Source organism: Geotrypetes seraphini, chromosome 10 (assembly GCF_902459505.1).
Source record: "Geotrypetes seraphini chromosome 10, aGeoSer1.1, whole genome shotgun sequence".
In the NCBI taxonomy this organism is placed as follows: domain Eukaryota; kingdom Metazoa; phylum Chordata; class Amphibia; order Gymnophiona; family Dermophiidae; genus Geotrypetes; species Geotrypetes seraphini.
Window position 1 is genome coordinate 131,687,621 of NC_047093.1, and position 72,089 is coordinate 131,759,709.

Sequence of the window (72,089 nt, forward strand, 5' to 3'; positions counted from 1 at the left end):
CGGATTCCTGAGGGATAATGGGATCGTGGGATACTGAGAGAGGTGCTGGGATGTAACACAAGTATAGAAAGCTAACCAGGTCGTGCATGTGCAAGACCGGAGGGTTAGGACTTCGATGGGAAGATAGGACTTCAATGAGAAACCAAGGTGGCAAGGGGGCCCCTTCTGGTGATTCAGACAGGTCGTGACCTGTTTGGGCCGCCGCGGGAGCGGACTGCTGGGCAGGATGGACCTATGGTCTGACCCGGCGGAGGCACTGCTTATGTTCTTATGTTCTAATGTAGACACAGTAAATTAACAAAAAAAGGTTAATGAGCTGCGTTGCCTGCAAACTCATACAAATCAAACCATTAATATTAAAATGCATATATATATATATATATATACTACTCCACCATGCATTATATATATACTACTCCACCATCAATACAAACATCCAAACTGTATCTTGTTCATCAGTCGTGTTCCCTCCAAAACAGAGAAGCCTTCCCATCCCCATCATTTCTTTTAACAATACAGATTTCTCAGCCCAAGACACTACATTTTGCAGGTCTGATCTCACCTGTCAGTTGCCTCCTCCATCTCCAGCGCAGCCTTCTCCATGCAAAGCAGAGGGGAAAAAAACAAATGGGAAGAAGTGAGGATGATGACCTTTTATGCATCTAGTATTAAACTTTTTAATGGTCTAGGGATGCATTCAGGCTGGAGATTTCCTGGAAAGATGAACAAGAGAGGCTGGGCTGATTCCTTAGTCCCAGATATAATCCCTCTTCTCCCCCTCTGCAGGAAGGGACCTGGGTCTCCCAGGGATTTCCAGTTGCAGGACCCAGAACGTTTCTGATTCTCTTCTGAATCTTGAGACAGCAGAGTAGATTCCACCCAAGAACGATCTGCTACCTGTAGCTGCTATTTCTACAGCTCCACCTTAAGGAGGCGGGATATTCCAGGATGACCTCACTGGAGGGGTGGGGTGAAGAGCTCTGCACAGACTCAGTTGCTTTCTCTACTTCGCAGAGCTGCAAAGAACAGACAAGATTCAGAAGAGAAGCAGAAACTTTCTGTGTCCTGCAACTGGAAATCCCTGAACATAAGAACATAAGAACATAAGAAATGCCATCACCGGATCAGACCTTCGGTCCATCAAGTCCGGCGATCCGCACACGCGGAGGCCCTGCCAGGTGTACACCTGTTGTAATTTATAGTCCACCATATCCTTACATGCCTCTCTTAAGGAGATATGCATCTAGTTTGCTCTTGAAGCCTAGGACGGTCGATTCCGCAATAATCTCATCTGGGAGGGCATTCCAGGTGTCAACCACTCTCTGAGTGAAGCAGAACTTCCTGACATTAGTCCTGAACCTGTCCCCCCTTAGCTTCATTACATGTCCTCTAGTCCGTGTCAAATTGGACAATGTAAATAATCTTCTCTGCTCTATTTTGTCGATTCCTTTCAGTATTTTGAAGGTCTCGATCATATCCCCACGCAATCTCCTTTTCTCAAGGGAGAATAATCCTAGTGTTATAAGTCTGTCCTCGTATTCCAGTTTTTCCATACCCTTCACCAGTTTTGTTGCTCGTCTCTGCACCCTCTCCAGCAGTTTTATATCCTTCTTTAGGTAGGGAGACCAATGTTGGACGCAGTATTCCAAGTGGGGTCTGACCATTGCCCTATAAAGCGGCATTATAACTTTCTCCGATCTACTCGAGATTCCTTTCTTTATCATGCCCAACATTCTATTTGCCTTCTTTGCCGCTGCCGCGCATTGTGCCGACGGCTTCAGGGTCCTATCTATCAGTACACCCAGGTCCTTTTCTTGTTCACTCTTCCCCAGAGTTGCACCTGACATTGTGTACTCGTATTCCTTATTCTTATTGCCTAAATGCATTACCTTGCATTTCTCCACATTGAACTTCATCTGCCATTTCTCCGCCCATGTTTCTAACCGACACAAATCGCTCTGGAGTTTCTCTCTATCCTCATGCGATCTGATCGCCCGGCATAGTTTTGTATCGTCTGCAAACTTGATGATCTCACTGGATGTTCCTTCCTCCAGACCCAGTTCCCTTCCTGCAGAGGGGGAGACTCAGGGATCAGCCCAATCTGCTCATCTTTCCAGGAAGAGGGAAATCTCCAGCCTGAATCCATCCCAGCAGCTGCAAAATCCAGAGGGAAACAGGAGGGAAATGTCTGCCCTGGGTTGTGATCAGGTAATTCAAAGAAAGTATTTAGTCTAATAAAAAGGTGTTGTCTTATTTTCTTTGCTTTGATTTCTATGTCTATTGCCTTGTATCACAGGTAAGAAATTCTTCTTTCTATTCTTGAAAAAGGAAAACCTTTCCCTGTGCATCTCTTCCAGCCTTCCCTTCTCTTTCCTTGTTCATCTGTTTTGGGGGAAGACTAACCTGTTAGAGATAGATTGCTGCAGAGGAGTGTCAGGCCAGCAGCACTCACAGGATGCTTCGCGGCCTTCTTGCTGGGGTCTTCTGTGTACTTTTTGGGGTCATTTGTTTGCTCCCAAACTCTAAGTTTATGTTCAAGTATATACAGTATTCATTTCCAGAACTGTCTTCATACTATAATGCACCAGAGATCTGATCTTCCTGACAGAAGTCATATAACAAAGTCTTAGAGAGCTGCACGGGAACGGGGATGACGGGAATCCCGCGGGACCCGGGGGGATCCCGCGGGTTCCCCCTTTGGATCCCAGGGATCCCGTGGGGACGCTCCCTAGGGTCGTCTGTAAGAAGGTAATTTAGATTTGCGGCTACAGGGCAGGGAGATTTGTCCGACCGGGCCTGTTCTGTTGTCGGTCGGGTGGGGAAGCGCCACAAAGGTAAGGAGCAGGGAGAGAGAAAGGGAGGAAAGGTGGAGTGGAGAAAAAAAGACGCTTAAGGGAAATGGGTAAAACTGAGGGGGGAGAAGGCCGCTGAAAGCACATGGGGAAGACAGAGGGGGAGAAGGACGCTGAAAGCACATGGGGAAGACGGAGGGGGGGAAGAAGGACGCTGAAAGGACATGGGGAAGACAGGGGGGAGGACACTGAAAGGACATGGGGAAGACAGAGGGGGGAGAAGGATGCTGAAAAGACATGGGGAAGACAGAGGGGGACAGAAGGACGCTGAAAGCACAAGGGGAAGACAAAGGGGTGGAGAAGGACGCTGAAAGGACATGGGAAGACGGGGGGGGGGGGAGAAGGACATTGAAAGGACATGGGGAAGACAGAGGGGGGAGAAGTACGCTGAAAGGACATGGGGAAGGCAGAGGGGGGAGAAGGATGCTGCCTGACAGGACATGGGGAAGATGGGGGGGAGAAGGATGCTGAAAGGAAATGGGGAAGAGAGAGTGGGGAGAAGACGCTGGCAGGGAAGAAGACAGAGATGCCAGACTATGGGGGGAGCTGAGGGAAGAAGATGGGTGCCAGACCAATTTGGGAGGGGGGAGAAAGTGAGAAGCACAGTAACAGAGCAAATGGAAGACACAGAGAGAAGAGAGACAGAGGATGGAAGGAATTGAATGAGAACATGAAGAAAGCAGAAACCAGGCAACAAAGGTAGGAAAAAAATTCTTTTTTTTTTTTTTTTTTGCTTCAGGATAAAGTAGTATATTAGTTGTGTTGATAAAAATTTATAAACATTAGAGGCTCTGGTAGAAACCCGTTTACAAAGTATGTATTCTTCCCAATTAATATTTCCAAATTAATAAAGTCTTTTTGCTTATTTTTAAATGGGTTTCTACCAGAGCCTTTAATTCAGTAGCATAATTAAATGAAATAACTATTTCTGTAGTTTATAAGGATGGGCGGGGATGTAGGGGATTCCTCACGGGGACGGAGGGGATTCCTCGCGGGGACGGGTGGGGACGGAGGGATTCCTTGCGGGGACGGGTGGGGACGGATGGGAGTCCTCACGGGGATGGGTGGGGACGGGTGGGACTTTGGCGGGGATGGGTGGGATTTCTGTCCCCGCGCAACTGTCTACAAAGTCTCCTACAGAAACATGATAAGGAAACTAGCTGACTGTGTCCGTGTCGTGCTTTCCAGACATCCGTCACATTCAAAGATGTCGCTGCTTATTTCTTGGAAACAGAGTGGGATGTTCTGGAAGAATGGCAGAAAGAGTTGTACAAGAAGGTCATCAAGGAGATTCATGAAATCCTCCTCTCACGAGGTAAATATACCTTCTCTATCTTCTATCACCGGTACGTTATGGAATGGGTGCTGTTATTTTCTGAACCCTGGAGAAATCCCAGGTATTGGGTCCCATATTCATCTGAAATTTAGAACCTGGCTTTTGATGCCATCCCATATCCAATAGGAGCCAATGTAAGAAGCCTCTAGTTTAAAGTCTTTCAACTTTAGCCAGTTTGCCTTCCTTTTCTAAGATACAAAAATTTGGTACGGAAGGCAAGAGGAAGGATTCAGTTGTCAGATTTCTTGCTGAGAACTACAACATCTGTGTAAAGCCATGACACGTCAGCTGCAGAGTAGTCAACTGAACTGTGCAGTGTATAACCCCCTTTAGATGGTAACAGATGCCACCAAGAAGATAGCGACTGCAATTTCCCCACCTAGGAGGGCCATGAAGAGAAATATCTGTACTAGCAAATGTCTAAGATTTTTTCTTAATCAATTGGCAGTCTGTACTGTAGGCGTCAATTAAGAAGCCTCTAGTCAGGGATTCACTGAACAGTTATCCTGTTCTTTGAGCAATGGACGTCAGCAAGCGCTGACTAAGATAAGTCTCTGTTTCACTCTGACTTGTTGTCTTGTAATTATCATCATTAATTTAATAATTTATAAAATTTGAAAATTGAAAAATAGAAAAAATACTTTGATCAAACCACAAATAGATGAAAATTAAGTAATATTGTGGTTTAACAGAGAAGGTTTTGGTCAATGAAAGAAACCGGAACCCCAGTTTACACAGACTTATTTACCTTTACTCCCCTCCCACTTGTAGTAGAGGTTTACTCTGCACAGGAACGGGAATTGTGGGAATCTCGTGGGTCCCGTAGAATTCCCGCAGGGTTCCCCCCAGGTTTACGGGACTCCTGCGGAGATCCCCCCCAGGCTCATGGGACTCCCACGGGGATGAAACCGGGGTTCCCGAGGCTTGGAAAGAGAATTAGTAGAAGATAGACAAAAGCAGAAACTGGGACCAAGATGATAGAAAACCAAAATGTCCCACCAGCTAGAGCAAGGGAGATGTTCATTTTGAGGGGGGCTAAGCTGGAAGTGGGAGGCCCAACCCCCTCTCATGGTTATGTCACCAATTGTGTTTAGTACAAAATGAAGTACTTGCTGAGTTTGTTTTGGGGTTTCTAGTTCAGTTTTGGCACATTTTTCTTATGCAACCATTGTCCTGAAAAGTGCCTCTCTCAATTCTGCTTTAAATGATTTTGATGCTGTATTGTTTGATTCATTGCTGCTTTAAAAATCATTTCTGGGTCTTGGAAGGACCTCTCACAAGTTACCTATGCCAGATGGTGGAACCAGATTTGTTTGCTCTACAGATATGAGCTTTAAATTGCCAAAAAATCCAATTCCTTTATTTCTTTTAACAAGAAATGGTCGACCCTACAGTCACATGACCTAAAGTCTATTCTAATTCTTTCCGGTGATGTATGCATCTCTTATTTCTGTTCACTGTTATTTATTTATATTGTATTTTATTGGTGGTTTAAATAGACTCACCCCCCTCTTCTACGAAACAGTGCTAGCAGTTTTGGGCGCAGAGAGCCACGCTGAATGCCCTGTGCTGCTCCCGATGCTCATAGGAACTCTATGAGAGTTGGGAGTAGCTCGGGCCATTCAGCTTAGTTCCCTGCGCTAGAAACTGCTAGCGCAGCTTTGTAGAAGTGGGAGTAAGACTTAAAACAAAATCAAACTGTCAGAAGTATTTATTGCTTTTTATGAGGACAGGTAACTTTTAGGGGGAGATGGGCGGAGAGAGGCGATTCTTCACGGGGTCAGCTGGGGACAGAAGGGATTCCTTGCGGGGATGGACAGGAATGGAGGGGATTCAGGCAGGAACGGAGGGGATACTGTTGGGGACGTGTGGGATTTCTGTCCCCGCTGTGACCCGGCAGACGCTGTGCCTGCCGAGGTCCCAGTGAGAGTAGGCAAGAGGGGGGGGGGTAGAAAGCCCAGGGAAGGTACACTGAAAGCCCGCCCTGGACACTATATTGATGACCCGGAGCCTACTAGTTTGCCAGAATTAGAGACTGAGAAGTCCTGTGATCCACTAGAGGGAGCCGGTAGGCCCAAGAACTTGCCAAGTGGCAGATATTCAGGTCGCCACCGGGGGAGGCCAAGAGCTGTGTATGTGCCTGCTGACTCAGCTAGATCAGGGCGTGTCCCTGGTATAGAAAAGGCAGCAGTTTGGGAGAAGCAAGTAGGCAAGCTAGGGAGAAGGTTCAGGTTCTTCTCCCAGGATGATCCCCCTGGTCCAGGCAGAGGTGAGAGCAGTACACCCATGGAGGTAACTGAGGCTGGTGACTCACCGAATCTGCAAGCATTGGATGAAGAAACCCCCATGGAATTGCAAGGGAGTTTGCCTGAACAGTTTGCTGAAAATCCTGAACCAATGGAGGTTGGGTTAACTACCAGGTGCCAGGAATGACATATTTGCACTGTGAGTTTTGTTTGGACTTTCTTTTGAACTCTGCATTTTTTTTTGTATGGTGAAACTTTGAAGCTGAGAGTGTTTATTAATTGGGTGAGGTTTGCAAACACCCAGGGAGGGAATTTTGATAGCTGTGTGAAAAGCTGTTTGGTAAAGCAAGCTAAGACACTCTTGATTTTCCCAGCAGTGCTACTAAGGCTGCACCTACCTTGAGCAGAGAACTTGCTTCTGTGTATCATATCCTACTTGAGAGCAGGCAAAGAGCTCATAGAAACATAGAAACTGACGGCAGATAAAGGCCACAGCCTATCCAGTCTGCCCACACCGATGACCCTCCCCTTTCTCTGTGAAGATATCCCATTTTGTCTTAAAATCAGGCACGCTGCTGGCCTCAATTATCTGTAGTGGAAGACTATTCCAGCGATCAACCACCCTTTCGGTGAAGAAGTATTTCCTGGTGTCACCATGCAATTTCCCACCCCTGATTTTCCACGGATGCCCTCTTGTTGCTGTGGGACCTTTGAAAAAGAAGATATCCTCTTCCACCTCGATACGGCCCGTGAGATATTTGAACGTCTCGATCATGTCTCCCCTTTCTTTGCGTTCCTCGAGTGAGTATAGCTGCAATTTACCCAGCCGTTCCTCATATGGGAGATCCTTGAGTCCTGAGACTATCCGGGTGGCCATTTGCTGGACCGACTGAAGTCTCAGCACATCTTTGCGGTAATGTGGCCTCCAGAATTGTACACAGTATTCCAGATGGTGGTCTCACCATGGATCTATACAATGGCATTATGACTTCGGGCTTACGGCTGACGAAACTCCTACGTATACAACCTATGATTTGTCTAGCCTTAGATGAAGCTTTCTCCACTTGATTGGCAGTCTTCATGTCTTCACTGTTGATCATTGAGTAAATAAGCTCTGAGGAGAGCAGGAGCTCAGGAACATTATTTTTTCTTTGTTGGAAAGAAATAAACTTGAACTGTGATTTTGCTCTTGATATTTTGTTTTCGCTTGATGATTCTTCTGGCAAGGATCATTATCCATTGACTTTATTTTTCAGAGTAAAAGTTATTTTATTATACAACTGAGGTTGAGGGGTTTTTTTTTTTCAAGTTCCTCTTGTCAGTCCAATCCTGCAGGGTGACTCCAGGCCGGGTCACACGTCAGTGTACTTCCTATGTGTAGCCACTAGTAGTGCTATTGAGTCCTGGTCCCGGGCTGCAGGGTGGTCACACCGCACAACACTCTAACTTGTATGTGTTTCCATTGGGCCTATTTTACAATCTCTGGCAGTCTATGGGGAGTAGTGAGGGCAAGAACGATCCTCAGTTGCTCCTCCCCCTTCTGGCTCTGCTCTCGAAATTGCCACAGACACACGCGGAAATAGATGGGATTCTACTAATATAATGTAAATATCATTTTCCTATTTCTTATTTACAGGTTATTTAATCGTTAATCCTGATGTTATATTCAAGATTAAAAAAGAAGATGAGAAATATTTTCCACAACACTGTGAATTGGAGGAAAAAGGAAACCCAAATGAGCCCACCAAGAGTAAGCAGGCTTTGCATTTTCAGAGCATGATTGACATTAAACATTTAGGGGCCCTTTACTTAAGCTTAGAGGGTGCTAATAGAAGTGGTGGGAGCTAAATCCTTAGAAGCTAATTCCACTAGCCTTCACTAAGCTTTAGTAAAAGGGCCCAATAGAGACTTAAACTCTATTTTCTAATTTATTATTATCAGATTCTTGGTGAATCCGAGATGTGTTTTCTTTTAATAGTGTTTCCGATTGTAACATCCGTTTTCTCGCTGAGCGTTAAACAAGAGGAGGATCTCCCCTTCATAGATCCTCATGAATCAGAGGCATCTGAACAGACTCACTTTTCTGTACCGAGTAAGTATCAAATTCCTTCTGCACAGCTTTACTAAGGTCAGCCGAGACCATTGAGGAACTTGGTGGTGGTGAGAGGCCATCATCCTCTTCTCCTTCCAAATTTCCAAGTTGATTGAAAACTTACTATATCGCTGTTGGTTCCCCTATTTTGATGAAGTAAAGTGCCCACAAAGGCAGAGGAGGTGGGTGTCCTGGGGGTGGGATCAGGTCTATAAGACCCTTAAACTAGAATGTAAAGGGGATGAGAAAGGGTTGGTGGTGGAGAGGCTTCTCCATTGTTACGAGGGGGAACCTGACCGATGAACGTGGTGCATTTTGACTTAGGCATGGAGAGTTTTATTGAGGGTGGATCAGTGCAAATCACAGTACATAATGCAGTTTACAATAATGCTTTAGATTATTTAGGGATTTATTATCCACCTTTATGAAGAGATTCATCTGAGGCTGTGTACAGGAGGTACAGTTTAACATAACACAATTTGGTTAACAGCATAACAATAGTAAAATGACCGAATATATACAGTCAATGAGGTAAACTTGGAAATGGTGAATTGAAACCTAGTGATAAGAGTAACATTAAATAGGATCTGAAATACACACATTTAACTGCTGTAGAAGAATCACATAACAGAAATATAATACATGTCTGTACGAAACACAGTCCCATAAGAGACAGCAGGGAAGAACGTTCTAATTAATTGACTGATTTGGCACTGATTCTATAAACTCCGCCTACTTTTAATTGATCTATAGACTTAATCAGTGCTGATACTGGCATTCAACACCTCACAATCGACCTTAATTGGACTTAATTGAAAGTTAGGTGCCTAACTTGAAAAACGCAATTCTATAGAAAGTAGATGCCTAGTCCAAATGCCTACACTAAGGTGTGTTAGGGCCTTAACGCGAGGAATAGCGCGCGCTAAATTGCTCTGCGCACTAGACCTTAACGCCAACATTGAGCTGGCATTATTCTAGAAGCGTTCTGTGCGGTTTAGCGAGTGGTAATTTCATGCGTGCGCTAAAAATGCTAGCGCACCTTAGTAAAAGGAGCCCTAAAAGTTCCCAGGGGGAGATATTCAGGGGCCCTGACCCAGAAACTGCCCCTGAATATCTCCTCTGACGGCTGTAGCACTATCCTAGAGCCAGTCATGGGGGGTCCCAGAATTAAACCGGGTAGCGGTGTTGTTCAGTCCACTACCCAGTTGCTCATTATTATGATTGTAATTCAATATTTTAATTGTAAGCCCGTGAGATGTTTTGCAGATTCAGCTGTAGCAGGGACTGTCTTCTTCTTTGTGACTTTGTACAGCGCTGTGTTCAATAGTAGTAGTCGTATATCAAGAATAAATGAACTTACTGGGGGCTGACGACCTCTCCAGCCCCGTCTCATTAAATCCGAACTATTTAGCAGATCTCCAGTTGGTGATGTCAGGCAACAGAAGGTGGCAAATGTAAATGCTTCTAAATCAGTCAATCTGTTCTTCATCTTGTTGCTGTAGATCAGAAATCAATCTGTGTAAAACCAAACCAAACAAACCTGCTGATGACCAGAGCTGTTTGTAGCTCTAGAGCAGGGGTTTCAAATTCAGTCACATTAAGGGGCCGAAATCTAAAACACAGGCTAAGTCGCAGGCCACACCCCGCCCAATCTCCCCCCATCTGACTTCACCCCCATAATAGTACTAATTGTAACATCATGTTTTTCCATTCATTTTCATATACACACACAATATAATCTTACTAACAACAGATAATGGTTAACCACAAAATTAAACGACCCAATGCTTCTTAATTCTTTGACAGTGTATCTTTTAGGTTACTAGTACAATCTTCTGTTCAGGATTATTGCAACATAATATATTTGGGATCTCCTAAAAAACACAGCAGTTCGTTTGATTTTCAGCCTGAAGAAACATGATCACTTTACCCATTTTATCAACAGTTGCATTGGTTGCCTTTTGAGGCAAGAATACTGTTTAAGTTCAGTTGTATTTGTTTTCAGGCCATATTTGGTCTGGCTCCTATTTACCTGTGTTTGAAACATGTGCTCTAGAGCACAGTTTTTCAACCGCCGGTCCGCGGACCGCTGTCAGTCCGCAGAAAATTTCTGCCGGTCCACGCAGGGCCGGCGAGATCAAGTCGGCAGTTAAATTTCCTGCCGACTTCGATTCCTGCTCATTAATGTTCCTCCCAGCATCAGGTGATTAAGATAGGCTGCCGACATTGGGGCCTTCCCTCTCTGAGTCTCGCCTGTTCGGAAACAGGAAGTTGAAACAAAATAGGCAGGACTCAGAGAGTGAAGGTCCCGACGTCGGCAGCCTGTCTTGATCGCCACCCCTGCCGAGTTGCTGAAGAGGGCCGCGGGTTACAAGTAGAATGGAGAGAGCTGCAGATACAGGTGCAGGTGGCGGGAGATGGTCAGCGAGTGCGAGCAAGATCTGGGGAGCCTTCACAGTGACTTCCTCCCCTCCCACCAGCTCTCCTACTTGCCAGGGCAGTGATTTACCGGCAACTTCCTGCAGGCAAGTACTGAGAGCTGCTGGAAGGGGAGACAGCCACTGTAGGAGGCAGGGAAGCTGCTGGATAAAGGGAGAGCTGTTACTGGGCTTGGAGAGAGTTAGAAGGAGAGATGCTGCTGGGAGGGGAGGAGGGAAAGGGATGGGAAGAGAAGAGAGTTAATGTTGGCTAGAGGGAGGAGGGAAGGGAGAAGGAGGAGGGATGCTGCTGGAAGGGGAGGAGGGAAAGGGATGGGAAGACAGTTAATGTTGGATAAAGGGAGGAGGGAAGGGAGAAGAAGGAGAGATGCTGCTGGGAGGGGAGGAGGGAAAGGGATGGGAAGAGAGTTAATGTTGGATAGTGGTAGGAGGGAAGGGAGAAGGAAAAAAAGGAAGGAAACAGCTGGCAGGGAGATTACAGGAGGGGAAGGGGGTCAGGGTGGAATGGAGAGATCAAATGAGGGAAAGGGGAGGGAGAGGAATGAGAAAGTAGAGAGACATTGATGCTGGAAAGGGGGGTCAGCAGAGAAATGAAAGAGGGATAAAGATGCTAGATCTGGTGTAGGAGAGATAAAAATGAAGAAGGCAGTGAAGCTGGAATGAATGATGTAAAAAGGAGAGAGGAGGAACAGGCTGGATGGACAGGGAAGAGGGGCATAGATACATATGGAAGGGGGAGAGGGCAGACATTGAATGGAACAGGCAGATGCTGGAAGGAAAAGAAGATGAAAGCAGAAACCAGAGACAACAAAAGGTAGAAAAAAAATAATTTTATTTCTATTTTGTCATTAGAATATATCAGATTTGAAATATATATCCTGCTAGAGACATAACTGGGGACTGCAGTATTCTGTTAGCATGATATTTCTATGTAGCATTCTATAATAACTTGGCTTGTTCAGTTTTCTTGATAGTAGAGGGGATATATGTGAAGGGGAGGGGAGACAGGGGTTTTGCTGGTCCGTGCTCTGTATATTTGTATTTATAAAATCACAATTGTTCAGAATATTGTTTCTTTTTATACTTTAATAAAATACTTTCAATATAAAATCATAATTGCGGCTTGTGCAGATGGGATCAGATGGTTTGTGGGGACTGAGCTCGCGGAGATGGGGCATAAACGGGGTTTTTAAATTTTAGTCCTAGTAGTTTGCCGGTCCACAAAATAATTCTTTTATTTCTGCCGGTCCACGGGTGTAAAAAGGTTGAAGAACACTGCTCTAGAGGAAAGGACTTGCCCACCTCGGTAATAAGATAGTCGGGGTCTGGGGTAACTTTTTTTAAAAACATATTGTACTAACGAAGATCATCATCCCATAACAGGCTCCCATAATATCAAGCCTGACATTTTAATCCGGTTTGAGCAAGAGGGATTCAGGACCGAACCTCCAGGATATGAGGAAAGAGGAAATCTGACCACCAGAGGCTCTTGTGAGAAACTGCATGAAACAGGTGATGGAGCTTGAATTAAAACTAGTAATGACGTGATACAAACTCTTCCTATAAGAAAGATTCCTCCTCTGGATCTGGCACAATGAGAATGAGATGTTATCACAGTCCCGGGTTATACCTTCTCTTATTCTTATTCTCCCTCACCTTTTTCCCATGTTTCTCTCCTTTCTCTTCCTCTTCTTTCAACACCTACTGCCTCTCATTCTATTTGTTTTGAATGTCATGGTTTATTTTTAGAGCTACAGAGGGTTCTTAGCTCCTTCCACCAGGGCACTTGAATTTTCAGAACTCATAATATTCCCATCATCTCAGTATTAGCAAAATATTACTTTTCTTAGGTTCTAAGCTCTCCATTTTTCCATTCTTTTTACAGCCAGCCAAAGTTACACTGCTGAGAATATAAAAGAGATCCTGAAAATGAAAGAGGATCCCGACAGTGATCAGCTGAAGGGAGGAGAGGAAGATACTGATACCAAGAGCTGTGAGCCAAAATTCCTTTATAATCAAATCCTTGCTAGGTGTTGTGGAGTATGGATAAATTAAATTCTTACCTGCTAATTTTCTTTCTTTTAGTCTTTCCAGACCAGCACAGCTCACTGAGACAAACTTTTGGCTGTAGTACAAGTGGGCTGTGGAGTCCCTAATACACTCAGTCTGCCAAATAGCCAAGCAGAACTAAGAAACTAATGTGTGAATTATAACAGTAACAACACTCCCAACAGGAGTAACAGATAACATAGAGCAATACTGTTGGAAAATGAATAGAAGTACCTTCAGCAAACTTCCCCACAGCTCGCCAGCTGAGCCAAAGGTCGCTGTTCTTTTAATCTCCCCTACCCTACTAAAAACACAAGATCCTGCAGAAAAACCGCACTGGAGAGACCAAAAGAAAGAAAATTAGAAGGAAGAACCTAATTTCTCCTTCTTCAGCGTCTCTCCAGACCAGCACAGCTCACTGATGGGCTGTACCAAAGCAGTACCCATCATGGGTGGGACTCCCAATGGACCGCCACAAGAACACGCTCACCAAACACTGCATCCCGATGCAGCTGAATATCCACACGGTAGTGACGCACAAAGGAATGGAGAGAAGACCAAACTGCAGCTTCTTGTACAATAAACTCTGGAATCTTCACTAGCGAGTTTCGGAAAGAAATAAAGACCACCCTATTCAATAAATTCATTTCCTAGCCAGACTTCTTCCCCCCTTTTCAAAGCTACCGCTTATTTTTACTGAATCCACTTTTCCTCATTTATGACACCCTGTACTCACTGTCTGTTCAATGTTCTCCTCACAAATTATATCCAGCTATTCGCTGGCTTTTTTACAACCATTTCAATGTAAGTTGCCATAAAAAAAAAGTATATCTTTCCTCTTGCCAATTTGCACTATGTAATCACTGACTGCCCAGTGATCTCTTCCTTATTTGTACACTGTTAATTCGCTGTAATCTCTTCTTTATCTGTATACTGTAATTCGCTGACTGTACAGCTAATCTCTGTGAACCGCCTAGAAGTCGCAAGATTATGGCGGTATAGAAAAATAAAGTTATTATTATTATTATTCTCTAGCTTTGAGCTGCAGCTACTCCAACACAACCCTTTAGCCCCTTCCTAGGTGTATTCATTGCGAATCTGCAGCTTTGACTGCTGGACTTGTCTCTTCTGCTTGTGATTTATTTTACATTTATAATTAATTTCATTTGGACTTTTTGCACGGGTTTTGCCCTTGTGCTGTGGATTCTCGCTTCGAGGATATCCTTCGGCAAGAGATCGCAGACTTTTGTATTTTCATTGTCTGCTTCTGGGGTGGGGCACTGTTAGCAGACCTGCAGTAAACCCCTTAGACAGCCTGCAGGTTAGATCGTGTCTCCGGGATGAGGAGCCACTCGCCCTTGGTTCATCCACAAAAGGGTAGTGCACAGGCTGCGCGGTTCCGTGGAGGTACACCGAGATTGGAACTGAACCGCATGTCCTCCCTAATTTCCTGTGAGGTCCTGGGAGACCCTGTCTGGGTAGGTGAGGTGGTCAGAAGATCTGAAATCCAGTCTTATCAGCTCCTAAGGTATGATCTCTCTGCTTGCTCTGTGTTAGCTGGCTGCCATTGATTTCTATTGCAGCACATGTCTCTGTGTGTGTCTGTGTACCCACAAGTTTGGTGATTTTGGGGGGTCCTGGAAAGGGGTTTTTGGGTGATTTCACTGCATGCTCTGGTCACCCCACCTGTAAAATCTAAAAATTGCCATTTTTCCGGCTTCCCTGTGGTTTTCCCGGACCATTTTAAGGCAAAAAAAAGCGGCGGCCATCTTGGATTGTTATGAAAAGTTTTAAAAGTATATTTTTTGGCCTTAAAGCTTCAATTTCCCTCTAAACTTCACAAATAGCCACCTCAGGACAGGATGGCATGGATTCTTGCCGTGATTGTAGCGGATGGCTGTCGGATTTGCTGCCGTGCATCGTGTGCACCACAGTCCGCGAGGAGTGTGAACCGTGCATAAAATCCATGCTCCTCTCCTCTGAAGAGGCATTACTTTCCTCCAATTCAACTGTAGACGCGTTTGCTGCATCCGGTGCGCCTAAGAAGGGCACGAAGGGCGCTTTCGCGAAATAGAAGCGAAGTTCTAGGGACAAGTCTCACAAGTCTCCTAAGCATTCTAAATCTGAGTCTTGCCACCGGTGATTATTTCCCCCAGAATTTGTGGATATGATGTATCAGGCTTTTATGCATAATTAGTCTAAGTCTGCTTCTTCTACTCAGAAACCAGTGCAGCACTTGGGGTCTGTCCCTCCTCTGGATTGCAGCATGTCATTTTGTTCCCTTTCTGGGTCTCCCTATAGCAGACGGGCGCTTCCCACCATTGCTTCTGTGTCCATTTCTGTGCCTTTGCTATCACAGGTTGCTTCGGCGGCGTCCGCTGATGTAGCTAACCTAGCAGATATTGATGACACCCAAGTGGGTCCCGGGATGTGGGAGAGGATCCGACCGTCCGCAGGCTCTTTAAGTTTAGTTGCCTGCCTGACATGATTTCAGAGTCCCTTCGGATTTTGAATTTAAATGTGGACCGTACAGAACAGGCTGAATGTTCCATGATGAGTGATCAAGTTTTGCTAGCTGCTTCCTTTCCGGATAATCCAGATTTGGCTAGAATTCTTTTAGATGTTTGGGAGTCCCTGGAGGGTCCCCTTAAATGTGCCAGGGCCATGGTGCGCTTGTATCCAATGGACCCGGACTTCGCCAAGTGCCTGGCTCCACCAAAGGTGGATTCGGCTGTGGGGCAGGTTACTAAGCACACTTCTTTGCCCTCTGACAGAGAGGTGGTCCTGAAAGATATTCAGGACGGGCGGGTGGATTTTGTCCTCAATCACCTTTTTGATTCCGCAGTGGCAAGAGTGAGAGCTACGGCGGCCACTTCCTTTGTCGCCCGTGAATGTTACACGAAACTCCATGAGGATCCAGAATAGGTTCTCCTTAAGGATCTTGACTTCCTGGTCTCAGGGGTGACTTATTTGGCGGAAATATTGAATGTTAAGTTAATGCCAAAGTTGGAGAGGAAGTTCTGGGCCAGCCAATCGCTGCCTGACTGGCCTGGAACTTCCTTTCCGACGTTAGAATTGGGCAAATTTCAAATTATTCCCTTCTATAATTGGATACTTCTTAAATTTAATAAAAATATTCTGGCACAAGTGATAAACCTTAAAAAAGGAAGTCATATTGAGCATTGGAAAATAATAATAATTAACTAATAAAAATAGTACACATTTAGGGCTCCTTTTACTAAGCTGCGATAGCAGTTTTAGCGTGTGCTTAGCACGTACAGAATTGCCGCGCACGCTAGACGCTAACGCTAGCATTGAGCTGGCGTTAGTTTTCCCGCATAGCGTGGGGGTTTGCACGCGCTAAAAAATGCTAGTGCATCTTAGTAAAAGAGGGGGGTTCATTTTCCCCACCACCAAATTTCCCCAACCCGCCCCACCTGGCTACTTTTTCATGCCACCCGGCTGGAAAAAATTTCTGGGGAGAACACTGGGGGATATTTGCCAAATTCAGAAAGGGGTGTAAAAAAAATTGAACAAAAGACCCGGCGTGGATAACCAAAATAGTTAAGGAAGCGATAGGCAATAAGAAAAATTCATTCAAGAAATGGAAAAAAGACAAAACTGAGGGGAACTGGAAAGAGCACAGGAAGTATCAAAAAGAATGTCACCGTGTGGTTCGGAAAGCCAAAAGAGAGTATGAGGAGAGGCTAGCCAGGGATGCTAGAAATTTCAAACCATTCTTTAGATATGTTAAAGGGAAACAGCCGGCTAGAGAGGAGGTGGGACCGCTGGACGACGGAGACAGGAAGGGAGTGGTGAAGGAGGAGAAGGTAGTGGCAGAAAGGCTTAACATGTTCTTTTCGTTTGTATTTACAAACGAAAACACGTCCAACGTACCAGAACCTGAGCAATTCTTCAATGGAAGTCAAGCAGAAAAATTAACATCCATGGAAGTGAGCCTTGAGGACGTCCGCAGGCAGATAGAAAGACTAAAAACTGACAAATCCCCGGGTCCGGACGGGATACATCCAAGGATTCTGAAGGAATTAAAGGAGGAGATAGTGGAACTACTGCAGCAAATTTGCGACTTATCTCTGAAAACAGGCGTGATCCCGGAGGATTGGAAGATAGCCAACGTTACGCCCATCTTTAAAAAGGGATCAAGAGGTGACCCGGGAAACTACAGGCCGGTGAGCCTGACTTCGATTCCGGGAAAAATGGCGGAAACACTGATAAAAGAAAACATTGATGAACATTTTGAAAAAAATGAGCTTCTGTTAACCAGCCAACATGGTTTCTGCAAGGGAAGATCGTGCCTAACGAACTTATTGCACTTCTTCGAAGGGATTAACAGACGGATGGACAAAGGAGACCCCATAGACATCATATATCTAGATTTCCAAAAAGCCTTTGACAAGGTGCCCCATGAACGTCTACTCCGGAAACTGAAAAACCATGGGGTGGAAGGAGACGTACATAGATGGATCAGAAACTGGTTGGAGGGTAGAAAACAAAGGGTAGGAGTGAAGGGTCACTACTCCGACTGGAGGAGGGTCACGAGTGGTGTCCCGCAGGGCTCGGTGCTCGGGCCGATGCTATTTAATATCTTTATAAATGATCTAGAAACAGGGACGAAGTGTGAGATAATAAAATTTGCGGACGACACCAAACTATTTAATGGAGCTCGGACTAAAGAGGACTGCGAAGAATTGCAGAGAGACTTGAATAAACTAGAAGAATGGGTAACGAGATGGCAGATGAAGTTCAACGTTGAGAAATGTAAGGTATTACATGTGGGGAGCAGAAACTCGAGAAACGACTATACAATGGGAGGGATGTTATTGAATAAGAGTACCCAGGAAAGGGACTTGGGGGTAATGGTGGACATGACAATGAAGCCGATGACACAGTGTGCAGCGGCCGCTAAGAGAGCAAATAGAATGCTTGGTATAATCAAAAAAGGTATTACAGCCAGAACAAAAGAAGATATCCTGCCGTTGTATCGGGCAATGGTGCGCCCACATTTGGAGTACTGCGTCCAATATTGGTCGCCGTACCTAAAGAAGGATATAGCGTTAGTCGAGAGGGTTCAGAGGAGAGCGACACGTCTGATAAAAGGGATGGAAAACCTGTCATACGCTGAAAGATTGGAGAAGCTGGGTCTCTTTTCCCTGGAGAAGAGGAGACTTAGAGGGGATATGATAGAGACTTATAAGATCATGAAGGGCATAGAGAGAGTTGAGAGGGACAGATTCTTCAAACTTTCAAAAAATAAAAGAACAAGAGGCCACTCGGAAAAGTTGTTAGGGGACAGATTCAAAACAAATACTAGGAAGTTCTTTTTTACCCAACGTGTGGTGGACACCTGGAATGCGCTTCCAGAGGATGTTATAGGACAGAGTACGGTACTGGGGTTTAAGAAGGGATTGGACAATTTCCTACTGGAAAAGGGGATAGAGGGGTATAGATAGAGGATTACTGCACAGGTCCTGGACCTGTTGGGCCACCACGTGAGCGGACTGCTGGGCAAGATGGACCTCGGGTCTGACCCAGAAGAGGCATTTCTTATGTTCTTATGTTCTTATTTGTGTTATTAATAGCTGTATAATTTACATATATACTTTCATTTTTATTCAACAGATGATGGATTTGAGAATAAGAGAATGAAAGTATGTTATGGGCAGCAGAGGGAGGAATGGACACACAAAGACCCTTCATTCGACAGCCCAGGTTGTTCAGCTGATAATGTACAAGGTATTACTAGTGTAAGACCACTTAGCATGAAAGAAAAGACCTCAAAAGGAAAGAGTTCAAATGTATGTACTGAGCAAAAGAGAAATTCCACCAACTGCCCGAATCTCAGAAAAAATGCAAGAATAAGCAGACAGGAACTTTGTCAGAGCACTACAAGCAAGGAAATGTTCACTGGGAAGTCAAACTTCAGTCAGGTATTTGAACTGAGAAAACATGAATTAATCAGCATTAGCAAGAAACAAGTGCTTCAAATGAACCCCAAGGTAGCAAATGTGGTAAAATATGGTAAAAGTTTCAATCGTAAAGATCATTTTGAAGAGCATGAAATAATCCACACAGGAGAAAAACCATATACATGTTCTGAATGTGGAAAATCCTTCAATAATAGAAGTAGCCTTAACACTCATAAAAGAATCCACACGGGGGAAAAACCATATAAATGTTCAGAATGTGGAAAATCGTTCAATAATACAGGTAGCCTCATAACTCATAAAAGAATCCACACGGGAGAAAAACCATATAAATGTTCAGAATGTGGGAAATTGTTCAATAATACAGGTAGCCTCATAACTCATAAAAGAATTCACACGGGAGAAAAACCATATAAATGTTCTGAATGTGGAAAATCATTTATTAATACAAGTAGCCTCATAACTCATGAAAGAATCCACACGGGAGAAAAACCATACAAATGTTCTAAATGTGGAAAATCCTTTAATAAAACAAGTAACTTCATAACTCATAAAAGAATCCACACAGGAGAAAAACCATATAAATGTTCTGAATGTGGTAAAAGTTTTAATCGAAAAGCTAACCTTGAACTTCATGAAAGAATCCACACAGGAGAAAAACTATATAAATGTTCTGAATGTGGTAAAAGTTTCAATCGAAAAGCTCTTCTTGAAGATCATGAAAGAATCCACAGGAGAAAACCCATATAGATGTTCTGCATGTGGAAAATCCTTCAGTAATACAGTTAGACTTATAGGGGCTGATTCTATAAATGAGTGTCCCGATTGTAGGCGGCGGTACAGGTCCTACTGCTGTCCAGCAGCCAATCAGGATACATGTTTTTCTTAAAACAAAAAAACCCTGAGCCAGGACACCTACACTATAGGTGTTTGTCGCAATTGAGGGAGATGCGTCGGGACACTAATTTATTTATTTATTTTTTTTAATATTTCTTTATTCATTTTATAATTCACAAACAAGTGTACAGTAAATATCAAACAATTAGAATACAATATCACTTGAAAATCTACCATATCATACAACAAAAAGATATAGCCCCTTCCCCTCCCACTTCCATATACAACAACAAAAAAATACCACATGAATATAATATCTTATCATTCATATAAATTATTAATAGAAATCCAACCCTCCCCCCATTCCACATGTAAGAATTAAAATTTATTTATTTATTTTAAGAATTTAATTTAAGAATTTACAACTAAACGGTTATCAGAATATAGACACATAATCTTAAAACATAATAAAATAAATATACAAACAAGCCTTAAAATTCATAGCTAAAAAATATTAAAATGAGTTTGCATAGAAACAACTTAAGAACAACATAATTAATGGCATATCATAGACACGAATTAATAACGTAACAGTTCTTCAATAACAAAATCTCCAATCTCAGATCCACCCTACCTACTACCTCCAACAACCATCTGAACTATCTGGACAGTCAGTCCCACGATGATGAAACCAGGGCTGATTTATACTGGAACAACTTCACCACCCTCACCTGGCAACAATTCTGCAAATTCTACTCAAAATATGCCAATTCCCACTGCAAACTAGATAGCTGTCCACCAAATGTAATGAAAGTTGCCCCGATCTCCTTCAAAACCAAATTGTATACCTGGATCTCCTCCCAACTACAATCAGGCTCATTCCCTGTGGACCTAGGCCAAATTCTCATCACTCCAATCTTAAAAAACCCCAAAGATCCCATCTCCCATATATCCAACTACAGACCCATTGCGAATATACCCTTCTTTACAAAGTTGATAGAAGGTCTATTTAACAACCTACCTGGACAAATTCAACATTCTAAACGACAACCAGTCAGGTTTCCGCTCTGGACACAGCACTGAAACCGTCATCGCTTCTCTGGTAGACTACCTTCACAACCTGTTCAGCCAAGGCACAAGTGCACTAGTCCTGCAATTTGATCTTAGTAGCGCCTTTGACTTGGTCGATCATGCCATTCTCCTGGACTGTTTGGAGTCTATTGGTCTCTCAGGCAACGTGTTAAAATGGTTCCAGGGTTTCCTAGTCAACGCTCCTACCAAGTTTACAGTGACAACTCCCATTCCGCCAACTGGGCCAACACCTGCGGAGTCCCACAGGGCTCCCCCCTGTCCCCCACGCTGTTCAACATCTACCTGGTCGCCCTAGATAATCTACTGCTAAACCTGAAGATCAAATTCTACATCTATGCCGATGACATCATCTTAGTCTTCCCCCTATCCAACATAACCCCCGAGATAAATAATCACCTAGCTTCAATCCTAACGCAAATCGAACTATGGATGACCGACTTCAAACTGAAACTCAACTCAGATAAAACCAAATTCTTCCTGGCAAGTCCAAACGACAAAATCAAAGCCACCTCAATCTCCCTGAATGGCCAAGTCTTTCCCATTACAAACTCCTTAAAAATCCTTGGAGTGACTCTCAACCGCAACCTTACCTTCGAAGCTCACACCGACCTTCTGGTCAAAAAAGGCTTCGCCACCTTATGGAAGCTAAGATCCATCAGAAAATACTTCAACACTCCCTCATTCCGCCTACTAGTGCAATCCTCCATCTTAAGTCTACTCGACTACTGCAACATCATCTACCTAGGATCTTTCAAAAAACCCATACAAAGACTGCAAATCATCCAAAACACAGCAATCCGACTGATCTTCGGACTAAAAAAAATGGGAACACTTAACTCCCTACTACCACAAACTTCACTGGCTACCCCTGGAAGCAAGAGTGCAATTCAAGTTCGCCTGTTTCTGTTACAAATCCATCCTTGGCTCGGCCCCCCCTTTACTTGATATCGCATTTCATCCTAGACCACCCATCCAAACTCACACGTAGAACCCACCTGTTTAGCTATCCTACCCTAAAGGCCTGCTGTTACAAAAGATATCTAAATAGAACTCTTGCCTTCCAAGCAGGTCAGCTCAATGACTGGCTGGCCCACATCATCTCACGCACTTCATCCTACTTAAACTTCAGGAAACTACTAAAAACTAATCTTTTCACCCGATTCACACCCTAAACCCCTATGCCATACCCTGGCCCCTTCTTTCTCACCATGTCTTTCACGCAGATTGTCTTGACCTTCTTCCCTGTACCATTTATTACCCTGATTGTACCTATCCTCGCTGATTGTACCATTCTTCACCGATTGTACCACCGTTCGCTGATTGTTCTATTTTTCTCTGTTTGTACCATTTTTCTCTGCCACCTATTTTCTCTGTTTGTACCATTGTACCAATTTCGCTGATTGTCCAGCCCTTCTTCATTGTAAACCGCCTCAAATTACTATGGCTTTGGCGGTATATAAGAAATAAAATTATTATTATTATTATTATTCATCAGGTTTACTAAAAAAAGGTATGTATAAAAAAAAGCATCTGGATTATGAAATTATATTTCAAAAATAAATCTAAAGAGTTCCTGGGACATAAAATTACTACAATGCTTAGACGCAATCGGCATCGGAGGCGAGGTGCTGGACTGGTTTCGAGGATTCCTTACGACCCGCACCTATCAAGTGCGCTTCAATCGTAACCTCTCCAAAATATGGAGAAACCCATCAGGCGTTCCACAGGGGTCCCCACTATCCCCACTACTCTTCAACGTCTACATAGCTTCACTGGGTACGCAGCTGACACAGCGAGGCGTAAAAGTATTTAGTTATGCAGACGACTTCACAATCATTATCCCGTTTAATACATCGCCCTCCGAAATCACCCCCACAGCAACTGAAGCACTAAACATGATGGAACAATGGACCACAGATTTCAAACTAAAGCTCAATTCAGAGAAAACTAAATTCTTTATAGCCTCGCCACACGCACATAACACGACAAAATCACTACACATTAACAATCTTAACTACCCTATTCAACCAACGATGAAGGTTCTGGGAGTAATACTGGACCAGGGTCTAACCATGAAAGACCATATAGACTCCCTAATCAAAAGAGGGTTTTTCACCCTCTGGAAACTTAGGTCTATTAAGGCGTACTTCCACACTTCAGCCTTCAGAATTCTAGTACAATCCCTAATACTAAGCCACCTGGATTATTGCAACATCACCCATCTGACAATCCCCCAGAAGCAAATGCAAAGACTACAACTGATACAAAACGCAGCAGTCAGGATGATTTTCGGGTTGAAGAAGTCCGACCACATAACCCCTTCCTACAGACTCCTACACTGGCTGCCGATGAAGGCACGCACGAAGTTCAAGCTAGGATGTCTCTGCTTCAAGGTATTAAATGGTCTAGCCCCTAAATACATCACAGACCTCTTCTCATTCCCAACCAACAGACATGAAAGAAAAACTCACCTGAAATTTGTCTCCCCACCGGCTAGAGGGTGTAAATATAAGAGATACCATCAACAACTGCTATCGTACCAAGCAGCCACATGGGGCAAAGACTTAGAAAAACTAATTGCACATACAAACAACTATGGCGAATTTAGGAAACACCTAAAAACCTACCTGTTCTTGAAATACCTAGATAACGAACCAGAACATCAGCCCCCCTCATAATACCACCACATACCCAAATCTGTAAATTGTAAACCACATCCCAATCACTAACCATGAACACTCCATTCAATTTAAGGAATATTTCTAATCTTGTGTAAGCAGCATGGCACACAAACTGCTGTTAATATTATTAATGTTGGAATTACCAGATGTACAATGCTATACCCTTTAATTCGCTGTATGTACAGTTTCTCTTTATTGTATCTACAGTTTCTCTATATTGTAAACCACTTCTCTTTATTGTAAACCGCCTAGAAGTCGCAAGATTGTTGGCGGTATATAAGAATAAAGTTATTATTATTATTATTATAAAATGCAGGGTTTTCCTGATGTTTCTAAGGAAACACAAAGAAGGAGGCGTCAGTTCTTGATTCTTAAACCTGCGGCTGGAGGAATTTTCTTTCTTAGATATCCATGCAAATGCATCATAAGATATCAGTCTATAAAATATGTCTTCTTAGACCCATCTCAATTATCTAGCTTTGTTTCACTAAAACGCCTATGTCAAGAACAAATTCCATCAACCTCTAAAGAACAGAAATGGACTCACTTCCAGCACAGCCTACTGTTTTTTCATAATTACTAATTTTTATGTTTCTTAAAAATTCACTCTTACTTTAATCTTGGATCTCAATATAGAGGACTTGAGCTAGATTAAGGGCTCCTTTTACGAAGGTGGGCTAATGCCTTAACGCACGGAATAGCGTGCGCTAGCCCCTATTGCCTCCTTTTGAGCAGGCGGTAGATTTTCGGCTAGCGCACTAACCCGGTGCGTGCGCTAAAAACGCTAGCGCACCTTCGTAAAAGGAGCCCTAAGTGATGTTTAATTTTCTTGTAATTATTGATCATCAATTTTGATTGTTATCAATTTGGATTTAAAAACTATTATCGTCTTAATATAACTTTCTGTTCGAGATGTTTGATGCTTGGATGTTTTTTTTTTAAACATTATAAATAAATAAAAAAAGCATCAACAAATAACTGTGTTTTAAGTAATTTTCTAAACATACCTATCTCACAACAAATCTGTAGCTGTCCTACCAGAGAGTTCCAACTCCTAACTCCTGCACAGCAAAAGGTCTTTTTGCTAGTATCAACTAACCTTGGATTCACAGTCATCTTCAGCAAAGCCAAATTCTCAAAACGCAAAGATCTTTTTGGAATATAACTAGATATTTTATTTTTAATCAATTGCGGAAAATTTCTGTACAAAAATTGATGACAGATCATTAAAACTTTGTACTGTATTCAGAAGGCGACTGGTAGCCAATGCAATTTTTGGAGATGAGGTGAAATATGATCATATTTAGACAAGCTTATTATCAATCTTGCTGCTGCATTCTGTATAACCTTTGACGCTTTACATCTAACCTTTGTTATTCCAAGATAAAAGGCATTACAGTAGTCAAGTCTCGACAAGACCACAGCCTGAACCACATTTCGAAAATCGTATGATGCTAGCATTGGTTTTAATCGATACAATAAATGCATCTGTGCAAAACAAGCTTGAATAGTTTTGGTTACTTGCAATTTCATTGTTATCCCAGAAAGCACAGTTACTTACCGTAACAGGTGTTATCCAGGGACAGCAGGCAGCTATTCTCACATATGGGTGACGTTATCCACGGAGCCCGGATGAGGACAGCCTCACAAGCAGACTTGCTTGAAGAAACTCAGACGTTTCGAGTCTGCCACATTGCGCAGGCGTGATTGCCTTCCCGCCCAGCACAGGGTATGTCTCCTCAGTTCAGATAGCTATCAGAGAAGCCAACCAGGGGAGGTGGGTGGATTTTAAGAAACGGTAAGTAACTGTGCTTTTATCCCAGAAAAAGCAGGCAGCGTATTCTCACATATGGGTGACCTCCAAGCTAACCAGAATGGGATGGTGGGAGTGTTGGCAACTTAGGAGAATAAATTTTGTAATACTCTCTGGCCAAAATTGCCATCCCGTCTGGAGAAAACATCCAGACAATAATGAGAGGTGAAAGTATGAACTGAGGACCAGGTGGCAGCTTTGCAAATTTCCTCAATAGGAGTGGATCTGAGGAAAGCTACTGAAGCCACCATGGATCTGACTTTGGGGGCTGTGACTAGACTCTGTAGATGCAGTCTAGCCTGCGCATAGCAGAAAGAGATACAAGCAGCCATCCAGTTGGAAATGGTACGCTTAGAAATTGGATGTCCCAACTTGTTTGGATCGAAGGAGACAAAAAGTTGAGGAGAAGATCTGTGTGGTTTGGTGTGTTCTAAGTAGAAAGATAAAGAGCTGATTCTTCAGGATGAGAATGAGGCCTTGGAAAAAACACTGGAAGTACAATGGATTGATTGAGATGAAATTCTGAAACCACTTTAGGTAAGAATTTAGGATGAGTACGGAGGACCACCTTGTCATGATGGAAAACTGTGAAAGGTGAATCAGCAACTAAAGCTTACAGCTCACTGACTCTTTGAGCAGATGCGACGGCAATGAGAAACACCACTTTCCAAGTGAGATATTTCAGATGAGCCGTAGACATTGGTTCAAATGGAGGCTTCATCAATTGAGCAAAAACAACATTGAGATCCCAAACCACTGGAAGCAGTTTGAGAGGAGGTTTGACATTGAAAAGTCCTTTCATAAATCTGGAAACCACAGGATGAGCAGACAAGGGTTTCCCTTCGATAGGCTGATGAAAAACAACAATTGCACTGAGATGGACTCGAATAGATGTAGATTTGAGGCCAGAGGTAGATAAGTGCAAAAAATAATCCAAGACGGAAGACATTGTTGAGTGGCAGGCTTTCTGGAAGCCTCTAAAATGTCTCAAACAGGTTGAGAAAACTGAAGAGGAGTTATATTGAGAGGAACCAAGCTGTCAGGTGTAGAGACTGCAGGTTGGGATGAAGAAGAGATCCTTGACTCTGTGTAAGCAGAGACGGAAAAACTGGTAGAAGGTATGGCTCTCTGCTGCTGGGTTGAAGTAGAAGAGAGTACCAATGTTGCCTTGGCCACCAAGGAGCTATCAGAATCATGGTGGCATGATCGGTCTTGAGCTTGAAAAGTCTTGAGAATAAGAGGGAATGGAGGAAATGATACAGGAAGAGATTTGTCCATTCCAGCAGAAAAGCATCTGCCTCAAAGCGATGAGGAGAGTATATCCTGGAGCAGAACTGAGACAGTTTGTGGTTGTGGGGAGATGCAAAGAGGTTCCCCACTGAGAAAAAATGTGATGAAGAGGTGAGGAATTGAGTGTCCATTCGTGAGTTTGCAGAAGACGACTCAACTTGTCCACCAGACAGTTTTTCTCTCCTTGAATGTAGACAGCTTTGAGGAAGGTGTTGTGAAGAATTGCCCAATTCCAAACCTTCAAAGCTTCTTGGCAAAGAGGGAGAGATCACGTTACTCCCTGCTTGTTGACATAGTACATGGCGACTTGGTTGTCCGTCCAAATGGTCGTGAAGAAAATGTTGAAAAACTTTGAGAGCATTGAAGATCGCTCTGAGTTCCAACAGATTGAAATGACACTGACGATCCATTCTGGACCAATGGCCTTGAGTACGAAGACCATCACGGTGAGCCTCCCAAGTGTAGGTCGAGGAATCTGTCATGAGGACCTTCTGATGAGGGGGTGTCTGAAACAGTAAACCTCTGGAGAGATAGGAAGAGAGCATCCACCAGCGGAGAGACTGTCTCAACGAAGGAGTGACTGTAATGTGTTGAGAGAGTGGTTCGCAAGCCTGTATCCACTGAGATACCAGGGTACACTGAGGAATTCTGAGGTGAAGTCTGGCAAAAGGAGTCACGTGAACTGTCGAGGCCATGTGACCTAGTAGTACCATCATGTGTCTCGCTGAGAGTGAAGAGCGGGAAGACACTGTGTGGCAGAGTTGAAGAAGAGCATCCAGACGTTGTTGAGGAAGGAATGCTCTGAGTTGGATAGTGTCCAGAGCAGCTCTGATGAACTGTAGATTCTGAGAGGGCTGAAGGTGGGATTTGGGGAAAGTTGATTTCGAATCCCAAGCTTTCTAGGAACCACGTAGTCCGTTGAATCGCTACAATAACCTCCTGAGATATTGAATCTTTGATAAGCCAGTCATCCAGCTAGAGGAACACCTGAAGACCATGGTTCCGCAGAGCTGCTGCCACCACCACTGGGCACTTGGTGAACACTCGTGGAGACAATGCCAGGCCGATGGATAGCACTCTGTATTGAAAATGCAGATTCCCCACCTGAAATCTGAGGTACTAATGGGAGGTTGGATGAATGGGGATGTGAGTGTAAGCCTCCTTGAGATCTAAAGAACATAACCAATCGTTCTGATCTAAAAGGGGATAGAGAGATGCCAGGGACAACATGCAAAATTTTTCTTTGACTAAAAATTTGTTGAGAGCCTTGAGATCCAGTATGGGTCACAGATCGCCCATCTTCTTCAGAACTAGGAAGTAACAGGAGTAAAACCCCCTACTCTGCTGTTCCAAAAGAACTTCCTCGATGGCATGGAGACAAAGCAGAGCTTGAGCTTCCTGAAGAAGAAGGGTGATCTGGGATGGATTGGAAGGACACTCTCTTGGAGGAAGCTCTGGTGGAATCTGAGTGAAATGAAGAAAGTATCCTTCCCTGATTATTGTCAGCACCCAGAGGTTGGATGTAATGGTCTCCCATCAATGGTAAAAATGATGGAGATGACCTCCTATGGGGAGAGGGGAGGACAGAGGCAGAACGATGGAGGTTATGCTCTATATAGGACAATCAAAAAGGCCGAGAAGCCTTAGGTGTAGCAGAAGGCTGAGGCTTCTGTTGCTACTGCTGTTGTTGTTTTTTAGGGGTGCTCGAGTGTAAGGAGCTGTCCTCGGAGGATAATGCCTCTGATAGGATGGAAGAGGTCAAGTAGGTTTTGCAGGAGCTGGCTTAGGCTTTGGTCTAACGATAGAAGCTAAGGATTTTTCATGTTCAGACAACTTCTTGGTGGCAGCCTCTATAGATTCATCAAAGAGGTCATTGCCCTCACAAGGGATATTAGCCAGACGATCCTGAAGATTGGGATCCATATCAATGGTGCAAAGCCAGGCCAGATGGCACATCACTACCGAGAATGCAGTGACCCTCGAGGAAAGTTCAAAGGCACCATAAGATGACTGAAGAAGATGCAATCTGAGTTATGCCAAGGTAGCAGTGACTTGCTGAAACTCCAAGGGCCTGATTCTCTAAAAGTGCATCTCGATTTTAGGCAACTGTAAGCGTCCTACAGCTGTCTAATCAGCCAATCGGGATGCACGTTTTTTAAAAAAAATGCTCCCCAGGCAGGCCGCCTATATTGAAGGCGAGGCCCGCAAGACACATAGGCCCTGATTCTGTATAGGACGCCCAGGAGAGGCGTCCTATTCAGAATCGGCCTAAACTAAACCCCGATTCTGTAACCGGCGTCTATGTTACAGACGCGGGTTAGAGAATTGGGTTAGATTAGACACGGCCCGCTACACTTATCGCGCCAAGGGATCTCTCTGCCACTATAAGTATAGCGGGCCGTGGCCCCCTGACCAGGAGCGTGCCCAAACCCTCTGCCCGAAGACGCACCCCCCCCCGACACTACCGACCGCCCCCAACAATATCTTTCGCTGGCAGGAGGGTGTCCAATCCCTCCTGCCCGAAGACGCACCCCCCCCGGCGCTAACAACACCCAAACCTCCACTCCACCAAACCTGTTCTTAGATGGGTCTTGCACGTCTTGAGCCGGTAGGCACGCCTCGTCAAAATGAAGCCGTCCCGCCCCTTCCCGGCCCATCCCACCGAAGCCTAAGGCTTGATTGGCCCAGGCTCTAGAAGCCTGGACCAATCAGGCCTTAGGCATAGCGGGTCCGCCCATCCCCACTAAGTCTAAGGTCTGATTGGCCAATCAGGCCTTAGATTAAGTCTAAGGTCTGTTTGTATTATGCAGGATATAAGGGGGGGGGGCATAATTCTATATGTATGTGTATGTGACACCCCTTGCCTGGGGACCTGAAAAGACACTAATATGTATGTATAAAAAGACATATCTGAATGATAGAAATGCTTCAGAGATTTGTGACACAGCATAGTATAGACAGCACATAGAGAACATATTTTTTTGTTACCAAGTGAAGAAAGAGGAAAATATTTTGGATTAATGTCTGGAACAAGATGCTGAAGTCATAACATAATAATAGAAAACCGTTCCCTGAAAACAGACTAGAGGTCACATTGACTCGGTAACATATTTTTCACACTGGGATGTCTTTGTGATTCAGTAGCATGTGATAATTGAATTATTATTGTTGCTAGGGAAACCATGTGACTTAAAACTAACCAATGGAACATTGCTGGAGTACGCAATTGTAATTTAATTGCTGGAGGAAGCAATTGTAATTTAATTGCTGGAGGAAGCAATTGTAATTTAATTGGAAGATGTACCAACAATGTATGTTTAATAATGAATTGATTGATGATGTTATTATCCCAATAAAATGGCCACTTGTATTTGGGTGAGACACACTGGAGTAGTCGAACCTTCACCTGTCTCTTACCGCATGTGGTACACTGATCATACAAGTCTGTCCGGCATCGAACTCCATTCCCCCATGCTGGATTTGGTCACTCCTTTGTTTCTCACTATTTCCAGGACAGACCATTCAAGTCTGTCCAGCATCGGCCTTAGCTGTCACTATTATTGCCCACAGTATAACCTCAAGAGCCAAGTGCTGTCAATTTATCTTCTAGGTCAATGACTCATTTCAATGCCAGAGAGCCACTGGCAGCTCCAATGGACCCCTAATGTCCCCCAATGTCATAGTGAGTTTTGTTTTAGAAACCCTGGGGATCATTAGCAAGATGAAAGCCTGAAATCTCTCTGCAGGAGAGTCTGGCTTGGAGAGGTCCAAATGCTGCAAACAGAACTCTGGGAGTCATAGTTAATTCAACGCTTCATCTCGATTATTATCAGGAACAGCCAAACATGAAGATTCTCTCAGCACAAGTACCTCCGTTCCCAGACCCCTGTCCCATATGGAAGTCAGGAAGGGGCAGAGCTTAGGAGAGAAGAAGCAAACAGTGTGGCGCAGTGGTTAAAGCTACAGCCTCAGCACCTTGAGTTTGTGGGTTCAAACCCATGCTGCTCCTTGCGACCCTGGGCAAGTTACTTAATCCCCTCATTACCCCAGGTACACTAGATAGAGTGTGAGCCCACCGGGACAGGGAAACATGCTTCAGTACCTGAATAAATTCATGTAAACCATTCTGAGCTCCCCTGGGAAAACGGTATAGAAAATTAAATAAATTCATTTCCCTCCATTTATTTCACAGCTTAATTTAAAGTCCTCAAAGCTTGAGCCAAAATAAGAAGCTTACAATTTCTTTCCTAATCTTTTGCATTCGCGGCCATGTTTAGTCATTCCTCATTTATGGTACAACAGTTTTTATTGGTTTTCAAAATAAAGTACAAACAAGCACTCGGGGCATAGCCCCAGACCAAAGCAAGTCTCATACAGAACTGGAACAGCACGCAAGAGTAAACAGCTTGAACCCCCCACCCGAAGCAGAATGCAGTGCAATGAAACAAAGACAACATCAAGATAGTAGAGCACATCCAAAAGTCAAACAAATCAAGAGACACAATAGTGCACTGTATCAGCAATTCCAACATAAAAAAAGAACACCGACATTTCAATGAATCAATAGTCATTCCTCATTTATACATATTCCTCATTTAGGGGTCCTTTTAATAAGGTGCAGTAGCCGATTTAGCACGTGCTAAATGCGTCCATTATATTCTATGGATGCATTAGTATTTAGCACATGCTTAGTAAAAGACCCCCTTATACATTTTATCAAATGAAATCCAAATAGGATACAAGATATGGAAATCCAGAAGAAATAATATAAAAAACTATTAAGTAATAATACAGTCATTCCATCAAGCCCACATCAAGAAAAAGTGATATCGGAATAGGAAATATATTAGGAAATTTGGATAAATCTAACATTTTTATAAATTTTAAAATTAAGCAATTCAGAAAGTTCGGTTAAACAAAAATCCAACATATATTTGGTATAATTATTAAAGACTCCTTTTGAAATCAGTCATCGTTTTTGACTTTCATGTAAGTTAAGAAATTGTTCTTATTACAATGGGTCCAAACATACAAAATCCTTATCCTGAAATTTCAATAAACATTTTCAAGGAAATGTCAAAAAATATATTGCTCCCAAAGTTACAGCTCTAGGTTTTAACACTCGAAATGCCTTACGTCTCAAGTGTGTAGCTTTAGCCACATCTGGAAGAATCAATACTTTAGCTCCAAAAAATTTAGCATCCTTATTTTAAAAATAAGTTTTCATAATCAAAGCTTGATCACTTTCATTAGAACATATCACCAAAAGAGTGGACCTAGTTTGTATTAAATCTTCCCAAAATCCAGTTAAATCAAACTCTGTTACACCCCTTGTTCAGAAGAAAGCTTCCTTTTTTGAGGAATACGTTTAATAACAATTCAAAATGGATAAAGTGTCAACATTTTGTAACCCTAGAATTTCCTTAAAGCATTTCCTTAATAAGATTTCAGATGAAAGTAAATGAGTCATAGGAAAGTTAACAAAACACAGGTTTTTTTGACCCAACATCTCAAGTTTATAAGTTCAGAAAGGAAATAAAAACGATACTCTTCAAGAAATCCCTTAATAAAGCTTAATACCATGATAAAGCTTAACCCCCCTCTTACCATCCCCTCCCTAACCCCAGATCCTACTTTTCCCTCTCTTGGAAACCTTCTCTGATCTAACATTGTAACCCTTCTTCCATAACTCTTTTTGTAATCCGCTTTGAACCGAAAGGTAATGGCGGAATAGAAATCTGTAATGTAACGTAATGTAATAATGCAAATTATATGAATCTTTAACAGCTGAAGTAGAAACACCTTGCAAGGCAGAAACTTGTGGTTCAGTTGAAGACAAACGCTTATCCAGAATCTTTAAGTTAGAACCCACATAAACTGGGGTTAGCATGACACGTAAAGTAAAGAAGATTACAGATCGATAGAAGGAAAATGGAGTCACAATAAGCGTGGGAGCGAAAACAGAAGACAGGGAAGAGAAGAAAGCGTGTCAAGATGGTGGCAGAAGCACATGTGAGATCCAAACAGCAACGGTTGTAATAACGAACATCAGAAGCAGATCGTAGCATCAGAAAAGCTAAAAAACTAATGTTTAAAGCAGGAGCTTAAGATAAACAGCATAATAGTGAAATATGTTGTGAAATAGGTAGCAGGGTTTGACAACAAAGTCATCAATCAACGCCGTGCGATAACAGCAAGTCGGAAGGAGACCGTTCTTTTTTCCCCTTTTGGATTTTACAAAATATCAATAAATTTTCACGGTAAAAAGAACTCACATAATCCAATTTCGCAACAACTTCCTTTGAAAATACAGAAAATACAGAGTAAGGCGGAAGTCATTATGCCATTGTATAGATCCATGGTGAGGCCCCACCTGGAATACTGTGTGCTATTCTGGAGGCCGCATTATCGCAAGGATGTGCTGAGACTGGAGTCGGTGCAGAGAATGGCCCCCCGGATGGTCTCGGGACTCAAGGATCTACCATACGAAAAACGGCTTGACAAATTACAGCTATACTCGCTCGAGGAGCGCAGAGAGAGGGGGGACATGATCGAGACGTTCAAGTATCTTACGGGCCGCATCGAGGCGGAGGAAGATATCTTCTTTTTCAAGGGTCCCACGACAACAAGAGGGCATCTGTTGAAAATCAGGGGCGGGAAACTACGAGGTGACACCAGGAAATTCTTTTTCACTGAAAGAGTGGTTGATCGCTGGAATAGTCTTCCACTACAGGTGATTGAGGCCAGCAGCGTGCCTGATTTTAAGGCCAAATGGGATCGGCACATGGGATCTATTCACAGGGCAAAGGTAGGGGAGGGACATTAAGGTGGGCAGACTAGATGGGCCGTGGGCCCTTATCTGCCGTCTATTTCTATGTTTCTATGTTTCTATGAGTTTTGATTAATGACTAATTTCAAGAAACCTTCCATTCTACTATTATTAACCATAAATTTTCTAAGAAAATTTCCTGTGGAATCGCCACTGGATTTTGTTCCTCAGTCATATCTTCTTGCCAAGAGAAAACTTTAGGCATTTTCTTATAGGACATTTTTGAAGATGCCTGAGGTTCCAAGTTTTCAGGTGGAGAAACATTAGGACCTCTTTCAGAACTTAAATCACTGTGGAGGAGTTCGATCTAAAGGACTGAGAGATGCCCCTGACATGGAATCAACTCTTACAGTTTGTGGAGAAGTCAAATTAGGAGCAGTCAAGTGACGCTCAATCGGACCGGATAATACAGGAGTAGAACTTTGAGTTTTAACCTTCCTTAATAGAAGAGAAAAATTATTACCTTAGAATTCAAACTTCAAAAATAATATTCATACTCCTCATGGCTACAAGGGGCCTAGCATGCCCCTTAGGCCATGCCCTCCAGTCGTGTGCTGCTGCAGTGGCGGCTTTTCCAAGCAAAACCCTAGGTCCTCAAAGATGTTACCTATTTGTGTTCATGAGTGCCAGATGGAAATCGGCACTTCTAGAAGCAACAGTTCCAGATGAAACTAGTCATTTCTTAATCTTATACCTCTTTTGAAATAGATTCTGATTCCCTTAACTTCTCTCACCTTTTACGAATTACTGTTATTTATCATCATTAAAGTTCTTCATCAGAAAATTTTCCTGCCCAAATTTGCCTCATGGTTCCATTGAATTAATTGTTCAGTACCTCTTCTTGTACTGAGGTGCTGAGTATTTCTTATTATTGAGAAAAACATTGGGATATTCCCTTTAATAACTTTATTTTATAATCTTCCTTTACTGGTATTTTGATCTGCTCATACTCTTTGGTTCATACTGAAAGTCTGCATCAGTTCTCATTAACTTTAATGTAGACTTACAGTGAATTAACCAAAAAAGTTAATGAGCTGCATTGCCAGCAAACTCATACAGATCAATCCATTAATATTAAAATGCATTAATATAAACTACATTATGTACTATACTACTCCACCATCAATACAAACATCCAAACTGTATCCTGTTCATCAAGGTGACGGGAGAAAAGCGCGTGAGACTTCAGCGCACCGACAATTTGGCACAAGATCCCAGCGCACCGCCGAAAAAGTTACTTTTAAAGAGCTCCGGTGGGATGTGTGTGGGGGGGAACCACTTTACTTCATACTCTTCGTGCTGTCATTGGGGGGAGTATAGGGGGTGCAACCCCCCCCCCATTATAGAGAAAACTTAACTTTTTCCTGCGCACAAATGACTATGAACCGTCCATCAATCGTGTTCCCTCCATAACAGAGAAGCCTCCTCCTCACCACCATTTCTTTTAACAATACGGATTTCTCAGCCCCATGATATTAGGATTTGCAGATCTGATCTCAGCTCCATCAGCTGCCTCCTCCATCTCCAAGGCAGCCTACTCCATGCTAAGTAGGGGAGAAAAAACCCCCAAATGGGATGAAGTAAGGATGATGACCTTTTATGCATCTAGCATTAAATTACTGAATGGTCCAGGCTGACTTTAGTAAAAATGTGCAGGAGTTTTATACTTACATGTAACAGGTAGGTGAATCTGTTCAGATGTCTCTGATTCAGGAGGATCCATGAAGGGGAGATCTTCCTCTTGCTTAACAGTCAGTGATAACCCAGATGTTATAATAGGAATTCTGCAGCTACAGAGATGGATTCTGGCTGGAGATTTCCTGGAAAGATGAGCAAGGGAGGAACACACTTGGCAGATATAATCCCTCTTCTCCCCCTCTGCAGGAAGGGACCTGGGTCTCCCAGGGATTTCCAGTTGCAGGACCCAGAACGTTTCTGATTCTCGAGACAGCAGAGTAGATTCCACCCAAGAACGATCTGCTACCTGTAGCTGCTATTTCTACAGCTCCACCTTAAGGAGGCGGGATATTCCAGGATGACCTCACTGGAGGGGTGGGGTGAAGAGCTCTGCACAGACTCAGTTGCTTTCTCTACTTCCGCAGAGCTGCAAAGAACAGACAAGATTCAGAAGAGAAGCAGAAACTTTCTGTGTCCTGCAACTGGAAATCACTGGGAGACCCAGTTCCCTTCCTGCAGAGGGGGAGACTCAGGGATCAGCCCAATCTGCTCATCTTTCCAGGAAGAGGGAAATTTCCAACCTGAATCCATCCCAACAGCTGCAGAATCCAGAGGGAAACAGGAGGGAAATGTCTGCCCTGGGTTGTGATCAGGTAATTCAAAGAAAGCATTTAGTCTAATAAAAAGATGTCTTATTTTCTTTGCTTTGATTTCTATGTCTATTGCCTTGTATCAAGTAAGAAATTCTTCTCTCTACTCTTGTAAAAGGAAAACCTTTCCCTGTGCATCTCTTCCAGCCTTCCCTTCTCTTTTCTTGTTCATCTGTTTTGGAGGGAAGACTAACCTGTTGGAGGTAGATTACAGTAGTCAGTATAATGGGGTTTATGAGATCGGAAGAATAGATGGTAGGCTCAAGACCAGGGCAGGATTAATTCGTAGAGGGCCCCCCCCTCGCTCTACCCCACCATGCCCCACCCCCATTTAGTTACCCATTTTATTTACTTCTTTATTTCCACTTTATTTCTTTTATTTATTTATTTTTTTAAATCAAAACAAAGAACAAAGATTACCATACTGAAAGGTCACTTTGGTCAGCCACAAAACTTAGAGACTTGAAGAAAGCACAGTTCAGCATATGCGGACCCCTGAGCCCCAAGCTGGCTTAGAAATCTCGAAACCAGGAAGTTACAGAAATATTTATACCTTCTTCTGGCTATACAACTGAATTCTAGAAAAAACTTTTCACGTGTTACTTTTCTTAACAATCATTGGTGCTAAGCTCACACTAGCAGGTCATTAGCAGGTCACTTATCTAAGCCCTGCAGTCTTTCTGTTACATGTCGTTTATGCTCAGATAGCCATAAGAAGCAGGAATGTCCAAGCTAAAACACCCAGTGCAGGCAGGCTAGAACATGAGATCAGTTAGGTCTGCAATTAAACATAATTCAGCATTTTATTAAACAGAAAACTTAGTTCAACACTCAGGAAAACCAGTCCCAGACTCCTTCAATACCAGTGCCAGTGTACAGTTTTTCTTCTATGCAACCTCCAAACATCTCTGAACAAATCTCCCCTTCCTTCCTAGGAAGAGATCTTCAGCTGGCAGGGCTTTAGGAAGTCCACCGATTTATATTTTGCATATGGGTAGGAGGCATGGGCCAAGAAAACTTAGTGCCCGTCATTTTATGGGACTTATACATTTCTCACTTAGCTTTCAGAGGTTAAAACCTTTTTCTTCAGCACAGCTACAATAAAATACTTTATCCTAAAGCAAAAAGAAATAAAACAAATAGAAAATTTTTTCTATCTTTGTTTGGTTTCTGCTTTCCTCATCTTCTCATCATTCTCTTCCTTCTATCCACTGTCTGCCCTCTCTCTGCCTCAACCATATGGCATCTGCTCTCTTTCTATGCCTCTTCCAGAAATTGTCTGCTTCTCCCTTCCATCTCTTGCTCCCTCCCCCCTCATTGGTGTGGCATCCATCTTCTTCCCTTTCCTCCTCCAATGGTCTGGCATCATTCTTCTCTCCTTTCCTTCCCTCTCCTACACACCAATGGTCTGGCATTTCACTCTATCCTCCCTCTTCCTCCACTTCCCTCAGCATCTGCCCCCTTTCTTTCCCTCCAACCCAATTCCATCTGGTATCCTTCCCCATTATGTCTCTATCCTTTCCCTTCCCCCCCCACTTCCATCAGCATCTGTCTCCTTTCTCTCCCTCCACCACCCTTCCATACCACACTGCCCCTTTTCTCTCCCTCCACCACCCTTCCAAACCATCCTTCCCACCACCCTTCCATACTACCCTGCCCCCTTTCTCTCCCTCCACCACCCTTCCAAACCATCCTTCCCACCACCCTTCCATACCACCTGCCCCCTTTCTCTTCCTCAACCACCCTTCCATACCATCCTTCTCACAACCCTTCCATACTACCCTGCCCCCTTTCTCTCGCTCCACCACACTTCCATGCTCCTTTCTCTCTCCCTCCAAATATTGCAGCTGCTGGCTCTGCCCTCTGAGCTCCTTTGCAAAAGGCAGCCCAAAAACAGAAATAGAACAGCTGGCTACGCCAACACCCCCCCCCCACATCAACGGCAAAGGACCCCCCAGCATCAACTGTAACGTGGCTGGTTCTGTTACAGGAAAGTCCCGCGATGACTGTATCTGCCGGTCGATCCCCCTTCGATGTCACTTCTTCTGGAGCACGTACGTGACATCGGAGGGGGATGGACCGGCAGACGCAGTCATCGCGGGACCTTCCTGTAATAGAGCCGGCCGCATTGCCGTCAATGGAGGGGGGCCCGTTAACATTGATGCTGGGGGGTCCGTTGCCGTTGATGGGGGGGGGGCTGTTGCCGTCGATGGGGCGAGGCCATTGCTGTTTATAAAAAATGGCAAGGTGAGTCAAACTCCTTCAGCAGGCTCCCCTCACAGTTTCGGGCCCTAGGCACATGCCTACTGGGCCTATTCATTAATCTGGCCCTGTTCAGGACTGGGGTCTACTAGAGTGCATTTACTGTATGCAGCGGAGGATGTGGGATTTCCCTGCTGCATTACTGCTTGTAAAGATCTACCATATATGCTAATGTAGCCTGGAGGTAAATTCATATCCCAAAGGATATGAGATTGGGTGCATAAATCTCCCCAGCCTAAGCAAAGAACATTAGCAGTCTCTATTTTAGGGCTACCTATGTGTTAAAGGTGGATTAGAAAAATGGATAACAGCAGCTCTGGACTGGAGTTCCTGCCTATTAGATTACATTACATTACATTACATTAGTGATTTCTATTCCGCTTGTGCCTTGCGGTTCTAAGCGGATTACAAGTTAGAAGACTGGACATTTCCAGTATCATTGTAGTACATGTAATCAAGAATGCGTCAAGTTACAATTGTTATTCTGGACTTTTCCAGGAGAAATTGATAGCAGATAGTAGATAGTGATAGGTTGTTTAGACGAATAGAGATAATATTGTCCGGATTCTGTTGTTTAGACGAATAGAGATAATACTGTCCGGATTCAAGGTGTTGCTGGTGGTGGTGGTAGGGTGGTCATGAGAGCATTTTCTAATATTTTTGTGAGGTTATGATGATGGGAAGTGTTTTTTGAAGAGATGAGTTTTGATTTCTTTTCGGAATACTTTAGTGTCTATTGATTTGGTCAGTAGATTGGTGATGGTAGTATCGATCTTTGCTGCCTGTGTCGCTAAAAGGCTGTCTTATAGTTTTTTTCGTCGTGTTCCTTTGAGAGGGGGGTGAGTGAATAGGCTCTGAGTTCTCCTTAATCTGTGTGAGAGGTTACGGTACAGGTCAATGAAACCTGACATGCATTGTTACTGAACAGGAAACAGCTTGCAAAAAGGCAATGTCTAGAAATGTGCAGTGCATAAGACCTCAGGCAGGGCTTGGATCTCTGGTGGATTCACATCAATATATGACTGACATCAACAGCGATTTCTTACACTCCTGCCGTGGGCGGAAGAATGTCTTTTGGGCTATGTCCACCAATAGATCAGATTCCTATCAGCACAGGGGATTGCACAATTACGAGATATTAAAACAACATGCCATCTTTAATATACTTGAATATGTAAATAGTTTGTTGTTTTGTCCTGCAACTTGCTGTTCTAGAAGAGCCTCTCTTTGGTTCTAGAGAGATGGAATAAATTTAAAGTTTTGTTCACTAAAACAATCTGTATAGTCTGGCATTATTGAGAAGAATACTTTCTCTGGCCTACCAGCAAATGTCTGGTCCTGGCTCACGGCTCGCCTAAAGGAGTAAATTCTGAGGATCTCTACCCTACTGCTGGGTAAAACAAGGGGACCATCCTTACACTAAAATTTAAACTCATCCAAATGTAAACTGAGGTAAACTTTTAACTGAAAAGAAGGTTACAACTGCTGCCTCAGCACCCTGAGGTTGTGAGTTCAATCCCAGCCTGTCCTTGTGACTGGGCAAGTCACTTAATCTCTCCATTGCCCCAAGTACCAAAGTTAGATTGTGAGCCTGCAGGGACAGAGAGGCAAAATACCTATGACTTCCTCATTACTATTCAATGTATTGTAAACCATTTGGGGTGAATCTCTTCATGAAAAGGCAGTAAATAAACATAGTATCCACTGTGGGAACTCGCGTCGGCCATTTTGAATAGTGGAACTACATGGGGCAGGAGCATAGGTGGATCGCTCTGGACTTACCACTGGACCAGCAGGGCTTAACGTGGGCCCAGAGAGAGGCCTGCAATGAGTCTGAGAGGGAGAACACTCAAATATAAACCGAGACCCCCATTTTTCGGTCATTTCTTTGGCCCAAAAATCTAAGTTTATATTCAAGTATATGCAGTATTCATCCTTCCCTTTCTCTGCCATCTCTATCCTTTCTAAACAGATTATAGACTGTTAGTAGCAACAACACAGACAGACAGACTGACCCCAGAACTCTTCTGCACTTTCCTACCTTCAGATATCAACCTATTTGCTTCTCTCTTTCCCATCTCTTTAACTTTTGCTGAAGTTCCTTTGACCAAAACCAACTACCTTCTTCCAACTACTAAATCAACCAACATGAGAGATTTCCAGAATTTGTCTAAGGAGCAGGAAATCTGCTTCTTTTCCTTTAAAATTTCCAGAACTGTCTTCATACTATAATGCACCAGAGATCTGATCTTACTGATAGAAGTCATATAACAAAGTCTACTACAGAAACATGATAAGGAAACTGGCTGACTGTGTCCGTGTCTTGCTTTCCAGACATCTGTCACATTCAAGGATGTCGCTGCTTATTTCTTGGAAATAGAGTGGGATGTTCTGGAAGAATGGCAGAAAGAGTTGTACAAGAAGGTCATCAAGGAGATTCATGACATCCTCATCTCACGAGGTAAATACACCTTCTCTATCTTCTATCGTTATGGAATGGATGCTGTTATTTTCTGAATCCTGGAGAAATCCCAGGTATTGGGTCCCATATTCATCTGAAATTTAGAACCTGGCTTTTGATACCATCCCATATCCAATAGGAGCCAATGTAAGAAGCCTCTAGTTTAAAGTCTTTCAATTTTAGCCAATTTGTCTTCCTTTTCTAAGCTACAAAAATTTGGCACCGAAGGCAAGAGGAAGGATTCAGTTGTCAGATTCTTGCTGAGAACTACAATATCTGTGTAAGGCCATGACACGTCAGCTGCAGAGTAGTCAACTGGACTGTGCAGTTTATAACCCCCTTTAGAGGGTAACAGATGCCACCAAGAAGATAGCGACTGCAATTTCCCCAGCTAGGAGGGCCATGAAGAGAAATATCTGTACTAGCAAATGTCTAAGATTTTTTCTTAATCAACTGGCAGTTTGCAACTGCTTTTTTCTCTAAGCTTTGTTAGGCATGTACTCAAATCCCAATATATACAGATAGATACACATGCACATATACACATACTAGAAGCTGACTGAATTTTGGTTACAGTTCTGAAACTGGCCCAAAATTCTTTTTCTGCCTGGTTTTAGTTTTGGTTTTGGTAGAAACTGACCGTGTGTTATTTGGTGGAAGCTAAAAATTTGTGCTTCATCCTGTGTCTCCCTCCCCTCTAAACAGGAGTTGCCTTTCCTCCCTTCCCACTTGTGGGTGCCTCCATTGGACCTATTTTATAATCCCTGGCAGTCTATGGGGAAATAGTGAGGGCAAGAGCGATGGCTCTGCTCTCAAAATTGCCAGAGACACAGACACACATGGAAATAGATGGGATTCTACAAATATAATGTAAATATCATTTTCCTATTTCTTATTTACAGGTTATCTAATCATTAATCCTGATGTTATATTCAAGATTAAAAAAGAAGATGAGAAATGTTTTGCACAATACTGTGAATTGGAGAGAAAAGGAAACCCGAATGAGCCCACCAAGAGTAAGCAGGCTTTGCATTTTCAGAGCACGATTGACATTAAACATTTAGGGGCCTTTACTAGAGTTTAGAGTGTGCTAATGGAAGAGGTGGATGCTGAATCCTTAGAAGCCCACTTTATATGTATGGGCTTCTTAGTATTCCCTTAAAGACATAAAATCTATTTCCTAATTTATTATTATCAGATTCTTGGTGAATCCGAGACTTGTTTTCTTTTAACAGTGTTTCCGATTGTAACATCCGTTTTCTCGCTGAGCGTTAAACAAGAGGAGGATCTCCCCTTCATAGATCCTCCTGAATCAGAGGCATCTGAACAGACTCATCTTTCTGTACCGAGTAAGTATCAAATTCCTCCTGCACAGCTTTACTAAGGTCAGCCAAGACCATTGAGGAACTTGGTGGTGGTGAGAGGCCATCATCCTCTTCTCCTTCCAAATTTCCAAGTTTATTAAAAATTACTATACCACTAATGTCCGTTCCCCTATTTTGATGAAGTAAAGTGCCCACAAAGGCAGAGGAAGTGGGTGTCCTGGGGGTGGGATCAGGTCTATAAGACCCTTAAACTAGAATGTAAAGGGGATGAGAAAGGGTTGGTGGTGGAGAGGCTTCTCCATTGTTACAAGGGGGAACCTGACCGATGAACGTGGTGCATTTTGACTTAGGCATGGAGAGTTTTATTGAGGGTGGATCGGTGCAAATCATATTACATAATGCAGTTTACAATAATGCTTTAGATTATTTAGGGATTTATTGTGATTTATTACCCACCTTTATGAAGACATTCATCCAAGGCTGTGTACAGAAGGTACAATTTAACATAACACAATTTGGTTAACAGCATAACAATAGTAAAATGACCGAATATATACACAAATACAATCAATGAGGTAAACTTGGAAATGGTGATAAGAGTAACTTGAAATAGGATATGAAATACACACATTTGACAGTGATGTAGAACAATCACATAACAGAAATATGATAAATGTCTGTACGAAACAAACAGTCCCATAAGAGACAGCAGGGAAGCACGTTCTAATTAATTGTGTGCATTTTGGCCCTGATTCTATAAACTCTGCCTACTTTTAATTGATCTCTAGGCTTAATCAGTGCTGATACTGGCACTCAGCACCTCACAATCGATCTTAATTGGACTTAATTGAAAGTTAGGTGCCTAACTTGAAAAACACGATTCTATAGAAAGTAGATGCCTAGTCCAAATGCCTACACTAAGATGCGTTAGGGCCTTAACGCGAGGAATAGTGCAGGCTAAATTGCTCCGCGCGCTAGACCTTAATGCCAGCATTGAGCTGGCATTATTCTAGCAGCGTACCGCGCGGTTTAGCGAGCGCTAATTTTGTGTATGCGCTAAAAACGCTAGCGCACCTTAGTAAAAGGAGCCCTAAAAGTTCCCAGGGGGAGATATTCAGGGGCCCTGACCCAGAAACTGCCCCTGAATATCTCCTCTGACGGCTGTAGCACTATCCCAGAGCCAGTCGTGGGGGGTCCCAGAATTAAACCGGGTAGCGGTGTTGTTCAGTCCACTACCCAGTTGCTCATTATTATGATTGTAATTCAATATTTTAATTGTAAGCCAGTGAGATGTTTTGCAGATTCAGCTGTAGCAGGGACTGTCTTCTTCTTTGTGACTTTGTACAGCGCTGTGTTCAATAGTAGTAGTCGTATATCAAGAATAAATGAACTTACTGGGGGCTGACGACCTCTCCAGCCCCGTCTCATTAAATCCGAACACTTTAGCAGATCTCCAGTTGGTGATGTCAGGCAACAGAAGGTGGCAAATGTAAATGCTTCTAAATCAATCAATCTGTGTAAAAAGAAATAAAACAAACCTCCTGATGACCAGAGCTGTTTGTAGCTCTTGAGGAAAGGACTTGCCCACTTCAGTAATAAGATAATCAGGGTCTGGGGTAACATTTTTTTAAACATATTGTACTAATGAATACTATCATCCCGTAATAGGCTCCAACAGTATCAAGCCTGAGATTTTAATCCGGTTTGAGCAAGAGGGATTCAGGAATGACCCTCCAGGATCTGAGGAAAGAGGAAATCTGACCACCACAGACTCAGGTGAGGAACTTCATGAAACAGGTGATGGAGTTTGAATTAAAACTAGTAATGACGAGATACAAACTTTTCCTATAAGAAAGATTCCTCCTCTGGATCTGGCACAATGAGAACGAGGTGTTATCATCACAGTCCCTCCTTTAATTATGTGTGTGTTCTAGTTTCCTTATTTTTACTTTTCTCCTTTCATTGTCAGGTCTGATTTTCTATTTTTTTTTTTAATTTAAATGCTTTGTTCAAGGGGGGTATATCTTCTCTTTTCCTATGTTTCTCTCCTTTCTCTTCCTCTTCTTTCAACACCTTCTGTCTCTCATCCTATTTGTGTTGAATGTCACGGTTCATTTTCAGAGCTATAGAGGGTCCTTAACTGCTTCCACCAGGACACTTGCATTTTCAGAGTTCATAATATTCCCATCATCTCAGTATTAGCAAAATACTACTTTTCTTAGGTTCTAATCTCTCCTTTAAATCTGAAGCTATTTTTCAATTTTTTCCAGGCAGCCAAAGTTACACTGCTGAGAATACAATAGAGAACCTGAAAATGGAAGAGGATCCCGACAGTGACCACCTGGAGGGAGTAGTTGAGGATACTGATACCAAGAGCGGTGAGCCAACAATTGCTTTATAATCTAATCCTTGCTAGATGTTGTGGAATATTTCTATGTTTAAATGATTTTATTGATGAAAATAGCAAAACAATCATAAACAGAACAAAGTCGAGTAAGAGACAATGGAACATCTTCCACAGCAGAGAGAACAATCATCATCAGGTTTTATATACATAATGCAAAAATCACCGATCCAACTATTCCCCACTAACAGACCTGGGAAATTTTTGTAAAATCATGTTTTGTTATGTGACTGGCATTATTTAGACTTTAATTTCTATGAATGAATAGAATGAAAATGATATAAAATTGCTTGCTTGTTTTTATGTGCGTGCACTGAAGGGAAGTGGAGAGAGAGTGGGCTGAGGACGCTGAAGGGAAATGGGGAAGAGAGAGTGGGGAGAAGACGCAGATTTATAAATTGACAATTGTACAGAATTTTGTTTCTTTTTATACTTTAATATAATAAGTTCAGTATAAAACTATTCGAGGCTTGTGTAGATGGGATCAGGTGGTTTGCGGGGATAGGGACCGAGCTCATGGGGACGGGGACAGATATTTTCCCCGTGTCATTCTCTAGGCTCTGCCACGAATCGATTTCAACTATGTGAGGGCGAGCAGGGTGTCATTCGGGTTGACGTTGCCATCATAGAGCAAGTGGGCATGGGATATGGCTTTCAGGAAAAAATCTTAATCATTGTACTGCTGATTTTCGCTCTTTTGACTAATGTGTTTGCCTACCACTGCCCTAGGATATCATCAGTAAATAAAAAAAGGCGATGTTCCTTTCCCTTGAATGAAATGCTCCCAATGTCCGGTGAGATGCGAATCAACTGAGCTAACAGTAAGTGTGAGAGAGCCAACCCTGTCTGGTGCCTCAATATAATTCAAAGATGCCAGAGGATGTGTATAGAGCACTTGCACCCAGTGCAAAAAGGACCCTGATATTCCCACTTTGCGTAAAACAACCAACATAAAGGGCCAATAGACCCTATCGAAAGCCTTCTCCAAATCAAGCGAAAGCAAGATAGAAGAGGTACGGGATTTATGCTTTATATTAATGAGATGTAAAGCTTTTCGGATATTATCAAAAGTCTTCCAACCCATGATAAATCCCGCCTGGTCAGAATGCACAACCTGTGGCATCACTCGTTGCAATCGAGCCACCAAAATTTTAATATATATTTTATAATCCGTCCCCGGCAACAAAATAGGTCAGTAAGAACCACAAGCAAAAGAGTTACAGCCACCAATCGCCACGAAGGTGGTAATTCCATATGATCATCCATGCTATTGTTCATCCTGACCAGGAGGGGGGCTAACCATTTAACAAAACACTTATAGAAGCGATTGGTAAAACCATCCATTCCCGGAGCCTTCGCTAAAGATAAATCAGAATTTGCTCATAGAACCTCTTTTAATTGTATGGGTTGAGATAGTAAAGCATCTTCTGAAGGCGAGGTTGTTGGAAGCGTTACGTTGTCAAGGAAACGAGTTATCATCTCCTTTGTAGGGGAGAACTCTGATGTATATAGATGCTGATAGTACTGGATAAACTCTAATTGTATATCTGCCAAGGTTGATAAAGTAGAAACTGCAGAAGTTTGCAGCAAAATGAGATTTTAAGGTAACTGACGCTTTCGCAGTTTAAAGGCCTACTAGTTCTATTATCAAATTCGAAATGCTCCTGCCTGATTTTATTTACGTCTTCAGCATTGTCAGCCAACTCAAGCTCATATAACTGCAAAGTAGCTTTATGAAGCTGGGACTACTGCTCAGGGGTACAATGGGGACCCTTACAAGCAGCTGTTAATTAAGCTATTTGTGTCCGCAGACCAGATTCCTTGTCTCTACATGTATGCGTAACGTGTGCTTGTAATGCAATAAAATGACCCCGCATAACCACCTTCAGAGTTTCCCAAAGGGGGAAGGCTGACATTGACGGGGTATCATTCAACTCCAAGAACTCATGCAAATGGACTTCTAATTGGGAAATATTAGCAGGATCTAAGAATAATGCATCGGGTAAAAGCCAAATCTTATGTCTCCTGAATAAACAATACGTCTGCCTTTAAACGTGTGGCTTCCTAAAATAAAAATTGACACTTGATAGATATATTCAATCCTCTCACATTAAGAGATACAAAACGGATCTCACCCATCTGTTAAGAGTTGACAGAAAAAAGGAGAAACAAAACCCTAAGGGGCCCAAGGCCACCCTTCCCATGAGCAAGAGGGAGAGAGGACCGGCTGGTGACATGTCTCCCAGGGGCAAGAACGAAGGACATCACCGACAGAATCGAGAGGATCCTAGAAGGAGCTGAGACGGAGGAGACAGCGGTGATAATCCACATTGGAACAAACGATGTCAGCAGAAGAAATTACAACAGAACTACACTAACCGAGCAGTTCCAGATCCTGGGAAGGAAATTGAAGCTGAGGACACAGAGGATAGCTTTCTCAGAGATCCTGCCAGTACCGAGGGCGGATGTGAGGAGGCAGACCGAGCTGCAAGCAATAAACGCATGGCTGAGGAGATGGTGCGAAGAGGAAGGTTTCCACTTTGTTAGGAACTGGTCAACTTTTTGGGGAAACAACAAGCTCTACAGGAGGGACTGACTGCACCTGAGCACGACAGGAACAAGAATGCTGGCAAATAACGTCAAGAGCGCAATAGACAAGGCTTTAAACAGGAGAGGGGGAAAGCCGATAGTCGATCTGGAGATGACGCTTCAGACAGAAGTATCCAATGAAGATACTGAACGGGAAAAATGCAAAGTAGGCCTCAAAGACAAGCGGGAAAAATGCAGAGAAGGACTCAAAGACGAACTACAGGGGTCCAAGGAACAAGTGAAAATAGAGAGCAAAAAGAAGGAAAAACAGCAGGAACTAGAGGGGCATGCAGGAATGTGGGAACTGGCTAAGGACGAAGAAAACGTACCACGGGAAGGGGATGCACAAAAAGAAACTCAGGGGCTGGCAGCCCAGGGGAAGGACGACAAGAGAATCAAACCATAACAAAACACAACAGGGAAAGTAAAAAAACGAGACTTAAATTGCTTGTACACCAATGCAAGGAGTCTAAGGACCAAAATGGGAGAGCTAGAAGTCATGGCCAATAAAGAGGACCTAGACATAATTGGAATCACAGAAACATGGTGGTCTGAGGACAACAAATGGGACGTAGTACTACCAGGGTATAAACTCTATAGGAGAGACAGGACGTACAAGAAGGGTGGAGGAATAGCGCTATACATAAAAGACTCCATTCAGTCGACCAGGATGGATACGGCGACAAGGGCGGAAGGGTTGGAATCACTATGGGTTAAGTTACCAGGAAGAAAGGGAGCTGACACAAAATTAGGACTATATTATCGCCCACCTGGACAGCCAGAAGCAAGCGACAATGACCTAGAAGCAGAATTGAGACAGGAATGCAAAAGCGGAAGTGTGATGGTGATGGAGGATTTCAACCACCCTGGGATAGATTGGAGTATTGGGCACTCCGACAGCGCGAGGGAAACCAAGTTCCTAGAGGCTGTGAGGGATTGCTTCATGGAACAGCTGGTCAAGGAACCAACTCGAGAAGATGCCACTCTCAACCTAATCCTCAACGGACTAGGGGGACCCGCAAAGGAGGTGGTAGTAGTAGGGTCACTGGGAAACAGCGATCACAACATGATCCAGTACAAATTAGAAGCAGGAACATCAAAAGTGAAGAGAACCACAGTGACAGCGCTCAACTTTAGAAAACGGAACTAGGATGCTATGAGGAAAATGGTGAAAAAGAAACTCAGAAACAGCTCACAGAAGATGGAGACCGTAGAGAAAGCCTGGTCCCTATTCAAGGACACGGTGCAACAAGCACAAAACCTGTACATCCCCAGATTTAGGAAAGGGTGCAAACAGAGTCACACAAAAAACCCGGTGTGGATGACAAAGGAAGTGAAGAAGGCAATAAGCAACAAGAAAACATTGTTCAGAAAATGGAAAAAGGACCAAACTGAGGAAAACCAGAAGGAACACAAAAACACCAGAAAGAATGTCACCGAGTGGTTAGGAAAGCAAAAAGAGAATACGAAGAGAAGTTGGCTGGGGAAGCGAGAAACTTCAAATCGTTCTTCAGGTACGTGAAGGGGAAGCAACTGGCGAGAGAGGAAGTGGGACCGTTGGATGATGGAGACAGAAAGGGAGTGGTAAAGGAGGAAAGAGAGGTAGCGAACAGGTTAAACAAGTTCTTCTCATCGGTCTTCACGAGCGAAGACACATCCAATGTACCAGAACCCGAGGAGATCATAAGTGGGGATCAAGATGAAAAATTGAAGCAAATAGAGGTAAGCCATGAGGACGTCCTCCGACAGATAGATAGATTGAGAAGCGACAAATCACCAGGCCCAGACGGAATCCACACAAGGGTACTAAAAGAACTGAGAAAAGAAATAGCGGAAACACTCCGGCAAATATGTAACCTATCCTTGAAAACTGGGGAGATCCCGGAGGACTGGAAAATAGCAAATGTCATGCCTATCTTTAAGAAGGGATCGAGAGGTGACCCGGGAAACTACAGGCCGGTGAGCTTGACTTCGGTTCCAGGTAAGACGATGGAAGCACTGATTAAGGACAGCATCTGCGAGCACATAGAAAAAAAAAAAAATGGGGATCTGAGCAAACCATCCAAGATGGCCGCAGACCCTACCGGCTGAGTAACACGCCGAAGAGTCTTACCTCTAACAACTTTTAATCCACTGCCCGAGACTTCTGCTCCTTTCTTCATGCCGAAACGAAGAGGACGCAGTGCCGCTGGAGCCTCGCTGCAGTCCGGTGCAGCGGTGTTCGGCAACATTGAGAAGATCCTCCGACGTATGCAGGAGACACCCCGGGCGTCGGGGGTCCCGCTGGAGTCGCGCCGGAGCGGAACGGATGTTAACTCCTTGGGCTTAGAAACAACATTAAGCCCCGACGCCAGAGTACCTCCCCCTCCGCCTCAGGTTACCAGCTCCCCACGAGAGGAAGTGCTGTTGGAGCATGAGCAGTGCTCTCCCCCGGAGGCCACAGATATCAGAGAGGGGAGACTGGAGACTAACTCTTCTTTTCAGGAGAGTTTGGAAGAGACTGAGAGCCCAACAACTGAAGGGGTAATCTGGAACCAGAGAAATGCTGTTCAAGAAGGAACATCAACTCCAACTGGTGAGACTTCTCATTTTATTAATGCATTTCATATTGAAAAACCCAGAGAGGTAACCCTGGATTCTCTTTGGGATCTGGTGGCAGATTTGGCAAAATCTGTGAAACCCCAACTGAGCCAGTTGGAAGAAAGACTTAAAGTTCAAGAGGTTACAATGGGGAATTTAAAAGTTGAATTTGATGAATCTAAAAGCTCCATAGAAAATATTCATCAGGAGTTAAAAGTTTCTAAACAAATTAGAGAAACACTAATAAAAGATAATATTAACTTGAGAAGGAAGCTGGAATCCTTAGAAAATTCCTCTAGAAATAATAACCTCAGATTAATTAACTTTCCGAGGATTGCAACAATATCACCGAGAGACACAGTGAAACGTTATATGATGGAAATATTGGAAATTTCTGAAGATATGTTGCCACCTCTTACGCAGGCTTATTATCTACCCATTAAAAGAGAGGAACAGCAGCGCTTACAAGAAAAGGACCAGCAACCGTTAGATGTTACTGCAATATTGGAGCGTTCTGATATAGAAATGGTTACTCCAGCGACACTGTTGATTACAGTAGCCTTAGCACCAGATAAAAACTGGTTGCTTAGGCTTTTCTTCAAAAATAGACTTAAGAAATTCATGGGACTTAAAATATTGATTTTTCCAGATCTGGCTCGAGATACACAAAAAAGGAGACGTGAATTTCTTCTTCTAAAACCAGGGGTTATAGCTTTGGGGGTGACTTTTTATCTTCGACACCCTTGTAAATGTGTTATACAATATCGTATGAAAAAATATGTTTTCTTTGATCCAAGCCAGTTGACAACATTTTTGTCTACAGCACCTCAGGTTTAAGGGGGAATAAGAGGATAATTGATTATTGTTAACCTGTCTCTGCCTAAAGGGCCTATTTTCTTTTATATAACAATTTAGTTTGTTAAAACTACTTTAATTATCCGCTATGTATGCCTTGGATCCATATAGTGGACTAGAGTTGAAGTTAAGCTATTATGATTTTTCTTGTAACAAGTTTGGGAGCAGAAATGTTTATATTAGTGCTTTATTGGCTTATCTTTATTTTTCTGTACAAGTGATACTTGAATTGTAAATTGAAAAATATAAATAAATTAAAAAAAAAAAAAAAAAAAAGGGCAGCTGAGGGCGAGCCAGCATGGCTTCTGCAAGGAAAGGTCATGCCTCACGAACTTACTACACTTCTTTGAGGGAATAAACAGCCAGATGGACAAAGGGGAACCCGTAGACATCATTTACCTCGACTTCCAAAAAGCCTTCGACAAGGTACCCCACAAACGGCTGCTTAAGAAGCTGTGGAACCACGGGGTGGAGGGGGATGTTCACCGATGGATTAAACACTGGTTGGCGGGCAGAAAACAGAGGGTTGGAGTGAAGGGCAAATACTCAGACTGGCAATGGATCACGAGTGGAGTTCCACAGGGGTCAGTGTTGGGACCGCTCCTGTTCAATATATTTATAAACGATCTGGAGACGGGGACGAAATATGAGGTTATCAAATTTGCAGATGACACCAAACTCTGCAGCAGGGTTAGAACCACGGAAGACTGTGAAGACCTGCAAAGGGACCTAACGAAACTGGAAGAGTGGGAGAAAAAGTGGCACATGCGTTTTAATATAGACAAATGCAAGGTCATGCATGCTGGGAAAAAGAACCTGATGTTCAGCTATACAATGGGGGGATCATTGCTAGGGGTAAGTAACTTTGAAAGAGACCTAGGTGTGCTGGTGGATACAACAGTGAAAGTATCGGCGCAATGTGCGACAGCCTCAAAGAAAGCGAACAGAATGCTGGGTATCATCAAGAAGGGCATCACGACCAGGACGAAGGAAGTCATCTTGCCACTATATCGTGCAATGGTACGCCCGCATCTGGAGTACTGTGTCCAGTATTGGTCGCCGTATCTCAAGAAGGACATGGCAATACTTGAGGGGGTCCAGAGAAGAGCGACAAAAATGATAAGAGGTATGGAAAACTTTTCATATGCCGACAGGCTAGAAAAGCTGGGGCTGTTCTCCCTGGAAAAGCGGAGACTTAGAGGAGACATGATAGAAACCTTTAAAATCCTGAAAGGCATAGAGAAGGTAGACAGGGACAGATTCTTTAGGCTGTGGGGAACAACAAGTACTAGGGGGCACTTGGAGAAACTGAAACCCAATGCCAGGAAGTTCTTCTTCACCCAGAGAGTAGTGGACACATGGAACGCACTCCTGGAGGTTGTGATTGGGCAGAACACACTGCAGGGATTCAAAGAAGGTTTGGATACGGGGATTGAGGGGTATGGACAGAAGTAGTGATAGGTTATAGGGTGAGTCAGGGACCACTTGACAGGTCATGGACCTGATGGGCCGCCGCGGGTGCTGACTGCTGGGCGCGATGGACCTCTGGTCTGACCCAGCAGAGGCAACTTCTTATGTTCTTAACCAAAATTTAAAAAAAAAAACTCCCTTCCCCTCAACCCCACACCAAACTAACATGATAACTAAGTGCACTATACACCTGTGGCACATCTATCGCAGGGGAGGAACAGCGCCTCACACCAGGCCCCGACCTCCATATTCCCCCTTTTTCAGAGGAAAGATACCTTTCCGGCTCCCCCAACTGGCCCGTAAAGAGCAACCCCCCAAACAATGAAAAAACTCACTTCAAAGGAAAGCTTAAAGGTCTTTACAAACATCTGTGTCTAGTTTCATATATTGCAAGTGTCAACTGCAATCTATGCAGCTGCCAGAAATAACAGATGTTTAAAGATGAGCAGCTGAGGACTGTCACGTAAGGTGTCCCTTCCCACAGGATATTCTGCCATTTCTGGCAACCCAGTGCGGAAACAGGCATCTTAGAGACAGTCCCCGCCACTACAGCGGGATTCAATGTAGATGTCGCCAGTTCTGGAAACAGTTTCAATGCCTCCTGCAAAGTGAACAACCACTGCAATTTACCCTCTCAGTGGAAAGTTGGTGCAAAGGGGTATTTCCATTTATATTTGATACCCCTGTCAGCCAGTAGATTCATGCAAGGCCACAGGTCACTCCTGCAGCATACTGTGGTAGCAGCCAGATCCTGAAAGAACTGAATAGGGTATGTGTCCCATGTAAAGGCTTCTACTTTGCGTGCAATTGATAAAATAAACTCCTTCAGCTTAAATTCAGAAAAACATACCACACTATCCCATGGGACATTCATGCGTAATCGACCCAGGGTACAATGAGCCCGCATACTTGATATTCTCTCAGGCACCAGTAGTTTGGACGAGTCAGCTAAGAGCACATTCATTAGTCTCTGAGTAGTAAGCTCACAATTGTTATATTCAGATAGCTCTGGAAACCCCCGGATTCGCAAATTGTTACTTTGAGACCTATTTTCCAGGTCTTCAATTTTATCCAAAAAATACGAATTGGTGGTCTTACATTCATGCCAAGAGGTCTCCAATGTGGTAATCATATCTTGATGCTTCTCAAGTCAGTTCTCTGATTCCGCCACGTGGCCGCTCAGTTCCACTATTTCTCCTCAGACTTATGAGGAGAAATAGTTAGTTCCGATCAAACTGCTTTTATATCGGCGCCTTCTTTCCTGCTCAAGTGGTTTCTGTCTTCAATATGAATCAGGAAGTTCGGCTGCCAGCATTTCATCCAACAGATTCAAAGATGTAGGACGAGGCCTTTGAACAACTGGATGTCCACTGGGTTCTGCTCCATAATCTGGAGGAAACAAATGCCTTTCGCATTACAGATCATCTTTTCATGTTGACTAATCCTAGCCATTTGATTTCGAAGGCCACTATTTCCAGGTGGATTCATGCAGCTATTTCCTCAGCATACATCGGATGTGGCAAGCAGCATCCGGTTTCTTTGCAGGCGCACTCCACCAGAGAAGTGGCTACTTGGTCCCTGCTTCATAATTTCATCCAAATTTTCCAGAGTGGACGTGGCAGCTTGAATGGACGCAGCAGGCTTATGTGTCCCTCCCTAATCTTGAGGGACTGCTTTGGTACATCCCACTGGTACAGACTCGTACGCCCTTTGCACTAGATGGGAATATTAGGTACTTACCTTGAATATTCTTTGTCGTAGAAGGGATCAACAGAAGGAATGAGTAAAGATGGCCAAATTGGTGACTCCAGGAGGGAAAGCTATAGGAAGGACCACACTGATAGCAGTAGAGGGTGTGAGTGAGGCAGAATGACAACATGGTATTAATAGAATGGAGGCATTTTCTGAACTAAGGATCCTTATCTCCTTCCACCAGGATTCTTACACTTTCAAAAGTCATAAAAGTCCCATTATCTCAGTTTTGGCCAAGTTTTCACTTTTCTTTTAAATCTTGAAGTGATTTTCTATTCTTATTATAGGCTGCCAAAGTAACCCTGCTGACCCCACAGGAGAGATTCTGAAAATTGAAGAGGATCCTGCCAGTGACCAACTGGAGGGAGGAGAGGAGGATGCTGATATGAAGAGTGGTAAGCCAAGAATTGCTATGTAATGAGATTTTGGTTAGTGAGTGTAATCAGAGTAAAGGGAATCATTGCAGATTTTGAGGGGAGGATGAGAGGTTCAGAACCAGCAAATGAGATCCGGATGGTCTGTTTATATATTTTCATGTGCCATCGCTCACCTGTCTACAAAATGACTTTAAAGACATCTTTGGAGATATTTGCTTATATATGTGTTACTAATAGCTGTATAATTTACGTATATACTTTCATTTTTAACCAACAGATGATGGATTTGGGAATAAGAGAAAGAAAGTATGTTATGGGCAGCAGAGGGAGGAACAGACACACAAAGACCCTTCAAGAGATAGCCCAGAAGGTATTAGTGGTATAAGACCACCTAGCATGAAAGAAAAGACCCCGAAAGGAGAGAGTTCAAATGTATGTACTGAGCAAAAGAGAAATTCCACCAATTGCCCAAATTTCAGACAAAGTGAGAGAATTAGCAGACAGAAACTTTGTAAGAGCACTACAAGCAAGGAAATGTTCACTGGGAAGTCAAACTTCAGTCAGGTATTTGAACTGAGAAAACATGAATTAATCAGCGTTAGCAAGATACAAATGCATCAAATGAATCCTAAAGGAGCAAAGCTATTTAAATGTTCTGAGTGTTATAAAAGCTTCCATGGAAAAAGTAGCCTCATACTTCATGAAAGAATCCACTCTGGAGAAAAACCATATAAATGTTCTGAATGTGGAAAATATTTCAATAATAGAGGGAGCTTCAAAATTCATAAAAGAATCCACTCTGGAGAAAAACCTTATAAATGTTCTAAATGTGATAAAAGCTTCAAACGAAAACATAATCTCACAGATCATGAAAGAATTCACTCAGGAGAAAAACCATATAAATGTTCCGAATGTGGAAAATCCTTCACTAACGCAAGTAATCTCATAATTCATAAAAGAATTCACACGGGAGAAAAACCTTATCAGTGTTCTGAATGTGGAAAATCCTTCAATAACACAAGTAGCCTCAGAATTCATAAAAGAATCCACACGGGAGAAAAACCATATCAATGTTGTGAATGTGGAAAATCCTTCACTAACACAAGTACCCTCAGAACTCATGAAAGAATCCACTCTGGAGAAAAACCATATCAATGTTCAGAATGTGGTAAAAGTTTCAATCGAAAAGCTAGTCTTCGAGATCATGAAAGAATCCACACAGGAGAAAAACCATATACATGTTCTGAATGTGGAAAATCCTTCAAAAATAGAAGTAGCCTCAACACTCATAAAAGAATCCACACGGGGGAAAAACCATATAAATGTTCTGAATGTGGAAAATCCTTCCATAAAACAAGTCTCCTCATAACTCATAAAAGAATCCACACGGGAGAAAAACCATATAAATGTTCTGAATGTGGAAAATCTTTCAATAATAGAGGCAACCTTGTGACTCATAAAAAAATCCACTCTAGGGTAAAACCATATAAATGTTCTGAATGTCAAAAAGCTTTCAATACTAGTGGGAGCTTCAAAATTCATATAAGAATCCACACAGGAGAAAAACCATATAAATGTTCTGAATGTGATAAAAGCTTCAATCGAAAACATAATCTCATAGATCATGAAAGAATTCACTCTGGAGAGAAACCATATAAATGTTCTGAATGTGGAAAATCCTTCACTAAAACAAGTAATCTCATAATTCATAAAAGAATTCACACAGGAGAAAAACCTTTTAAATGTTCTAAATGTGGAAAATCATTCAATAATACAAGTAGCCTCAGAATTCATAAAAAAATCCACTCTGGAGAAAACCATACAAATATTCTGAATGTGGAAAATCCTTCACTAACACAAGTATCCTCAGAATTCATAAAATAATCCACTCGGTAGAAAAACCATATCAATGTTCTTAATGTGGAAAATCGTACAATAATAGAGGGGGCCTCACAATTCATAAAAGAATCCACACAGGAGAAAAACCTCATCAATGTTCTGAATGTGGAAAATCTTTCAATAACAGAGGGAGCTTCACAATTCATAAAAGAATACACTCTGGGAAAAACAATATAAATGTTCTGAAAGTGGTAAAGGTTTCAATCGAAAAGGTCATCTTGAAGATCATGAAAGAATCCACATGGGAGAAAAACCATATAAATGTTCAGAATGTGAAAAATCATTCAAAACTACAAGTAGCCTCAACATTCATAAAAGAATCCACTTTGGAGAAAACCACAAAGCACAGTTACTTACCATAACAGTTGTTATCTAGGGACAGCAGGCAGATATTCTCACACATGGGTGATGTCACCGACATAGCCCCGCAGCGGACAGCCTTGAAAGCAAACTTGCTTGAAGAACTTGAACTTTCGAGTGCTGCACCGCGCATGCACGCTTGCCTTCCCACCCAAACTAGGGGGTGCATCTCCTGTGAGGATCCTCAGTTCAGATACCTAGCCAAGAAGCCAACCAGGGGGCACCCCCTCAAACTCAGAGGGGGGAAATTTAGTGGTGACACCAGAAAGTATTTCTTCACGGAAAGGGTGGTAGATCACTGGAACAAACTTCCGGTGCAGGTGATCAAGGCCACCAGCGTGCTCAATTTTAAGAATAAATGGGACATCCACGTGGGATCCCTATGAGGGTCAAGTTAAGGAACTAGGTCACTAGCACTCAATGGGGGTGGGTCAATAGAGTGGGCAGACTTGATGGGCTGTGGCCCTTTTCTGCCGTCGTCTTTCTATGTTTCTATGTTTAGGTGGGAGGGTTGTGAGAATATCTGCCTGCTGTCCCTGGATAACAACTGTTACGGAAAGTAACTGTGCTTTATCCCAGGACAAGCAGGCAGCATATTCTCACACATGGGTGACTTCCAAGCTAAGCAAAAAGGGATGGAGAGAAGTTGGCAATTTAAGAAAAAAGATTTTGTAAAACAGATTGGCCAAAATGGCCATCCCTCCTGGATAAAGTATCCAGACAGTAATGAGAGGTGAAAGTATGAATCGAGGACCAAGTGGCAGCCTTGCAGATTTCCTCAATAGTAGTTGATCTGAGGAAAGCTACAGACGCCGCCATAGCTCAAACTTTGTGGCTCGTCACTCGACCCTGCAGAGGAAGACCAGCCTGAGCATAGCAGAAAGAGATGCAAGCAGCCATCCAGTTGGAGATGGTACGCTTCGAAATAGGATGTCCCAACTTATTCGGATCAAAAGAGATGAAAAGTTGAGGAGATGTTCTGTGAGGTTGAGTGCGTTGAAGATAGAAGGCCAAGGCATGTTTGCAGTCCAAAGTATGAAGTGCCGTTTCTCCCTGGTGAGAATGAGGCTTAGGAAAAAATACTGGCAGAACAATAGATTGATTGATGTGAAATTCTGAAACTACTTTAGGTAAGAATTTAGGATGAGTACGGGGGACCACCTTGTCAAGGTGAAAAACTGTGAAAGGGGGTCCGAAACTAACGCTTGTAGCTCACTGACTCGTCGAGCAGAAGTGAGGGCAATCAAGAATACAACTTTCCAAGTGAGATACTTGAGATGAGCCTTGTCAAGTGGTTCAAATGGAGGTTTCATCAGTTGAGCCAAAACAACATTAAGATCCCAAACCACTGGAGGCGATCTAAGTGGTGGATGAAGATTAAAAAGTCCTTTCATAAAGCAGGAAACCAGGATGTTCATAAAGCAGGATGTGCAGAGAGAGATTTCCCTTCCAGAGGCTGATGAAAAGCAGCAATAGCACTGAGATGGACTCGAATAGATGTAGATTAGAGTCCAGATTGTGACAAGTGAAGTAAATAGTCCAGAACGGATGCTAAGTAGGAAGACTTTGGTTGCAGCTGACGTGTGGAACACCAAGCAGAAAATCTAGTCCATTTCTGGCCGTAACATTGACGAGTGGACGGCTTTCTGGAAGCAAGTAAAATATCTTGAACAGACTGAGAAAATTGAGAAGAGTCCGTTATGTAGACAGGTACCAAGCTGTCAAGTGTAGAAACTTCAGGTTGGGATGAAGCAAGACCCTTGACTCTGAGTGAGCAGAGAAGGAAAAACTGGCAGAAGTAGAGGCTCCCTGGTGCTGAGTTGAAGTAGAAGGGAGTACCACGGTTGTCTGGGCCACCGAGGAGCTATCAGAATCATGGTGGTCTGACTTTAGTTTGACTAGAGTCCTGAGAATCAGAGGAAATAGAGGAAAGGCATAAAGAAACTGAGTCCTCCAGTCCAGGAGAAACGCATCCGCCTCGAGATGTTGAGGAGTGTAAATGTGGGAACAAAACTGAGGCAGTTTGAAGTTGAGGGGGGACGCAAACAGATCTATCTGGGGGGTCCCCCAGCGGACAAATATTTGATGAAGCGTGGGAGAATTGAGTGTTCATTCGTGAGGCTGTAGAAGACGACTCAATTTGTCCGCTAAACAATTGTGTTGACCTTGAATGTAGACAGCTCTGAGGAAGATGTGAAGAATTGCCCAATGCCATAGCTTCAGAGCTTCCTGACAGAGGGAGTGAGATCCCATACCTCCCTGTTTGTTGACATAATACATGGCCACTTGGTTGTCTGTCCGAACAAGAACCACCATGTCATGGAGGAGATGTTGAAAGGCTTTGAGAGCATAGAAGATCGCTCTGAGTTCCAACAGATTGATATGACACTGACGGTCTGTTGAAGTCCATAGACCCTGAGTACGGAGACCGTCGACATGGGCTCCCCAGGCATAGGCGGAGGAATCGGTTGTGAGAACCTTCTGATGAGGAAGATTGTGGAACAGCAAGCCTCTGGAAAGATTGGAAGAAAGCATCCACCAACGGAGAGACTTCTGCAATAAAGGAGTTATTGTAATCAGTTGGGATGGTAGATCCGTGGCTTGTTGCAATTGTGATGCCAGTGTCCACTGAGGAATGCAAAGGTGAAGTCTGGCAAAAGGAGTCAAATGAACTGTAGAAGCCATGTTACCGAGCAGAACCATCATTTGCCGTGCAGAAATGGATGGAAGACGAGAGACCTGATGATAAAGTCGAATGAGGGTATCCTGACGTGGTTGCGGAAGGTATGCTCCCAGGTGTACAGTGTTCAAAGTTGCTCCAATGAACTGGAGAGATTGAGATGGGGTTAACTGAGACTTTGGAAAGTTTATCTGGAATCCCAGACTTTGGAGGAATACAATAGTCTGTTGGGTCACTGCAATAACCCCTGGAAGAGAGGGGGCTTTGATTAACCAGTCATCGAGGTATGGAAATACTTGAAGACCTTGGGTGCGAAGAGCTGCAGCCACCACCACCAGACATTTTGTGAATACTCTGGGGGATGAGGCAAAAACCAAAAGGGAGAACCCTGTACTGCAGATGAAGATTCCCCACTTTGAATCTGAGGTACTTGCGAAAGACTGGATGACTGGGGATATGAGTGTAAGCCTCCTTGAGATCCAGCGAGCACATCCAATCTCCCTGATCCATCAGGGAATACAAGGTCGGCAAAGAGAGCATTCGAAACTTCTCTTTGACTAGGTATTTGTTGAGAGCTCTGAGGTCCAGAATAGGTTGCAAATCCCCCATCTTCTTTGGAACTAGGAAATAGCGGGAATAGAATCCCAAGTTCTGCTGGGAAAGAGGAATCTCCTCTACAGCTCGAAGGCGAAGGAGAGCCTGGGCTTCGTGAAGAAGAAGGGGAAGTTGTGACTGATTGGAAGGACACTCTCTTGGAGGGTGATCTGGAGGCACCTGAAGCAAACGAAGAGAGTATCCCTCTTATAGGATGGTAAGAATCCAGAGATCTGAGGTGATGAGCTCCCACTGATGGTAAAAAGTGGATAGGCGACCCCCTATGGGAAGAGGAGAATTCTGAAACAGGGAGATTGGAATGCTCAGGTTTAGAACGTCAAAAAGACTGAGCTGGCTTGGTGGCAGCAGGAGTTTGTGACTTCTGTTGACGTTGCTGTTGCTGAGGACGGCGAGGTGGAGGCCTGGAAAAAGCAGGAGTCGTTTTCTGAGGGTATCGACGTGGAGACTGTTTAAACGCTCTAGCTGGTGTAGCTTTAGGTTTAGGGCGAATGAGAGAAGCAAAAGAGCGTTCATGTTCTGAGAGACGCTTAGTGGCTGCTTCAATAGAGTCATCAAATAACTCATTCCCTTGACAAGGTAGGATTGCCAAACGATCCTGGAGATTGGGATCCATGTCAACAATACGTAGCCATGCCAGTCGACGCATGGCTACCACAAAGGCAGAGACTCGGGAAGACAATTCAAAAGCATCATATGAGGCTTGCAACATGAAGAGTCTCAACTGAGAAAGAGTCTTGAGGATTAGTTTGAATTCTGAAAGACGAGTTTTGGAAACATCCGGATAAAAGGAAGGCAACAATTTGAGAAAATGGTTGAAATAATTGGTGAAAATGTAATTATAGTTAAGAATTTGATTTGCCATCATTGAATTTTGGTATAAATGGCGACCAAACTTATCCATAGTACGACCCTCCCTGCCTGGAGGGACTGCAGCATAGATTTTTGAAGGATGGGCTTTCTTCAAGGATTGATGAGAGAGTTGGGACTTCTCAAACCCCTTACAGGGAACAGTGCAATAACGGGATTCCAGCTTAGATGAAATAGCAGTGATGGAATAAGGAGTCTCCATGTTAACGAATGAAAGTCTGTTTAAGAACTGGAGTCATAGGCAATCTTAAAGACTCTTTAGGTGGATGAGGAAGTTCCATGTCTGCCAAATATTCAGGAGTATATTTGGAGTCTGAATGGAGGTCCAGTTTGAGAGCTTGTCCCATGTCAAACACAAATTTGGCAAATGAAGTGGACTTGGAATCAGAGGCTTCATCAGGAGAAGGACTACGAGACTTTGGAACCGCTGAGTAGGAAGGAGAAGCCTCCCGAGAGTATTGAGAGACTGGTTCAGACTCGAGATGCATGGTCACAGAAGAAGCTGCACTGTGAGGTGGAGTGAGAGAATGTTTCCGCTTCAGGCTCCGGGATGGAGAAGTACCCGGGGTGCAAGGCACCGAATGAGTCGAAGCATGAGGAGAAGTGTCTCGGCGAGCCAGTTTCGAAGGAGGAGTCCTTGACCTGGAAGGACTTCGGGTCGAGGCCCAGTGTAGTCGAGACCCGTGCTTCGAGGTAGAAGAGCGAGGCAGAGAAGTCTCGGTATCCAGAGAAAAGTGCACTGTAGAGGACTCACGACGAAGCTTGGAAGCAAGATGCCTCGAATGCTTCGAGCGGTGCTTCGAACGAGGCAACTCAGGTGAAGAATCACTGGAGGACCTCCGCTTCGGTGCACAAGACCTGGCATGAGGATTGGAGGATCCGGTTGGGTCACAGGCTGGTCTACCCGAGGCAGAGTCGAGGACGGGACCAATTGAGCCATGATGGAGGAAATCTGAGTGGTCAAGATGGACTTGAGCATGTCCTCTAGCATCGGCACCGAGACAGAAGGATCTGATCTCGTAGGTGCAGCAGTGCGCTCCGAAGAGGGCGACCTCGAAGGTGAGTATTCCCTTATCTTGGAGGCACGCTTGGAGGAAGGGCGCAAGGAGGACTCTGGTGGCTTCTTAGATACGGCACCTGAAAGAGACATAGGAGACTTACCCACCGAGGACGTCTTCACCGAGGTCACTGTCGAAACCTTCGAGGGCGTCGAAGTCAGTGCAGGAATAGAAGTCACGGTCGAGGCCTTCGAGACCGAAGCTCCAGCCGAAGCCAAGGTCGAGGCCTTCGAGACCGGGGGTGTTGTCGATGTCAGAGTCGATGCGTTCGAGACCGGGGCTGCTGCCGGGGTTGAGGCCTTGTCCGAAGGTTGTTCCATGTCACCGAAGAGTTGTTGAAACTGGGCACACCAACGACGAAAAGCTCGAGGTGTAAGAGTAAAATAACGGTGACAATCTTCTGGGGAATGGACCGAACCCAAACACTGTAAACAGCGACAGTGAGGATCGGTGACCGAAATCACCCGATTACACTGACGACAACGTTTAAACCCAGTAAGAGGCCGGGACATAGAAAAAATAAAGTCCGTGTCGAACGAAGTGAGCTATTGGGCCTAGGCCCAAGGCTCACCGACCGGACGAAGAGAAAACAAAAAAACAGTATATATATATATATTATTTTTTTTTTGTAAAAGAAATAAAGAAATGAGACACACAACGACCAAACTTTTTAAAAAGAAAAGAAGCAGCCGCGGTGAAGAGAAGGCAAATTTCGCTGCAGAGCTGAAGAAAACGTGTCTTCTTGGCTCCGCGGAAAATAACAAACTGAGGATCCTCACAGGAGATGCGCCCCCCTAGTTCGGGCGGGAAGGCACGCGCGCATGCATGGTGCAGCACTCGAAAGTTCAAGATCTTCAAGCAAGTTTGCTTTCAAGGCTGTCCGCTGCGGGCTCCGTCGGTGACGTCACCCATGTGTGAGAATATGCTGTCTGCTTATCCTGGGATAATAAATATTCTGAATATGGTAAAAGTTTCAATCAAAAAGATCATCTTGAAGATGGAAAAAATGATATAAATGTTCTGAATGTGGAAAATCCTTCAATAAAACAAATAACCTTATAAATCATAAAAGAATCCATATGGGAGAAAAATGAATCTAATCTTCTATTTTTGCATCGCTCATACGTAGGTAGGCTCAAGGTGACTTAAAGAGGGGTTGAGGAAGGAGAAGGGGGAGGAGGGGTGGGAGAAGTGAAGAGGGGAGGAGGGGGGAGGAAAAGGGGGGAGGAGAGGATACAGGTGATTAAGTGTCAAATAGATTAGTTTTCAGTTTCTTCCGGAATATGGTGTAGTTATGGATCAAGAGTATTTGATTATTGTTGATAAAAACTGTTTCGGTTCATTGTATTTTTGCTTTTTGATGGATATTATTGTCAAATATTGAAAATTGTCAAATGTTGAAAATATAAATAAAGAAATCAGAAAATGTCTGAGCTGCATATATGCAAAAAAGTCCCCTCGAACCCCATTTACTCTAGTAACTAGATCATCAAAAGTAGGTATGTTCCCCCTTGCATTACATCTCTAAAGGTAATTAGCCCCTGGGACTCCCATTGCTCAAGAGCCCCCCCGATCTTTACCCACCAAAAACTGGGGCTCACCCAAAAACGAAGACAGAGAGAAGATACAAAAAGATCCCCGCTCCGTAGTACAGACGGTAGACCACAATTGCAACAAATGTTTTAAGAAGGGAATAGCCCCCTCCCGAATCCTCTCATGCTCAGAAAAAGAGGCCCTAAACCAATATTTCAAAGTCTCTTACAGAATACAGCTTTGCTCTATCCGCACCCCCACTTTAAACTCTGCTATAGACCAATCTACTAGAAAGCACCACTGCTAAATAGTACCAATGTAAATTTGGAAACGCTCACCATCCTAACTCTCTTGCTGTGCGGTTGACTCGAAACTTCTACGTTTCTACAAGCAAGTCTGCTTGTGAGGCTGTCCGCATCCAGGCTCTGTGGATGACGTCACCCATATGTGAGAATAGGCTGCCTACATGTCCTGGGATAATGCTAGGAATGATCATGAAGGGGATCACAAACAGATCAGAGAAGGTTATCATGCTGCTGTACCGGGCCATGGTACGCCCCCACCTGGAATACTGCATCCAGCACTGATCGCCGTACATGAAGAAAGACACGGTACTACACGAAAGGGTCCAGAGAAGAGCGACTAAAATGGTTAAGGGGAAGGAGAAGTTGCTGCACAGTGAGAGATTGGAGAGGCTGGGCCTCTTCTCCTTTGAAAAGAGACTGCGAGGGGACATGATCGAAACATTCAAAATACTGAAGGGAATAGACTTAGTAGAGAAAAATAGACTGTTCACCCTCTCCAAGGTAGGGAGAATGAGAGGACACTCTCTAAAGTTGAAAGGGGATAGATTCCGTATAAACGTAAGGAAGTTCTTCTTCACCCAGAGAGTGGTGGAGAGCTGGAACGTTCTTCTGGAGTCTGTTATAGGGGAAAACACCCTCCAGGGTTTCAAGACAAAGTTGGACAAGTTCATGCTAAACTGGTGAGACTGGACTCATTTGGAGCACTGGTTTTGATCTTGGGGCTGCCGCCTGAGCGGATTTCTGGGCAGGATGGACCATTGGTCTGACCCAGCAGCGGCAATTCTAATGTTCTTACCCAATGGGAAAAGCCATCTGTATCGATGCCCCTCTGCCCGAAGCACTTATGTCACCTCTCTCATTTTTGTAGTGTTGCCCAGGCCAAGTCTTGATATATTCCAACAAACACATTCTGCCAGCAGAAGTCTTGCTTCTGGCGCACCAGTTGGAGCAGTTTTTCTTTAAGCGCAAATTGCTCAACGCAAACTATAATGTCTTTGTGCTTGAGCTTCTCGTAGGGTTCAAATTTTGGTGGGCCCGAACAATGGCAACAGATGCAGGAGCGGTTCCATCAGCCTCAGTAAGGAGTTCCAGACAAATAATGTGCACCACCGCCACGCAGTCTTTATTGTCATCTGTTTCTGGAACGCCTTTAAATTGCAAATTATTGCAGCGAGATCTATTCTCCAGATCCTCCACCTGGCTCTGTAGGTCATGAATTGTGGAGACAGTCTTATCAGCTTCCGCTCTCATGTCTGCCACCGCTTGAGTGAGCCCAGACACATGCTCTTCCAAGGCCGCCATGCAGCCTCCAAGTTCCTCTACCTCATCACTAAGCTCCACTAATGCTGCCTCGACATCCTTACGGACTCCCACCTTCTCCGCCTTCAGATCATGGAACCAGGATTGTAAAGTCTTAGAGGTAATTTCACTCTCACCCACAGTATGGAGGCAGGATCGTCTTCTTCCAACTCCAAATGCACTGCCGCCATTTCTTAGTCCCAGACACTGACCCTCAGGGATTTCCTTTCGATCCTGCTCCGTTCAGGGCAGAAAATCAGAATTTGTCCAGTTTCTTTCAAGTCTCCATAGTCAGAAAGGTTCATAATGAGGTTTGCACAAAAAATCCACTTTTAGGAATGCTATTCAATATTTACTTGGCCCCTCTGGCACGGACCCTAGCAGACTCAAACCTAAAATCATTCATATATGCAGATGACATTACCATCATTATTCCCGTTACCTCACTCACTCATGAAACAGAACAACTCACCTCTTCTATCCTCACCAAGTTAGAACTATGGACCTCACAATTCAAATTAAAATTGAACACTGAAAAAACCAAAATTTTCCTAGCAAGTCCCAACCATAAATTAACAAACACTTCCCTCAAATTGAATGGTCTAGATTACCCTATCCAACCCACCATAAAAATCCTCGGAGTCATCCTGGACCGCACCCTGACCTTTGATGACCATACCAGCGCCCAGGTGAAAAAATGCTTCTGCACCCTCTGGAAACTGCGCACCATCAAACGTTACTTCGACCACCTAGCCTTCCGACTACTCGTTCAATCTCTAGTATTAAGCATATTAGACTACTGCAACATCATTTACCTGGGATCCTATAAAAATACCATCAAACGTCTAAGAATAGTCCAAAATGCGGCCGTCCGCCTCATTTACGATCTCAAAAAATACGACCATGTTAGCCCCTACTACACCAAACTCCACTGGCTTCCAGTAGAGGCAAGGATCATCTTTAAGTTCTCCTGCCTCTGCTTCAAAACTTTAACAGGCTGTTCCCCAATTTACCTGCCTAAGCACCTTGAAATAGCAGGCCCCTCTCGCACACGAAACGCCTACCTGTTCACCTTTCCCTCCCTAAAAGGCTAGCTCTACAAGAGATTCATTGATAGAACCCTAGCATTCCAAGCGGGCAAATGGAACAATTGCCTAACCGCCCTCATCTCCAACTCTCCGCCCTACCACCTGTTCAGGAAGTCACTAAAATCCTACCTCTTCGACAAATTCCGCTAACTCTCCCTTCCCTCCTTCCCTGCCCCCTTCCCCGAACTCGATATGCCTCCAAATTCTCTGACTTCGCCCACCTTGCCAAGCCACTATATGGCCTCTCTTAATCAATCTCTGTTTTATCTAATTGTCCTGTCTATGTCAGGCCTCCATATTATATGCCTTATCATTGCCATATATGTAACATCGCTGTAAATATACAGTCTCTTCTTTTGTTAACCACATTGAACTTCCATGATATTGCGGTATACAAGAATAAAGTTATTATTATTAGTAGTAGTAGTAGGGCGGCGGCAGCAGCGGCAAAGGTTTCTGCAACACCACCAGGTCTCCCGTTTGAAGCTCGCCCTATATCCAGACTCCCAGACACTTTGCACACCACCACCCCACTCTGGTGGGCTCCGCGAGTAAGTTATGCCAATAAAATCCTCACGAGCGGGAAAAGGGTTCAGAGCCAGGGCCTGCACTAAAGGAAGCTGCTGCAGGTGTTAGTTGATCCCACCAGAGCCGGAGAGTTGTAGAAATGCAGTGAACAAGTACCTGTGCAATCCTGCTGGGGGAATGGTGAGAAAGAATGCATCGAGACCGCCAAGCACTGGGCCACCTCCACTCACCAGTGAGTACAGCACCCGATCAGCACCAGCAGCTGAAGATGAGCGCGGAGCCAAGCAGGCAGGCCGCCAATAGGAAGTGCTCTCTCCCTGGCTCAGTCCAGGGATCGCCGCGATCCAGTGCGGCTGAGTCTCACATTGGAGGAGTATATCCCGCACACGCATTACAGTGTGCAGTGCGATCTCGTTGCCTTCCTCCCTGAGCACCGGCCGGGGGAGCGTGAGTCCGGGACCCGCCGACAGGCCACGTGGTTGGCGAACCGATGGTCGAGTGTCCCGATGCCGGCCAAACTGCTACAGGTCATGCTGCTGTTTGCGGCGGCCCGGAAGCTGGGAGAGTTCAGCCCGCATTAGCACCCAGGAAAGAGTCCGAAAGCCACCATGGGCAAGAGGGGCACCGGGGTTTCTGGTGGTCGAAGACAGAGCCTCCGCTCTAGGCTTCCATCTTCTTCGGTGACATCATTTCCCCAAAATTTTAATAAACATAAACACGCAAAAGGAGATGATGTACAGCTGGGGTTCTGGACCTCTCAGCAGTCTGCAACCTAGTCTCAACACGCACTGCTAAAATCAAGATGCATAGAATTCAGTCTCAAAGGAAGTCATGGCATGGATAGAGTCCTTTCTATCCAAAAGACTAACGAGGGAAGAATGGCAGGGGAGCACAAGAACAAGAAACAGACATATGTCACCCATGCTATTCAATATCTTCCTCCAACCTCTGGGGAAATTCATCAGAAAACTGGAATGGGATTAAGAACAGCCTTACTGGGTCAGACCAAGGTCCATCAAGCCCAGTAGCCCATTCTCACGGTGGCCCAGTAGCCCATTCACGGTGGCCAATCCAGATCCATAGTACCTGGCTAAAACCCAAGGAGTAGCAACATTCCATGGTACCGATCCAGGACAAGCAGTGGCTTCCTCCATGTCTTTCTCAATAACAGACTATGGATTTTTCCTCCAGGAAATTGTCCAAACCCTTCTTAAAACCAGCTTTGCTACCCGCTCTCACCACAACCTCTGGCAATGTGTTACAGAGCTTAACTATTCTCTGAGTGAAAAAATATTTCCTCTTATTGGTTTTAAAAGTATTTCTCTGTAACTTCATCGAGTGTCCTCTAGTCTCTGCAATTTTTGACAGAGTGAAAAAACGATCCACATGTATCTGTTCTACTCCACTCAGGATTTTGTAGACTTCAATTATATCTCCCCTCAGCCGTTTTTTTTTCCAAGCTGAATAACCCTAACCTTTTTAGTCTTTCCTCGAGAGGAGTTCCATCCTCTTTATCATCTTGGTCGCTCTTCTTTGAACCTTTTCTAGTGCTGCTATATCTTTCTTGAGATAAGGAGACCAGAATTAAACACAATACTCTAGGTGAGGTTGCACCATGGAGCAATACAGAGGCATTATAACATTCTTATCCCCTCTTTTACAAACTACGCTGAATGGCCTGCGCTACTCCCGATGCTCATTGAGCATCAAATAAAAACGGGACAACAAAAACGCTTCCAGGAAACGATACCCCACTTTTTTCCTCTCGTTTTATCCTCCCCTCATTTTATTTTTATTTATACAATGTAATTTAAAAACTTTTCCTTCTCTTTTCTCCCCTTTTGTTTCATACCCTTCGTAATCTAGTCTTTGTATTGACCTTATCCCCCATTTTTATTTTGCTTTTTATATATATATTTTTTTATAATTTTTTATTTCTTATTATTGTAAACCGACCAGATACTTGTGATGGTCGGTATATCAAAATATTAATAAACTTGAACCCTTCTCTGTACCTTTTCTAATTCCGCTACATCTTTTTTTAGATATGGCGACCAAAATTGCCACATAATTTGCCACAGTATTTGAGGTGCAACTGCACCATGGAGCGATGCAAGGGCATTATAACATTCTCATCTTTGTTTTCCATTCCTTTCCTGATAAATTCCGAATATTCTATTTGCTTTCTTAGCTGCCACCACACATTGAGCTGAGGGTTTTAATGTATCCTCAACGTTGACACCCTGATCCTTTTCCTGGGTGGTGATTCCTAGCATGGAACCCTGTTCAGGCTCCTCTTTCCCACATCCATGACTTTGCACTTGCTCACATTAAACATTATCTGCCATTTTGATGCCCAGTCCCCCAGTCTCACATGGTCCTCTTGCAATTTTTCCCAATTCACTTGTGACTTAAGTTTGTGTCATCAGCAAATTTAATTATCTCTAGATCGTTGATAAATATGCTAAAAAGCAGTGGTCCCTGCATATACCCCTTGGGGAACACTGCTATTTACCCTTCTCCATTGAGAATATTGACCATTAAACCTACTCTCTGTTTTCGATCTCTCAAGCAGTTCACCTCTTATCCCATGACTTTCTAATTTAAGAACATAAGAATAGCCTTACTGGGTCAGACCAATGGTCCATCTATCCCAGTATCCCATCTTCACAGCGGCCAATCCAGGTCACTAGTACTTGGCAAAAAAACAAATAGTAGCAATATTCCATGCTACCGATCCAGGGAAAGCAGTGGCTTCTCCCATGTCTGTCCCAATAACAGACTATGGACTTTCCAGGAAATTGTCCAAATCAATCTTAAAACCAGCTACATTAACCACTTTTACCCCAATCTTTGGCAATATGTTCCAGAACTTAGTAAAAAAAATATTTCCACATGTTGGCGGTGGAGATGCAGGTGGGAGCTAGGATTGGAAGGATTGGATTCCTTCTGCATATGGCACATTCCCTCTGCCGCATCCCTCCTGACGCGACTTCCTTTTTCCGACCTGACTGCCACTGCCGAAGATAAATTTGAAGGTAGGACCGGGCGGGGCGCTGGACCAGGGTGATAGATTGAGAGCCTCTCTCGATCCCCGCCAGCATGTAAGGGAGCCTGAGCCGGCAAGACCGTGAGAGAGGAGCTGCGGCGGCGGCTTTGAATTAAAAAATAAACTTTGTCTGTGAAGTGGGAGGGGTGGATGGGAGGCTCAACGGGGGTTCAGATGCGGCGGGTAGGGGTGCGGCAGGAAGGGGGTGACGAAAAGGACGAACTGCCTTCTTTCCAGTGAGTGGGGGGGGGGGGGGGGTGGAAGCGTGCATGCGCACTCCTGCCGACCACGGAACTACAGACCAGGGAACACACCGGTAAGAGTGCACATGCGTGCTTAGCGTTTTATTAAAGTAGATAATACAATGTCAGCATAACACTTATGAAACACCTAATAAGCACACACCAGAACATTCAAATAACATAGATATGTTAATGTTGTTCTATACTACAGCTTATCATATAGCCGAAGGACCAAGTGCAGATATTTGATGGGGACAAGAGTCCATTGGGATAAACAGATGGGTGACTAAACTCAAGACAAGTTGTTTATACTTATTTAGACCAAACACAACAATGGCACAAAATGGCTTTCATCCCCACAGCAGCGAAAGAAGGAGCCTCCTAACACATTTAACCAATGCACAGGTGTAACACAGTAACCCTCACGGTCTGCCCAACAAAATGACCAGAGCCTTGACAATCACTCTCTGTAGGCCCAGGTCACCCATATTTAGAAACTTAGAAAGATGATGGCAGATAAGGGCTACAGCCCATCAAGTTTGCCCACACTATTGACCCTCCCTATTAAGTCTAATGACCCCCTTAAGTATAATTGTAATTATACTGCCACTCTACTGACCCGCTCTTTCAAGTCTATACCCTAGTGACCCTATCCCTTGGCATGACCCTCGTAGGGATCCCACATAGGTATCCCATTTATTCTTGAAGTCTGAGATGCTGCGTGCCTCGATCACCTGCACTGGAAGCTTGTTCCAGTGCTCAATCACTCTCTCCGTGAAGAAGTACTTCCTGGCGTCTCCACGAAACTTCCCTCCCCTGAGCTTGAGCGGATGACCCCTTGTGGTCGAGGGTCCCTTCAGAAGAAAGATATCATCTTCCACCTCGACCTGTCCCGTGATGTACTTAAAAGTCTCAATCATGTCTCCCCTCTCCCTAAGCTCTTCGAGAGTGTAGAGCTGCAATTTGCTCAGTCTTTCTTCGTACGGGAGACCCTTTAGCCCCGAGACCATCCTGGTGGCCATCCGCTGAACCGATTCAATTCTGAGCACATCTTTACGGTAATGTGGCCTCCAAAATTGCACACAGTATTCCAGATGAGGTCTCACCATGGCTCTGTACAATGGCATCATGACTTCAGGCTTCCTGTTGACGAAGCTTCTCTTGATACAACCTATCATCTGCCGTGCTTTAGATGAAGCCTTCTCCACTTGAGTGGCTGCTTTCATGTCAGCACTGATGATTACTCCTAAGTCTCGTTCTGCCGTAGTCCTGGTTAAAGTTTCTCCATTCAGGGTGTAAGTTCTGCAAGGATTTCCTTTACCGAGATGCATGACCTTACATTTCTTGGCATTGAAGCCCAGCTGCCAGATCGAGGACCAACTTTCTAAAGTACGCAGGTCTTGCTCCATAGCATCCTGTAGATTATAGCTGTTTACTATATTGCATAGTTTGGCGTCATCAGCGAATAAGGTTACCTTGCCTTGAAGCCCTTGAGTCAGATCCCCAATGAATATGTTGAAGAGGAGTGGGTCCAGGACTGAACCCTGTGGCACTCCACTAATCACCTCCGACATTTTAGAGAGGGTACCATTAACCACCACCCTCTGAAGTCTGCCTCTAAGCCAATCTTTAACCCATGCAGTTAGAGTCTCTCCTGATCCCATCGATTTCATCTTGTTCAGCAGCCTGCGGTGAGGGACGCTGTCAAACGCTTTGCTGAAGTCCAGGTACACGACGTCCAAGGACTCTCCTGAGTCCAGTCTTCTTGTTACCCAGTCAAAGAAGCTGATAAGATTGGACTGGCATGACCTACCCTTGGTGAATCCACGTTGACTGGGATCCCGGAGATTTCCCTCGTTCAGGATCGTATCTAATTTATACTTAATTAGTGTTTCCATGAGTTTACACACTATTGAGGTGAGGCTTACCAGTCTATAGTTCGCAGCCTCAGCCTTACAACCCTTTTTATGTAGAGGAACGACGTTGGCTGTTTTCCAGTCCAACGGAACTTTCCCCATACTTAGTGAGAGATTGAAGAGCACTGCCATCGGTTCCACCAGAACATCTCTCAATTCTCTGAGCACTCTTGGGTGTAAATTGTCCGGTCCCATGGCCTTGTTTACCTTTAACCTTTCCAGTTCGTTGTAGACGTCCCCAAGTGTGAACTCAAAATTCTGAAACGGGTCATCCACGTCTTGTTTTACCTTCAACTGTGGTCCGTGTCCCGGTGCTACGCAGGTGAAGACTGAGCAGAAATATTCATTTAGTAGTTCTGCTTTTTCTGAATCCGCCACCGCGTAGTTTCCGTCCGGTTGTCTAAGGCGAACTATACCGTCTGTGTTCCTTTTCCTATCACTGATATACCTAAAGAAGGATTTGTCCCCTTTATTAATGTTTTTTGCCAGAGTTTCTTCCATACGAAGTTTGGCCTCCCTAACTGCTGTTTTGACCGCTGCAGATCTGGTCTTATATTCTACTTTAGTTTCTCTTCTCTGCGTATGTTTGTAGGAAAGAAATGCTTTTTTCTTCTCCTTAATGAGGTGCGAGATCTCTTCAGTGAACCATTGGGGTTTGTTGTTTCTTTGCCGTTTATCTACTGATTAGCGATTAGTTGCTTCGTGTATGGATGATTTCAGGTACGACCACATAGTTTCCACATTGCCA

At 43.8% G+C, this 72,089-nt stretch overlaps 1 pseudogene; it reads left to right on the forward strand.

The window, feature by feature from the left end:
• The first annotated feature begins 1,943 nt into the window (after positions 1-1,943).
• On the forward strand, positions 1,944-56,223 carry LOC117367668 (annotated as a pseudogene).
• The last annotated feature ends 15,866 nt before the right edge of the window (positions 56,224-72,089 follow it).